Genomic DNA, 60,948 nt, shown 5'->3' with positions numbered 1-60,948 from the left:
AAAGGGTGGCACACCTAGAGATAAAATTAGGCCCGGTTGGGTTGGCATTTGGAGTCTTTTGGGTATTTGTTTCTCTGTTTTGCCATCATGTGAAGTCTTTTTATTTTTTCAGGTCCTGGAAGAATGCCAGTACTAAATAGTACTGTGCTAAGGACTATAGAAAAATATTCAAATAAATAAAAATAAATACTTGCTTTAAAAACCTCCACATAGAAATATTTCATTGGAGATGTCCAAAACATCATGGCAGCAATATCTGAGGAAAGGATGATACAACTAATTCTGTCGTGCTTGCAAGTACCATGGTAAAGATGGCCCCAAATTATTCTTTCCAATACATTACTCTTTCTACAGCTGAGAGAAGATTCTGTGCTGCATCTCCAGGCTACCCCACAGAATTCCCTGCTCCGAATCCACCTTTGACTTTCCTGGTTCTGGCTTGCCTGGGTGTCTAAGTCTCTGCAGCGTTGTGGCTGTGCCTGTGAAGCCAAAGCTGACAAGGTTACCTTTGGAAGCCCCAGACAGCTTCCGATAGCCGTTTTCTACATCTGTGCACTCTGCTTATGGTCCATCTATTGGTTTAAGCTAATTTACCCTTGTAAAACTGCCAAAGCAAGATGAGGGAGGATTTATTCTTGAATGTCTAATCAAAAGATTATTGAAACTTGAATAGAATAACTCATGCCAATGTGTCTGAGATCTTATTTTCCAGGATTGGCCAAACGTTATTACTTTCTAGAAACTCTTCTTTCTGGTAAGTAATTCTTCTTCTCTTTATCTTTAGTGTTCTTCTGTCTGTTTGAAACCAGGTATGTATATCTATGGCATTTCAAATATTACTGTGAGACTTCAAAACCAGCTGTTTTACCACTTTCATATTAGAAAAACAACAGTACTCTAAGGTATAGTCCTCCTTTCAGTTCAAGGAAATAAAGTGTATTTTGTAAGAGCGAGTGAGCTCAAGCCCAGTTTTCTTGTCACTGATGATTCTCCTGTGAATTAACCTGAATCTTAAATTCTTCATTTTAAAATCAAACGTTTATTTGCCATCTTAGTCATCTTTATTCCCACTTGTAAAACTCCAGCTGTCTCTTCTGTTCTTGTCTTGAGGGACTGGTTTGTATTGCCTTTTGAAAAAGCCAATCTGAAATACATAATTTTGGAAGCTGTTGTCAGCAAATCTTTGTTACCAAATCTAAACCATAAAAATGAACTAAAATAAAATGCATGTACGCGGTGTTTACGAACAATGGTATTTGCCATTGCTTTGTCATACCAAGTAATCAAGTATCACTCAATCAAAAAAGTGGGTTTGCTTTTTCTTTTACTTTTTGGGAGGCTAATACTCTCTCGCAAAGAGTAAGGACACGTGGGCTTGTGAACTGTAACCCTCCCCAGAATCCAGTAATTTTTTAAACTTGAAACGGTAATAAAACTTTCCTGTTAAATTTGTTTCATTTCTACACTTCCCTGGGAAAAACGAGGGATGGAGAAAGCCTGCAGGTAGGTAAAGAAGTTGACAATCTCTTAATCGCTTGTCAGAGAAACTGCTTCCTGCATTGTTTTCTTTTTTACTTATGCACAGGATATTTCTAGCGTTTATGTTGCAGTATGAAATGTTTAACATTTTATATACTGGTATGAAACTATGTTGTAGACTATTAGTCATCATGTGTCAAGTGACATTAAATGTGGAGCAGCATCCCACAAAAATGATCCATTTGATATCATTAAATTATATGTCTTTTGCAAACATGAGATGCCATATAGAACATGGGAAGGGGTTTGTGGTGTTGCATAACAAATGATGTAGAATACGCAGAAGATAAAAAAATGAAGGAAAATGGAGAAGTATTTTGGAAAAAAAAAAGTTACAGGAAGAATTATGTTTCTTTAGAAATGACAGATAATAATAAAATGAAATATTATTTATCCCTTAACCTGCATTAAAAGATCCAAAGATCCACAAACAATGTGAATTCCCGACTTGAGAACAACCGAGAAATACTGAAAACCTACCTTCCATAATATAAATGAAAGAAGCAAAAACAAGGTAACACCAATTATTAAGCCTATTCCAATAATTAGCACAGTAACACGGTATTTTGGCTTTTGGTGGTGCACTCCTTCCAAATAGACCTGGAAAGCAGAAAATAAGTTTAGTGCTAACTGATTTTTTTTTTTTTTCTATAAGATACTAAAATACACTAGGAAAATTAATTACATTTTAAGTAATTAACACTGTATTCATTGCCTGTGAATAGATATGTGTAGCATTCCACAATTTTAATTGCTGTTGTTTTTTCTAGTTTAACAAGTTTATCACAAATTAAGAGAATTCTTACATATGCAACTTGCTTGTCCTTGTGTAGTTCAATAACTTTTGCATTTTTTTCTGGTGAGGCTGTTGCTCTTACTTCAAACTTCAATGCTGATGCATCATCCTGATTAAAAAAAAATAAAAAAAAATCCTCTCTTTTAAAAAATAACTTCAACACATGAATTGCTACCCAGCAAATACGATAACACAGCTGCTCACAGAAACAGAATCTCACACAAACACACAATGGTGCCTTTTTCTGATCACAAAACAAATTAGTACCAGAAGCTGGAATGAATCCCAGCTGGATTTTACTTAAGTCCACATCCATGCTGCTTTTCTTAGAAAAGTACAATTATGAGTTGAAATTAAATCCCAATCCTACATAAACCAGCCAGAATAGGCAAAGCGATACATACTATAAAATAAAGTGATAATCTAAAACCCATATTTTTCAGTGGTTTTCATCTTTCATGTATCACCTTGAGACTTAGCATTGAAAACATAAAATAGATGAACACCTAAAAGATTTTGATTTAATCATACTTTTTGCAAAAATATATTAATACCTAGAATTTATGTGCAGAGAATACTACAAATATACTTGAGAGGGATATTTCAAGGCATGCAAAATTCATGTGTTACCATTTCTAAAAGTGAAGGAGTAGCCTCTAGATGCAACTGAATGGTTGCTTCTTTTCCACTTTCCATGTTTCCAAGCTTGCAATATATTTGTAAGCAAAGGCTGTCATTTTTCATGCAGTACTGTAGAAGGGAAGGAAAGATTAAAACTTAAGTTTATCAACTTGATCATGTGAGTATTAAAGACACTCAAGAAACGAGTAAACCAAAAAGATCCACGTTTGTTCTTGAAGAGTCAGGGTGTAACTCCAGGTTGTCATCCATTGCTATCAATCCATAGGTGCTAAAGGAACAGTATAAGGGACCAACCTAATTGTTATAGAAGACAAGTCATTTTTCTTAAAAATTCATTTTTTTTTTTTTTGACTGAAAAATAACAGTTGTCATAATTTGGTTATATGGTTGCTTGGGTTTTGTTTGTGGTGTGTTTTTTTTTTTTTTTTTACACTTAATTTGAAATTAGCTTTTATCAAGAATGATAAATGACAATGAGTATCTGATATCCAGTATAAACAGTATAACTGATTGGGCCTTACGCTTGTATGCTAACAGCTGCCACCATTTCACTCAACTTTGGAGAAGACAAAAAAGCAAGCCTGTACATTAATATATTCTCTGTCCAAGACTGCAATGTTTAAGTTCTGATTTGATATTCTAGTGGAGGCTGTCTCTCAATCATTGGTTGACGTTCCTTGTAACATGCTTACTTAAAGTCCCAAATTAACATATTTAAAAATGTCCAGTTTCTTTTAAGATAAAAATATTAAACAAGATTGTACTTTATCAAACAAGTTGCAGGACACAGATTTCTTCGAGAACAAACCCTCAAAAATGCAACAGTAGAATAGCAATTCTGGTTTCAACTACATTGTCAAGTATCTGATCTTCAGCAAGGTCCATAAAAGCAGGTACAGGGGATGAGCTTTAACAGGCCAGGCATGCACAGTATTCTTCCAGCCTCCTAAATATTTTTTATAAGAACTTTGTGAGTCATATATTTTGTAATTCTTAATGACTTTCAGTCCCATTAACTTGTATAGTCTCCCTTGGAATTCGCTTATTTTTGGCATTTGTAACATACTTCATAAAGAAGTTCCACCATGAGTACTACTTTGGGGCTTTTTTAACCTGTCTCTTATTAGTTACACTTGATGGCACATTTTTGATGTGGAAAAGGCAATGAATACTTAATCTGCATAGTTCATGTAATTAAAATTAAGACTATTTTTATCACATGCATAATTTTTGTTTTTTTACTGAATTTCATCTGCCATTCTGTTTGCCCACTCATTCAGTTACATAACCCTTTGGCAGTTCTTGGTAGGTGACTGTCATCCACACTGACTTCAGTGACATGTCATTAATCAACTTTCTTGTCTCAGTTCTCAGGTCTTTCACTTATGACTACATTGAACTCATCACAGGTCCCACCACAAATCCTTGGAAGACTGCTGTGGTGACCTCACTGTTGTCTTAAGACTCATTCATACAGTCATTTATTTCCCAGTGATGCCAGAAGACAGACCTTACCATTTGTCTTTTAGCAGGCTTTGAAAAGAAAGTGATGACCTCCTTTAGTATGTTTTCATTTTTTTCTGCTGCACTGCAGTTTCTGGGATATTTATTATAGAAGCACTGTCCAACTGTAGTCTGGAAATAAAAATAACATCATCACTGTTAGAATTTAAACATCAGATAATAATCTCAATACAGATTTCTGAAAGGCAAGAAGCTCAAAAGCAATGTAACTTTTACTTTCAAAATCCTAAAACACATGGGGCTGAAGATCATCCTATTCTTGTTCATGCTGCTTCACCATCGCTAACAAATTGAACGCGTACTTAGTACCTAAGTTCTGCTATGCTCTGCTTCTCTTTTTCATAGAATTCATATAGCTAATAAAATTGTATTAAGTAACCTGTGCTTACCTTGATATCCAATGTGTTGAATAATTTGAAGTCATTGGGTGGAAAGGCATTAGGTATCATTATCTCTAAGTTTGTATTTGGAGCCATGCTTGGTCCTGCATTTATAACCTTGTGGGGAAGAATGTTATACATTGAAAGCTTTAATTCATGGTAGCTATTTAAGTTAAAAAAATATATATATGAAGTGTAAATACATAAAACTTCACAGAATGGGGTAGCACCTGCATTGTTATGCTGTCATGGAAGTGGATTCTGCTAGGAGTTTCAGCATTTTGCTTAATTCATTCCGTAGGCTTACTGAACCCCTTTACTTCTCTGAACGCAACGAGTAAGCAGTGCTAATCTGTGATGACTACCCTGAGGTCATACATGCTGCCTTCCAGGAGAATATGCAAAAGAAACTAGGAGAGATTAATGTCTAACTCCTGCATTTAATCCATTGGAGACAAATCTGATACCTATAGATCCTCTTATGAGGAGCTCCCAGTTCCTTTTGCTTTCCGTAGGATAATTCCTTTTAAAGTGTTTCTTAACAGAAGAAGTGGCAAGTCAGAAATGCTCTACCCCTTTCAATCCCGCTTTTGCCAAGTATTTTTTCTGTGACCATTCAGTGGAAGATTCTCCAGGCCAAAAAAAGTGTTCAAAGAGGGTTAACAGCCAATGCTAACGCACAATAGCTAATCACTATGCCCTCGTACTCTTAAAAAAGTTCCCTTATTGAGAGTGCAGACTGTCATTAGATACACTGGAAATCTCAGCATTAACCTTCCAAACAAGGACAATGGGATTTACAAAGAAAAACTCTTACATGGAAAGTGAAGTTGATATTCTCCTCCATACATGTAACTGGTGAATCCTTCTCATTTGTTCCATAAACAAACGAAGCTGGTGATACAAATCTACAATGATTTAGAAGTTGTAAATTAATAGAATTGCTATGTATTATTAGCATAACTTTCTGCTGCATGATATCTCCACTAAGACTGGTTCTAAGAAAATACCTGAGTCTGCGTTTAAGTAAATCTAGGAACACTCTACAAAGGTAGAAGTTCTCTACCTTTGTAGAGTGTTCCTAGATTTACTTAAACTTAGAAGTTCTCTACCTTTGTACTCTTTCCTCTTAAACAGGCAGGTGAATCAGAAAAAGTCATAAATCCTTGCCCAAAACTATGCTCTGTGAATGCCCCACAAGAAACCCAGAATATGGTCCATGGTAAGCAAGGAACCTGAGGATCTGCTGTGCTCTTATAAAATACCTCTTTCTGTAAAAAAGAAAAAAAAAAAAAAAAGTCCCAGTTCTTAAAAAATTTTAGTTTGTTAAGAGACAAGTTTGAAGCTCCATAGATATCATTGGTCTCATCTCACAGTAGTGGAAATAAAATCTTAGAAGTGTAGGGGTCATACCCCAGGATAGCTGTGCCATCTCATTCCCAGGATTTTAGAATAATAACAAGACAATAGTTCTGTGGACTTGCAGGTGTAACAATAGGTGACTTACCCATGAGCATTTAACTCAATCTCATATTTTAGAGGTACAACTAAAGTTAGCATGTTATCCAGCAACATGTTCCCATCTTCATTTTTACTATAAAAACACAATGAGAGAACAATGAGTTTTGAATGCATCATCATATACTACGCATTATTTCTATACACAAATTTGGCTTATTAAAATGAAAGTATTTTACTGGTAACAACATGTCCTTTTTTTTTTTTTTTTAAACTGCTGGACATCTTATACAGGCAGAAATCTGCTCATTATCTAAAATATCTATTATCTGAGGTTTTTTTGTAATTTCCTTTTCTCTACAGATTTGCAACTGATGTGCTTTCTTGCAATTGTGCAAGAAGTCTTTCCGGTATTCCCTATTCTGTTTTCCAAAGCTAGGAATATTTTTCATTGAGCAATTTTTATTAGACTTTACCAGGTAGCATTAATGATGATGTCGAGGTCATCTTCTGCTCTGGTAAACGAGCTTGCATCCAAGAGGAAACTAAAATCCAGCTGTAGAACAAATAAAAATATTTTATTTAAACTGTGTTAAGACACCCTATCATTTGATGTAAAGAAAATTTTATTAAACTCTTTCAGAATGTCCTGCTCTAATAAAATTCAGAACTAAGAAAATACTTGCTTTTTGTATCTTCTACTCCCTTTCTATTGACCTAACACATTTGTTCATAGCCTTAGTCAGCTAACTTGTCTAGGAAGCCAGGCACGGTCAGTTGATGCGTAATGCAAACAACGTTGTGCCTTAATGAATTATTCCAGAGAATGTTTAAGCAACTAATTTTAAAAGTAGCAGAAAGATTCAGATACCAACATGATAAAAGACGTTAGTTGGGAATGAAGGAGAGATTCTGAAAAACAAGGTTTTTGTCTCCCCCCTTGAAAATCCTCATAACTTATTGAGGGTGTTTTTAAAGCTAGGAACTTCATACATAGCTTACCTTTGATTTTTGATCTACATATAAATAACCAACGCTGCACTCAAGTTTCACTGCATGAATTTCTTTATCTAATACTTCACAATGTATCTGTTTTTCTTCCTAAAACAAAGGACAGATTATTAATGAGTAAAAGAAAACTGCTTTTTTCTGACATTTCAAATTACACGCACACAGTGAAATTGGGTTGCCTATATTTCCCTGAACTCGGTGTTTGTTATTTACCCGATGCAAATATACAGAACGTTCATATTATTCCTGACTACTTTAACATATCTTTATATTGATTACTGTATCCTGTTACTTCATCTTCTGTTTGCTAACAGTGAAGCTAAGGCGTATGTATCAGACTCAGACCCACTCAAGTTTAAAGCCAACCTCTGAAAGATGTGAGGGGCATTCTACATAGACAGCAGTTACTTTAAAAAGGCAGAAATAGAGAACAACTAGATTTGTGACTTCTCCATAAAACTATGTATCTGTGAAAAAGAGCAGATTCAATGAGATCTTTGCAACCTCTGAAAACACGATCATCAGACAAAAAGTAGCAGCAACACCCTGAAATACATTTGGAAACCAATTTTTTTTTTTTTTTTTAGTTGTTGCCATCACATCCTGTAATTGAAATTATTTCAGTCACCTGTATTGATTAAATTGCATGTGGTTTAGGTAGCTACAAGTCTGAGAATTTAGAAGCTGGAGTTTTGTCAGCTTTTTTGGTGTGGGTTGTCAGTATCTAAAGAAACTCAACAATCCATTAACATAATTTGAAAAATGTTTGGCTGAAAAATAAAAGAATATCAAAGGATTACTATTTGACAGATTTTTTTGTTCTTACCAATTCTAAAACTCGGATGAAATAAAGACCTTTAGGGATTTGAATGTGGAGGACAGTTTCATATGCATCATCTCCAGCATTAAGCAGAGAAACGTTCAACAGTAAAGTCTTCATACTTCCAACAGTGAGATATGTCTTCTTATCATAAGGCCTGTAAAAATAATTATCAGAAGTGAAAAGTAATTCTGTATACAGTTTGTATGCAAAAACTTTCCACCGCTACTCTTTTAGTTAATTTCATTTGGTTCTGACAAAGCTCAGCTGGAGATCATTACGAAAGCTTTTATTCAGTCCAGTAACGGAAGGTACTACCAGTTATATGATGGCCAACTCCAGTATTGTATGTTTTAAGGCCTGCAGTTATTAGTGCAAGAGCAAGAAAATTGGCATCAGACCAGTCATGCTTCTGGCTTTTACAAGACAGGTCCTTTCCTTTACAGACGAGAATAGCAACGTGCTGCTGCTGAATGTATTTTCAGACATTATTTCAAAATTCACTCTTTGCACTCAAAGTATAGGACTGAGTTAATACGAAACAGGTCACTAAGAGGGCAGGTGAACATGCCTATCTTATGATCTATGTAATGTTCTATAATCGTGTTACAAGTACAGACACCCTATGGGGGGGCTAAAAGTAAACTTCAGCTTGACATTAAGGTTTAATTAAGACTTGTAGAAAGGCTGCCTAGAAATAGACATTTATCAGATATTCTGGCTTGAAACCAAAGCATTAGTCACTGAACACCTTTGGGAAAGAAGCTGGCGCTTAGAAAACCAACAGAAGGTAAAAGCACTGCATAAGCAGATAGGTTCCAAGACAAAAGCGAATTAAAGAAAAACCCACAATGTTAACGTTTCAGTAGCTTGATTAAGTTTAGGTTAAATTTTGAAGTTGTTTTACTAGTTATATGCTTACTGTTCAGTCTTCTTATATGCATTAAAGCCAAGCTCATTAACAAGACGCTGTCACAAAGATGCCTCCCAGCTTAACACACGAGCACACAAAAGCACCAGGTGCACATCTGGGACTACAACCAAGCTGAACTAGAGCTTTTCCCCGGTAATCATATTTCATTCTTCATTAAAAAAATGCATGATGCGGACTAGAAATTTACAGAGCAGGCCAAAATCTAAGCAATTTAAACAAAACATGATAGTGTATACATGAAGACTCATAACTCGGTAAGTAAAGCATTACATTGACACCCCTATTTGATTTCGTTCTTTTAAGACTAAAAGTGTTTGCTTTGCTTTTCAAGGATAATGAATGCATTCTGTCTAGACAAAATAAATTAACGCTTCACAGCTAACCAGTTTTTAATCGAGATTCTAGGGGCACGATGTAATTTAAGGTGATACTTCACACTTTATCAAGATATTTAGCCTATTTATTTACACTGAAAATCTGCTACTGGTACCTTATGCCAAGCAGGTATGTTGTAATCTGTTTTTCTTTCTTAGAGCTTTGAAACACTTAGAAAATTGCATTGCTAATGTCACGCATGGAAATGCTGTCCAATCTTTCTTTCTGGTAAGTTTATGATCCTTCAAATAAAATAACCTTCAAGCCTAAGAAAATGAAAGGGCTTGAAACTCGTGCTACAGGCCACGCGTTCAAGTAGGCAGAAAGATACTAATCTTATTCTGAAGTCTATGAAGATGAAAAAGCTTGCGCTCCGGATCACACAGGTGTGATTAATCAGTATTATGTGATTGTCATCATCTTTTGGTGTCATTTTAGGTTGGTGCAACCTAGCATCTCAGTTAAAGCAGAATCAACTTTAAAAGCAATAAATTACACAAGAAAATCCAGGTGACACACACAATACTGAACTAGCTGAGATTCACAACAGGTACAATTTCTCTTTTTGCACAGCAACAGCTCATATTTCTTGTTTTGAAGTATAATATTCAATAAAGAAAAAGGTTGTGATGATAAAATATATCTTAAAATCTAATCATTAAAATCAATTCTGAATAGAAAAGATGGTACATGGCTTAAAACTTTCCAAAGATGATGCTAAACAAAAGCATATCTCTCAAAGTATTGCTGGGTGTAATACAGATTCTGCAAGACAATAATAATTGTATGTAAATACTTTGAAAGTGCATTAATTATCTTGTCTAATAACAGGACTTAAAGATGATACCCAATTGGAAGGAATGAGGAAAAACTGAAACATCCTAAAGGTATAAAAAAAAATTAGGCATGTAAGTGAAAAAAATCACAAAACAAAATTAATTTTGGAAAATGAAAGCTAATTCATGTAGGGAAAAGGAGTCTAAACCTCACATAATACTCAACCATCTGGTGTCTCAATCAGCAGTATAAAACTGAAGACATAATATTCTTAAGTAAAGGAGGAAAAAGAGCCACTTAATTAGTTTATAATTGAAATAAGAAATATAACAATGTCTTAGTACAAAACTGAAGTATCTTCTTTGTACAGTGCAACTACAGTATCTTAATAAGAGTAGCAGAAATAATTGATAGCTTGTCAATTTAACAGTAGTTATGATGTCTACATATTGAGTATGCCCTGTGCACCGTATCTTAGCCCAGTTATATAGGAAGTGTAGAATACAAGTTTGCCTTTTTGTGAAGAAGATATATTTTATGAGCTGTAAAGTCTTCTAATTATGAAAGAACAGTTCTTCAGTTATATAAATTTCTGTTACATTCCCTGGAAGATTTACAATTTAAAAATATTCTTCAACTAAACACAGCCTCACTCCTCATATTTTCTCAGGGAGTCCATAGTCTACTTTTGTAAATTAACGTTCTTTACATACAAAAGATTAAGTAATAATTTAGGTAAAATTTTACTGAACCTCTTTCCAAAAGATGAAAGCCACATTATACTTACTTTGGAAAAGCAACTTTTCCAGAAACTCTCAAATCAGCAGAACAATTTTCTTGGGAGCAAAATCTTGCAAAAACAAACTATAAAAGACAAATAATAATAATAATTAAAAAAGCACTTCAGTGTATTATGCATATTATAGCGAGTAAAAGTATTTCCAAAGAAAGAAACCTATCACTTTGTTACCAAGTACCAGGAATTGGCTAATAGCTCTTGCTCCTATAAACAACTGAATCGGGCTACGATTTGCAGTTTTCCAAACACGTTCTGCGCACCCAGAATAACAAGAGAGGCTTTCCAGACTCACAGTTAAACCAGTGAGCGTACGTTCAGCTGATTCTTTACAAGTAGTACATATAAAGGGCAGAGTGTTTTAGAGGCTCTGGAACTGAGGTCTCCGCAGTCTCTCCTATGTTACAGCACATTAACTTTTGCAAGAGAGTTTCATTACACAAACTTTACTTATCATACTGTTAGTAAAGGTTTGATGAGACTAGAGACACCACGAGTTCCACAGGTCCGTGCCTTGATTATCAATCAGTATGCTGTAGGGCACATTTATGTCACTATATTCAACACCACCCTCTTTCTCTCTAACTCTGTGGTTTCTAAAACAAAATTTTGAATGAAGATGAAAAGAAAAAGCATGCCATTTAGATGGAGCTTTATAGATCTCAGAGTTCTGATAGCCAACTGTATCTGAATTACATGAAGTTCACTGCTTGTGAAAATTCATAATATGTTTACGACCTTTTGGTAGTTAAAAATTTAGAGCATCCTGACTTTTGCTTAAGCTGGTTCTGTTTTACCTCAAACCAGGACAGCTTAAGTCAGAGTAAAAGTCTATTAACCCTTAATAAGGTTTTTTGAGAAAAAAAAGTTAATTTCCCCCTCCCCGACTTTGTGTTTGAAAACCTGCAATACCTTCACAGAACTAATATTTCCACAACATCACTGAAACACTTCAAGATTAATACCAATATGATATTATATATTTAACACAGAATTAATTTTAAAGAACAATTTTATACTGGAAAGTGATTCATCCTGTACAGTTGAAAAAGAATGAATGTTTCAAAGAGTGAATTTCATACCTGTGTGTTCTGAGGTATATAATATATATTCTTGCAAGTTCTCTGCACGTGCCTTTTTTTTTTTTTTTTAATCATAACACAAAATGTATACTGATATGGCAAAGGTGGGGTTTTTTTGTGAAAATTTAGGCATTTTTTAGTATGCTGGTCTATTAATTAAGATCAAGGCACTAGGTGCCTGGTCTGGAAAATGCATTCCTTCACGTGCCATGGATGTGTGAAGCTTTTTTAACTGAAGATTAAAACATGAATATTTATTACTGCATTTGAAAAAAAGAGACCCCATACACTAACCTTGCTTTTTATAACATCTTTTTCCTTCCTCCGCTGAAGAACGGGTTGGAGTGGTGAAAATTCTTGAGCATTTCTTTTCTGTAGAATATGATGCCCCAGACGATAACTTGCTTCAACATGTACAGGAGTCAAGATATCCCTTACATCTTTCTATGAAAATTGGAAACCTAATGAGTTAATCATATAAGACAAGACATGTATGCTTATGTTTTAAAGATTATAAGGTTCCCTAGAACTAACTTAAACAGGAACGCTTATTTTTTTACAAGTAAAATAATTTCATATGCCATATGGCTCATACACTTTTCCAGACATCTTTGTCACTGAACGAGGTAATCAGAAATGCGGAAAAGCATACTACATTCAATGACCTGGATAACTGGGGAGGTCCCAGCTGACTGGAGGTTGGCAAATGTGACGCCCATCCATAAGAAGGGCCGGAAGGAGGATCCAGGGAACTACAGGCCAGTCAGTCTGACATCGGTGCCTGGGAAGGTCATGGAGCAGATCATCCTCAGTGCCATCACACGGCACATGCAAGAGAACAGGGTGATCAGGCCCAGTCAGCATGGCTTTGTGAAAGGCAGGTCATGCCTGTCAAACCTGATCTCCTTCTATGACAAGGTGACCCACTTGCTGGACAAGGGAAAAGCTGTGGATGTTGTCTACCTGGATTTTTGCAAGGCTTTTGACACCGTTTCCCATAGAATTCTCCTGGAGAAACTGGCTGCTCATGGCCTGGACAGGTATACTCTTCGTTGGGTAAAAAACTGGCTGGATGGCCGTGTCCAGAGAGTGGTGGTAAATGGAGTTAAATCCAGTTGGTGTCCAGTCACGAGTGGTGTCCCCCAGGGATCGGTGCTGGGGCCCGTTCTCTTTAATATCTTTATCAACGATCTGGATGAGGGGATCGAGTGCTCCCTCAGTAAGTTCGCAGACGACACTAAACTGGGGGGGCGTGTTGATCTGCTTGAGGGTAGATTGGCTCTGCAGAGGGATCTGGACAGGCTGGACAGATGGGCCGAGGCCAATGGTATGAGGTTCAACAAGGCCAAGTGTCGGGTCCTGCACTTGGGTCACAACAACCCCATGCAGCGCTACAGACTGGGGGCGGAGTGGCTCGAAAGCTGCCTGGCAGAAAAGGACCTGGGGGTGTTGGTGGACAACCGGCTGAGCATGAGCCAGCAGTGTGCCCAGGCAGCCAAGAAGGCCAACACCATCCTGGCCTGCATCAGGAATAGTGTGGTGAGCCGGACTAGGGAAGTAATCATCCCCCTGTACTCGGCACTGGTGAGGCCTCACCTCGAGTACTGTGTTCAGTTTTGGGCCCCTCACTACAAGAAGGACATTGAGGTGTTGGAGCGTGTCCAGAGAAGGGCTACAAAGCTGGTGAAGGGTCTGGAGGACAAACCTTATGAGGAACGACTGAGGGATCTGGGGTTGTTTAGCCTGGAGAAGAGGAGGCTGAGGGGAGACCTTATCACCCTCTACAACTACCTGAAAGGAGGTTTTAGAGAGATGGGAGCTGACCTCTTCTCCCTGGCGACAAGTGATAGGACAAGAGGAAATGGGTTCAAGTTATGTCAGGGCAGGTTTAGATTAGATGTTAGGAAGCATTTTTTCACTGAAAGGGTTATTAAACATTGGAATAAGCTGCCCAGAGAGGTGGTGGATTCACCATCCCTGGAGGTGTTTAAGAAAAGGGTAGATGAGGTGCTTAGGGACATGGTTTAGGAGTGGTGGTGTTTTTTATCAGGGTAGGTTAATGGTTGGACTTGATGATCTTAAAGGTCCCTTCCAACCTCACTGATTCTATGATTCTATGACCGCATCAGGCATTTCAGAATGGAAGATTCTTATATTAAAAGAAGTCTTATTGAATAGCGAACCTATTTCTGTCAATAATACTGCCTTATGCACCTATGAAATGCTGTACTGCCCAAATAGAAAACTAGGCAAAAGTTGGCTAAATGGAGAAAGTTAACCAGTGGGATAATGCCAGACAAAACCCATGGATATTTCCATATGAAATCAAAAGGAGTTCTCCCACAGTACCACTAAATCAGGTCATGACTGCATGTTATTTTTCTGCCTCTTGATTTCCTATTCTGTATTAACAAGATTAAACTCCTCAATAAATAAATGACCAATTTGTACATGAAGCTTTGACTGTGTAGGAATGTTGCAGATCAGAGCCCAAACTACCTACTTGTGAAAACTGAACAGCTTGAAGCCCCGAGTACTAACAATAGCTAAACTGATTAAATTACTCCCTAAGTGTAGGAGATAGACAGGCACTGATTGTCCCTCCACACGGCCACTGCTTTAATTCTTATCTGCAAGCTTGCTTTGGCCAAATCGCATATTATCTAATTCATAATAATTTTCCACAAGGTCTTCTCTGCATCTGCTTTATATTACTTCCATTATACTAATTAGCTATTAATTAGTCTTTACTCAAAATACATAAAACGTACATCGTCTCTTGCAAGGACTGTACTTGACAGACATTCACACTTACTTAACTTTAGGAGCTTCGTGCAAGTACAGAAACCTCAGTGGGTGGAAGGAGATGCTTATAATGCTATTAATTAAGAATTAAAAAGAAAATTGAATTATATGGAGGAAAAGTACTAATGATAGACTATAGGAAGTGATGAGCCAAATCCTATCCTCCCTCCTACACAAATACCTGCTGATGCTGGTACAGCAATCTGTACAAGGTCAGCTGTCAGTCAGATCTCTCTTAGCTTACAAAACTCTTAGACATGGCAATTTGCCATTGCTTCTGTAAGTAACATTCACTTAGGTGCAACTACCAGTTGAGATGCAACTGGGCAACTTTCCAGTGGATAGCATAAGCTTTCCTTTCTACCCTGAAGCTTTATCGTGAAGAATTGGCTTCTAATGGTGTCATAAACAAAAAAGAAGTAAAAGCAAGAAAGAAGAAAAATACATGGAAGACTCCTCCCTGCAGGATTTTTGTAGCTGTCTATTTCCCAGCCTCTGTGCAGGATCAACTGTACTAGTCATCCTAATAGATGACTGTTTCAAAAGGTCACAGAATTGACCTTTAAAAATCCATGAGGATTTTAAAGAAAAGGCTAGGGAAACCAGTCCATTATTTTATTACCCTTGTCTCCCCTTACATCTAAATATTCCCTGTCCTTAGTATTTCTTTAAAGAATTCTCTTCCCCCTTATCTAAGGTCTTACAGGAGATAAGTCGAGGAACTGGCAGATGAAGTTGCTAAGCCACCATGCATCATATTTGAGAAGTCATAGCAGTTCGGGGAAGTTCCCACTGACTGGAAAAGGGGAAACATACCCCCCATTTTTGAAAAGAGAAAAAAGGAAGACCTGGGAAACTACAAAACGGTCAGTCTCACCTCTGCACCCGGCAAGATCGTGAAGCAGATCCTCCTGGAAACTATGCTAAGGCACACGGAAAATAAGGAGCTAACTGATGACAGCCAACATGGCTTCACTAAAGGTGACACACCTGACAAATTTCCCCAGAGGACTCATGGATGCCCCATTCCTGGAGGTGTTCAAGGCCAGGCTGGATGGGGCTTTGAGCAACCTGGTCTAGTGGGAGGTGTCCCTGCCCCTGGCAGGGTGGTTGGAACTAGATGATCCTTAAGGTCTCTTCCAACCCAAATCATTCCATGATTCTATAAAATCTGTTTTTTTTGAGTTAATAAAACATGGTTCCTCTGTGTCTGCTAGTTTTTATTGTTTGACTGTGGTTTAGGACTTCAAGTTCTTCCAATTTATTCTCCAAAATTTTTGTTGGAATAGGCAAGCTTCTAAGATGTTTGATAGACCGAATCACTTTTATTCTTTCTTGTTCAGTGAACAGCCTTAAAAATGTTATATCCTTGTCCTGATAACAGTTGGCTTTACTTTCAAGAGAGGTCCCTCATTCATCCTTCAGAAGGACACATCTAGCATGAGTACGACAGTTCATTTCCTCCAGGGCAACGGTGTCTTTGAGACTACTATTGCAGTTAGGATCTTTCTGACCAGGTTCTTGCTAACTTATTTCCAAGTCAGTACCATCCTCAGTTTCAAAGGATGTTTGCTGTTGGATCAAACTCTGCTTCTGGAGAAACCAACAGCCAACTTGCTCCTGCTGAGTAGCCGGTACCACCGCTTTTACTGGTGTTGGTACAGGCCTCCTTGGCTAGCTGACAGCTTGCAGTCTCCAACAGCCTCCTGCTGAATGCCCACTTGCCCTGGTAGCACTACTACGTCTGTGGCTTCTCCTCTGAAGCTCTTCTACCAGCAGATTTCTTCTTGCCTTTACACCTTCACAAACAGAGAACTGTAACCATGTTCACTACTAATCTTGCTCCAGGATTCAAGTTGATACGTCCAGGAGAAAGACATATCTGTGCAGGCTTCACTTGTGTGAGCAGAGGAGTAGAGAGATCACTTTGTCAGCACAGTACACATTTTTCATATTGTTCAGCTCTAGATTAATTCATAAAACTCTCACGAGTGCTCTTCCTACCCTGCTTCCACCTCTTGATTCTCTGAGTATCTCCCTTGGCGAGTGCCGCATTCCTTGCGGGAAAAATATCAAAAGATTCCAAGCAAGTGTTTTTCTTCATGCCCTGCTAGCTTTTGGCTCCTTGCAACAAATTCACAAAACAGACCACACTATAAACCTTGAACTCCAGGCTCTCTTCTAGTAATCATCTTAATTTCACTTCCTATGGATCAGGAACGGGTTCTTTTCTTATCAGGTGAGTCTACCTCATCTACTCACAGTAAAAAGGAGAGCAAGACCACACATGTGTTCTTTGAAATAATTACAAATAAAAAACCATAATAAATGTTTTCTCTGGGTAATTACAAGTTTAAAGATTTTCCATTAAGGAGTACATACAAAAGTTCCATCAGAAATGTTCAGAAGAAAATCTATGTGGTACCATATCCTTTTGGTTCAAACCGGCCTCAATCTATGATCTGTCATCCATAAGAAAGGGTGAAAAAATGTCAAGAATGCTCATGTCCTACTTCATCACTGTGATTATTATTATTATTACGCACATTCTCAGTGACGTAAGAGATGGCAGACCCAGTAGCTTTCCCACAGAAAGCTGAGAAAGCATCAGAATTAAAATGTATTAACTGTGGAAGTTACGAACACAAATATTTTAATTCCAAAATGATATGATGCAATTTTAAACAAAATAGGTTCTTTTGCAGCAGGTGTGCTTTTCAAAGGAGAACTAAGGATTTACAGGGCAATATAAATTGAAAATTACATTACCCTCATAAATGCTGGATGGTCTTTGCAGGCAGTATTCTTGCTGTAAATCTTTACATTTCCTGAGATTGTATCAGATGTTCCATTGGAGGAAAAATAAAATCTTGCTTGTGTATCCACTTTTCTGTTCACATCAACACTCAGATTATAAAGCAGTACTGCAAAATAAAACCCAGGAAAAAGAGAAGTTATAAAAACACTGTGTTATAATTTCCATGAATTTATGATAGAAATTACATCTTCTGACTCACTTTCTTAAGTATGTTCCATAATATCCATTCTGAAATGCTCCACTTAAAAATTCTCTCACATAAATCCTTTATCTAACGAAAGCTTCTAGTGCTCTGAAAATTCATTACATCATGACTGATCCCTGATACATACTTTTACATCAGGGATAGTTTTGTCAAGTTACATTTATAGTTTTCTACCAGAATCTATTTAAAGAAAACCTGCTTCAGTTACTTATGGGTCTGCCATTAAATTTCAACGCACAGATAAGCCAACAGACACTGAGAAATATTGTTTAACTTCACAGTTTTTTCTATTCAAGTTAGCATGAATTGCTATGTTAACGGATTGAAAATATGTTTCAGAGCATTACTGATCTATCACTTCTTAATCTCTGCCAAAAGTTGAGTTAGGATATCTACAATTTCCTCTAGTCTTCTCTATTTAAGCAGAAAAGTCTAATGTCCAAATCCAGCGAGGGTAATCCAGTCTGACTGCTCATCTTTCACAACAAATATAAATTTCAAAAGATCTGAACTGGAAACTTTGCAGTTCATTGTTGGATGTGTTCTCTGTAACTTGTTCCTAAAGGATATTGTGTATTCTCATACAGAAGATTTACACAATTTAATTTTATATACCATGTATTTGCAGGGCTGTTTGCAGTTTACAAATAGCATGTGACAAGTAGGTTAAAAGGACCCAGGCAATACGGTCAAATTTAGACAGTACATTATTTAAAATAAGTTCACCATGAATATTCCCTCCATTATATACTGCTTCAAGCAATACCAGTTTTTGCCAAAAGCAAAATATTCATTATATAAAATAGAATACAAGTAATGCTGTAATATTAAATGTTTAAAATATAATACAAGTGATGTTGATGGGACTCTCCCTCTTTCATGTAACGTTCCATAATGGTACGATCAGGTGCTTGAGCTGCTTTATGAAGGGAATGTCTTTTCTCTATTGCCAAGCGGAGGACTGCATCCTACAGCTGTCCTGTACGGTTTGGTCCATGTCTGGAAGGACTGATTTTAGAGGACATCTGAATATCATGCTGAATAATCCATTTGATTCTACATTAAGAAAAAGACATTCACCCATCATTAATTCCCTACTTAATTGCAAAACAACAGCCCAGACGTTTGCATGTGGAAAGTTCAGACAGATTTAACAGACACTCCTGTTGGGCCCTATGCAAAACAGAATATGGTCCCTGGGCAACTATGTAAAAGAAAGTGTTCACAGAATAAGGGCACTCAATTTCTTTGGGAAGCCTAACGGCATACAGTCTCATTCAAAAACCGATCAAAATGACGGATCTAGTTACTGTGGTGCTATGCAAGGGACCATCTGAAATGGCAACATTACAATGTGGTTCAAAAGCATGAACTAATCACGCCACTGTTAGGTAAGTTAACTCAGGCACCAGAATTAGCCTATCTATGACGGTACTGTTTTAGTACTGCTGCAAAACCCATGTGAAAATATTACTAAATGATTATGCACAGTCCCAGCTGAACTCTAGAGCGCCACAACCTAGCTAGCTAGCTAAAAATTACTCTTTGCTTGTCTAAGCCAGTTGCCATCAAAACTTTAGATTACATCATTGATGCAATAGAGACTTGGAATTCTACCTTCATCCTCACAGCACCTCACCTTTTTAACATCACTACCTCTTCTAGGCCATATAACTCCAGTAGTCCTAGTAAGGGCGTGCTGTTACTCTAAATTGAATAAAAGTGTAATGGCTCAGTGTTATAGGGTGGTTATTAGATAAAAATGGTATCCATGTTTTTAATTTTTCGTTTTATACTGAACTCGGACTAATGGTCCACTAAATACCAATAGCATTATGCTGTAAATAGGTGTATTTAAAATTAATACATATACTGGAATTTTTTCCTAGTAGCTTACCAATATAACCAGGTACCTCTCGTCCTGTATAAGTAAAGCATATCTTCAAATTCATACAGATGGCAGGCTGGTCATTTTCCATGCAGTTTAAATTAGTTCGATTTATTGAATTAGGGTGTTTTAAAGAAGCTTCAACAATTATCACTGGTTTTGTTCTAAGAATAAAAAAGAGTTAGTGTTCACAAAACACTTCAGAAATAGCTTACAGAAGCTCTGCAGAATCTAATGATCTCTAACAGAATCTATTTTTATATTTTATAATTATAATTTTTTAAGCTGTCTGTATTTTTCAGAATCCAAATAGTTGTATGCACATTACTTCTTGCCTCAAGAAGTTTCAGAATGATGTTTTCTTTTTCGCCAAGGTGTTTACTTAAACATTTCAGTTGTAGAGCATTCTAGAGCCTAATGACTGAAGTTCAAGACACCAATAAGAATATCAGGTTAAAATATACTACTGAGTTTTATTAAATTGCATTAAAAAATACAGTTAAATTGTATGGTCTTTAAAAGCACTGAAATGTAGCAATCTCACCTCAGCACCACAGCAGAATCAGAGAGAAATGCACCAACTGCTACATCTGTACAAAAAAAAAAAAAAATAAAAAAAAAATAGATCAATAAGCATCATTTGTCAACAGGAATTACTTCTCAGGTACAAGTATTCTATAGCATATTCACCTTTTTGTCAGCATTAAAACACCATTTGCCCTTTATTTATTAGAAGGCATATGCTAACATTCAAAGGTGTTCTCCTCCAGCTAGAAGATGATTCCTCAAATACTTGTCCACTGTCCATTAACGCTGCACACTAATTTGCTGGACTTCCAGGTAGGTATTGGTAATGTGATGATTTGATTTCTAGTCATGTTAAGTGGCTGATACTGAAGGACAATTTAGCTAAATAAGAGGTACTTGCCTTCTTTTTAATCCAAATATTCAATGTTGCTATATGCACACACATATACATAAACAATTCAGTTATATATATAACTATACATAGCATATGTATGAAGTTATGCATAGAGATAGATAGAAAAAAATATTTAATTTATTCCAAACTAACTGAAAACTATTCATGCAATAAGGAAAGGAATACACGCAGTATATATACCTCTCAAACGAGGCAGCAAAAGTGAACTGTGAGATGAGCCTAAGGGACATAAGGGTCTGAGGATGTGACCCCCAAATCAGTAAATAACAGGTGACCTGACAGCAGATGACCTCTGTAGTGTCACTGTACACTACCTCTTAGCCCACCATTACAAATTAACCTGGGTAACTTTTCTGTTGACACAGCCAGAGCACAGAACATGCAGTTCAGGATAACTTTATGCTTTTACACCCACAGGAGCATGACAGGCAATACCTGACCTGATATAATGCTTACTTGCATAATGTCAAAATATTTTGCCAATATGTATAAAACAACGAGTACATACTTGGAACCAGCTAAATTGTTTTACACCGAATTAGCACTTGTGTGTCATGCCTACAAGAACTCCACAACAGTCTTAATCCAATGCCGTGAGCGCTGACTCAAGTTTTAGTGTATTGTTCTCACAGACTGAGAGACACGGAGCTCAGCGACTCCTGGCAAAATCCAGACTATGTGAAGACCAGCAAGATTTTTAGCTTAGCGCACTAGTCTGTACAACAAATGTGCTTCCAGTGCCCAAACTACCTTATTGTGACATTAGCAGATGAAATGGCTGGCATAAAAATAAAAATTACATATTTCTTCCTCTTGTGCACTATGATCTTACTATTCCATCATTCTCAGTCCTTAATTAATAGCTAGATGACCGTGAAAACTGACTGCTTGGCCTCAGCTTTACTTCCTTTTTTTTCTTTCCTTCTCACAAAATGCAACGTGTGACATGTCATCTTAATAAAAAAGCAGGTTTTGCTTCTGTTAAGAGTAACAAGTAGTGCTGTAGGGTTGTTCCCTATGAATCTCTACTCTTAAAAATGAAAAATAAACAAAGTTGTTTAATTCACCTTGATAACCATTGTTATCTGCATCAATGCCACTTGCTATGGATTGTCCAAACATGCTCAAAGAATTACTGATTTGATGTCCTTGTATTCTCTGAGGAGGAAAAAAAAAAACAGAAGAGAAAATTATTATTGGAAAGCTAATCTTTGAGTTACAATATCCAGTGAAAAATGTGGGCACAAATGCTTACCTGTGAAAGTATACCTCTGAAAGTAATATTCCTCAATTACTGCAAATGTTATATCCCATAAACCCTGTCTGAGGCCTCTACAACAATTTATTTTTCTGTTATAAGTCATATTATGACTGGAAACCATAGACTATGTAAAAAATTTCTGAAGTCTTTTACAGCACCTCAGAAAGTCTGAGTGTTAAATGAAGGGAAAACCCCCACAAATTTAAACTTAAGGTCTTTCTGGATTGATTATTTTTCATTGAAAAAGCATACCTGTGAAAACGATGGTGTTATTCCATCTTCCCTGCCATTATATATATAAATAACCCCTTTTAGGTTATCTTCTTGTGGAGCCCCAATTGCTACATCTGTGGAAAAACAATTTAGCAATAATCAGTTGACTAGGAAACATGAAGAAGGAAGAGTTAAAGAAATCCAAATCACCATGTGTGCAATGCCAGACCAAATTTATTTGACTGAATTCAAAAGAAGTGCTGAAGATCGATATAAAGCAAATGGAAACAATACAGACCAGCTCAGTAATCTGACTCCACCTTAAGTACCATGTACTATGTTTCTGGGACAAATATAGCCATTTTGTTCCAGACAAAGTCTGTTCCTACCAACGCTGAATTTTGCCCTTAAGAGGTTATCATGGAGAACAGCCAAAATAATCATGGTCTTTAAGGAAATAAAAAAAAAAAAGCAAAAAAAAAAAAAAGCCTTGTTTTCATGGAATTATGATGATTTTCCTGAACTCCGCAGTCTGCTATACCCACATGGATTAAATCACTGAAACACCAAGAAGTACTCTTATTCCGCTGCCTGAAATGAAGCATTTATTTTTCTATGAAATGCCCTTAACAGCTGATAACAGGCTTGAACAGGCACTTAACAAGGAAATAAAGGTAGCTGGTTTGTACAAAGGGATATGTTTTATGCCTAGATGATTTAAACCCAGAAGGGTGTGTGGTGACACATAAACAAACCAACCAACCCACCCACCCACCCGCTCTCAACAGAGCCCTTACCAAAACGCCCTGCGATTCAAATAGCCAGAGGTTTTTAACCAAAAAGTAGAGGGGGAGAGGATTTACATAATCTTGAAATTCACTAATATAAATTAATAATTGTGAACGCTCATTGACAAATAAGCAAAACTGAATTATCTGCAAATCGGAAACGCTGTATGCTGTACCAAACCAAAAATCACAAGAAAAGCAAAGCTCTGACAATCTGGTTTTACTGAACAATTCTCTGATTGAATCCATATTGATTGAATCCATACTTTGGTGACTAAAACACACAAAATGTGCTATGTCTTTCTACTGGTGAGATTAAAATAGGACAGCCAAGTTGTGTTAATTAAAATTACACATATGTTCTTGAGGAGGTTAGATTCTACACCAACACGCACACCATTATCTTCACAGGGCTGATACTGATGGTTTAGATCATTGAAGAAGTTGGCTCTGCTGTGCTTTTTTATTACTTACTACAGACAAATGGTTTCTAACACCCAATTTCTCTTTATATTTTGCTTCCAGCTGTTTTTCTTACAAAATTGCTTCTCCTACTGCCACTCTCAATATTGCCTACACTTTTTCTTTTCAACATTTTTGCTCCCTTCAAAAGCTAATCCACTTGTTTGCTCCTCCTCCCCCTGCAGTTTTAGGATGCCCATTTTACATTACATTGCATGTCATACATCTACTTTGCTATGCTGCTATTAATTTGATTTTACTTCTCTGCTCCCCAGCCCTACATTTGGATACAGTTCTCCTTTGCAGTTTGAAAATATTTTGGGGCAAAAACTGAAACTTGTGTATAAAATTGTGAAGGTAATGCAAACCAGGAGAAACTAAATTTAACAAGAGTTTGAGGAACAGGTACCAAATGAGAGCTGTGGGGGGGGAAGACAACTACTTTAAGGAAAAGGAGACCAGATAAGAGAATGACTATTCCAAGCTTTGCAGGTTACAGAACAGGACCAAGTACACAAGACAAAGGGAAGAGTGAAAGGAGAACCCTGGACAGTAACTGCAAATAAAAAGGGTAATTCTGAAGCGTGAAGAAAGATGTGGACCTGGTAAAGATACAGCCCAGAAAAAGCTGACAGTTTTTGCACAAAGGATATTAGCTCCCTGCATATAGTCCAAGTTTTGATGATGAAAAAAATTAAAACGTTTATAAATTTCTGAACAGTAGAAAATGCCTGTTGTATTTTTATCCTGTCCCTATGCAGCCTATTGTGCCTGCCCTTCTGCTGGAGGGGAGCACATGCCAGTTTTTCAGACAGGAACACTGTACATTCCTATTTGTTTGAAACCACGACAAGATGAATGAAGCCACTGAGCCAGGTCCCCTCTGCTTGTCTTCAGTCTAGCTGGAGGCCTCCCAGTCGGCTGTGTTTTTGCAGGCTACCCAAACAGCTAGTGAATGGTCTTGGAAGAAAAAAAAGGTGAAAGCAGTAGACCATGGGGCTTTCTGTAGCAAATACATTTTAGGCAGCCTGACTGGAAGCAGAAGGGAAGTAGGTGGCCATGAGTCATTCTAGATGTTTTAACACATCTTACATCCTTTCATCTGTTTTCTGTAACCAAAATACCTTTTATCTATAACCGTCACGTGGTATTAACTTTTCAATGTCTATGACTTTTATGCTTATTACAGAAGTTAAACACAAGTCTGGAAATTGAATCTCTCTGCCCTCTGAGCAGCTTCCACCCGAACCCATCAATGGCAATTTCAGCCCATAGCTCATTGTATACCGAGAGGGTGTTTCAGTCTGGGCGGTGAGGAAGGAAAGAAGGATATTCTCAGTTTCTGTTTAGGCATCTAACTTTAAGTGCCTGAAACAGATCCTCCTGTATAGACAACAGGAATAAAAAGCTCCCTCAGAGCTCCGTTAATGTTGTGAATTCACTGTCAGGGCATGGCCATCGAAGTCCTTCCCTGTGTTCTCTGTCCGATCCCCACTAGGGAGCCCATGCTAGGCAATTCATGAGTTATCCGAGGACTTGAGTGGGAAGTAGTCCCACAACAGTCTCCCAGATTGTTTTCGATATCCCCATGTGTTTAGTACTTCCTATTGGTGGCACAGAAGCAGATCTTGACTCAATGTGTAATTTTTATTCATGATGTTACAAAATTGCCAAATTGTTCCCCAACCATTGTCTCCCATGTCTAAAACAAGATTAGGGATTCCACTTGAGGTTCAGTACCCAAAGTTACAGGTTATGTTATCATGCTCATGCTCTTTCTTAAAGCGACAGAACCTAATCTCTTGGTATTACATATCAATAACCACAGAACAGCTATATTTCAAATCAGAAAAGAAGGGTCAAGTCATTAATTGAAAGTTTTTTCAGACTTTCATAATACTCATGTTTATTATGACAGTCCACTGCTCAGGGAGAATTAAACCCAATGGGTTTTCTTTATATACTTACCTTCAAAACCATCGTTATCAATGTCTCCTAGATTGGCTATGGACTCTCCAAACCTGGCTGCATATGAGTCACTCCCACTGAGCTCTATGTTCAGTTCTACCATCTTTGCCTCCTGAAGAAAAACAGAGTCAATGGCACATTAACAGAGCCTCTTAAGGTGACCTGGAATATGACTCAAAATGTTAAAACTGCCTTGGATGCCAATATTATAATCCTACTGAACTCCTCGGTGCAGAAGTAGGCATTATCAAAGATATTTAACAGTACGTAGTATAAGAATAATAAAGAGTAAGAAAGTTGTTCTTTAAGGAAGAGAACAGCAATGTGTTCCCACAGCAAACATCTGGAAACAGCAGCAAGCTTATATCAGAACACAGAGGCTTACTGCTCTGTGAAAACCATTTGCTAAAAAGGTAGTAAACAGTAGTTGCTTCAGAGCTATTTTGTGTGCCTTAGTTAGTTGTAGGTATCCCAGAGTGACTTAGTTCTCTGTGAGGAAAACATGTTAAGAAAATGTTAACTGCAAGCCTAAGAGAATAAATATGTATCAGTGTGGAGAGGAAGGGAAATAAGATACGAAGATAAAATTTACAAAGCCAGACAAATTCAAAAGCACACAAAACCCAGTGATTATATTTTCACTTCTGATCCCCAAAAAGAATAAAAGGAAGCTAATTCTAATGTACGATCTGTCCGGTTACTTTATTTGCCATATTGAGGACTACCAGTCTCTTTCCTGACTTGTACCACTAACCGCACACAAATTTTTCACTCCTTGTTTGTTTCTGAAGTGCTAAGTAAGTTGCTCTTCACATGCCAGTTCAGTGGCAAGCACGGTAAGGGAGGAGAGCTGCAAAGAGGCTGTAGTGGCAGGCTGTCACCACCTGAAGTTACTCTGAAACAAAACCAGTCTGTCCTCAGTTCTAACAATAGCCTAAGTAACAATGCGTTAGTTTATACAGCTACCCTTTGCAGTTGGGCTACACAGTCCTGATGGGATGGTCATTGCAACTCTAGAGCTCTTTTTCCTATATCCCGAAATACTGTATGGTAAGAGAGAGGAAATCTTTTCTTCTTAGCTTGTTATACTAGAATGACCATGTGTTTTTAAGAGAAAATACTTACAGAACCTGAATTAATATAGACATAAACTCTTCCTTCTTCTCTGATGGTACTTTGCATTGGAGCACCAACGAGCAAGTCTGAGAGGCCATCTGAATTCAGGTCCACAGCACAAACTGCAGCTCCAAAGTAAGAACCAAGCTGTGTGCAAACAAGAAATCACATTATCTTTGAATTTTGATCAAGACATGCTAGAAGTTCTAAGGTGCAAAAAAGTAGTATGAAAGATTTACCTTTTTACCCCTTAGTTCAAATAGAATATTTAGTTGCTTCTCAATGCTAAAAATGTATGCCTGAAACAGAAAGAAAATACAAGCGGAGTTCAGCAAACAGTAATCCGAAATACTTTCCAGTGCTTTCTCTACAGCGTGTGCTGGAAAATAAGTAAAGCAACACAGTATCACAAGGTACAGCTATTTACTATTTCTTGTCTGTACCTTTCTTTAACACCATAGTTCACAGCAATGCTATCCAGACTATCTTCCCTCATTCCTTCTTTGACTTTTCTCCCCATGAGAAATCATACATATCTGATATTTGTCATTAATATATTAATCTAAATTGGAAAATCATGGGTGGGTACATGGAGGTATATTCTTCAAACCAGTATTATAGACAATCTCTTACTTTACCAGTCTGCTCCTGTTGGGGTGCCCCTCCAACTACTTCTACACTGGCTGATGTCAGAAAATGTCCAGCTCCAACAGAGTATCCTGTAAATTAGAAATGCACTATTCAATACTAGAAGTGCTATATAAAAAAAAAAATAAAAATGGGAGCATGACGTATAAAAGCTGTCAACACCACAAATTATTGTGAGTCTGACATTCAGACCTCATGCAAGTTAGCAATGAAAACAGAAATGAAAAATTTTGAAAAATAAGCAAAAGGTCAATACAAACACTAAGTTCCAGCGAACAGAAACAAGTGTCAGAAACACTCATTTCTTTACAGGATCTCAACTACCTGTCATACTTTAAAAGCCAGTAAAATAAATTGCAAACACTTTCTGTTAATGCATATTCTACAATTGTTCAGTGAGGCCATACTGTAATACAAATAAAAATGATCAAATGTCCATAGAGTGCAACGTGAAAACGCTTGATTCAACTGTTACTCTTCGACTACTGCTGTAACAGCTCTTAACAAACAGGACCATATTTTGGTGCAGACATCCAGCCACAGAATTGCAAACTGAAGGCTAACACCTTAATCTGTAGCTACACAAGCCATCCTTACTCTTTCCAAAATACATGATGGCGAAGTTGAAGCAGGGAAGACAGTTAACATATTCTGCTACTCCTGCATTTACTGAATAACTGTTGATTTTCACAGCATACAGAGAAAATGGAAAAATCATCTTGGATCAGATGAGAATAAGCCTTCAATCTTTCATCTGTGAAGATAACTGTTATACTCAAGTTCTCAATAAGCCAGCTTTTTCTCTTCATATTTTAAGCTGAAAGAGGTACACAAGGCAATTTATCATTTAAAGGCCAACAGATCAACACCTAGTTTTTACTTATTCAAGAAAAAATTAAGCTTAAGTAGATGAACTTTAATTTACCTCCTCTGATTTTTATTTTCTAGTTATTCTGGTTTTGCTGAAGCGTAAACATTGGTAATTCTAATAAATTTGGGGTTTGGGTTTTGTGGGGTTGGTTTTGCTTGTTTGTTTGCTTGTTTTTCTAACACCCCCCCCCCCAAAAAAACCAAAAACACAACAAACCCCCAAAACCCAAACACACTAAAAGTATAGTAATCAGAAAGTCCTCATGTTTGGTATTAAAACATTTGGCAGGGGGGTTTCACATAATCATCTCTTTAAATGTAAAGGCATAGTTAAATGAAATTTTATTTCCAACCCCAGAATTCTCTCCTCTTTACCATCACTACAGTTTTCTGAAATGTCATTTGCTGTTCTCAGGTTCCTGAAAGAAACTATCTATTACTTTGTGATTTCTTTAAGGCAGTTTGTTAAGCACCTATGCTTACTCTTTCATCAGGCCCAGCTGATTCAAAAGACTGACTTATTTATCTAATGCCTTTCAAAGAAGTCAGTTATTAATGTCCAAGATACTCTGAAGTAGTCAAGGAAATACCGCCAAACATTATGCATTACCAGCTTCTCTTTCTAACTTCCTTCCTTCTTTTAATTGTCTGGTACTTAAACAACTTTGTTTCTTCCAATTTATGGAAAATGTTACGATACTTTTGCACACTCTTCCTGCAAACTCTGATTTGTTAATTATTACACTTTGACAGTTTAATGAAAAGTATAAATCAAGAAGCCAACTTCTCAGTTCCTGCCAGGAGGAGGATAACATAAGCAGACAATTATGTCTAGTCATGAGCTTGAATTGCTTGTGGTCACAATATACTTCCACCACTTGGCAAGGATATTTTTGTTCATTATTTAAGGGAGAGGCAAACTCAGTCTTAAAAAAAAATAAAAATCTTGGTGACAGAATTAATGCTAAATAGGTTTTGGCCTTAAACAATGCAAAAGATGGGACAGAACAGAAGCTGAGGGAAGTGAAGGAAGGTACCTTTACGTTCTTTCAACCACATTATGTATTATTAAGAGGGAACAAAGTAGAGGTTTAAGTAGCATGGAACAATGCAAAATGTAAAGTTTATCAAAGCTAATACTGTAGAGACACAGAGATGAGCCAATGGTCCCTTACTTCACTTCCCCGTAGAAAGCACAAGTTTAGAGGACACAAGGCTGTGCCAAGCCAGCGTGCTGGCTGTTACGGTTGCACCAGGTCACTGCAGAAGCGTTTGTGAAGCAAACTCCAGCTGATCTCAGGACCCGGCTGGACAAGGGAACTAGGAGAAACCACACGTGCAGGAAGGCTTTCCCTGCACCCTCCCCAGCACAGTCCTTATGCAAGCTTTTACCGGTTTGCCTGTATCTGGCTTTTGGCTATCAATGACTTGACTCATTCATTACAGAAATTCTCCCCCTTGTAGTTGTAGGAGCAGAAATCTGGAATGAGCTTTTTTCCTCAGACAAGGGCAACGCTTTTTCTGCTGATTGTTACTGGAAAGCTGGAGCAAGCATTCTCTGAAGCTTTTCATATGCCCTATGAAAGGTTAGGAACATTACTGGTTAACCATAGCGATGTGGGTATCTGATTGCCTTTTACCCAGCATCTCTTTTGCTTGACTTTCCCACAGAGCCCAGCTGCAGCCTTTGCAAGGCTCTGTACTGAGTTCTGAAGTGTTAGCCACTTTGTATTTCACAACAGTTATTTCATAACCTGTGCCTGCTTCCTAGTGTCAAAAGCGTGAAATCAGAAACAGGAAATGTTTATCCATGTGAACCGGATCTACGAATGGGAAAATGCAAAAACCAATGGTCACAGGCAAAAACTTTCTTGCTCGGGAGTTCAGGAAGGACAGATGAGCTTTTCTGAGTGTGTAGTGAGAAAACTGAAGCTGGTCATGTTTCTGGCATAAACCCCTAGCACTAAATCCAGCTAATTACTTGTATATAGGTACGTGAGTAGGAGCAACTTGGCTTTCTTTGCAGACATTTGTACATAAGGTTTGCCTTCCCATGTACCCAGGCCAAGATAAGGTTGGAATAAAAGAAAGAAAGAAAAAGAAAAAAAAAAAGAAATCACGATTGGAGGCAAGTCTGTCTCTTAAGATCATAGCATACTCCCCCTTACTGACAATGCAATTAAGACTTGTTTCTTTGCAGCTTTCACTGTAACTAACTTTTCATATTTCTGTTATATGTGAAATCATTATCTTTTGCTATGAAAGCCCTCGGCGGCATTCCAGACTTCATAGTGAAGTGCAAACCATTGCTAACCAGAAGCTTCTAACTTCTAAATCAAGAAATGATAGAAACTCAGTGGAGAGATGATAAAACCAGAAATCCAATGTATGAGAAGCTTCCATGTAAAAAGAATAAAGGGGAAGCCTTATAATTAAACAATAATTAACAAACTCGGAACACATATTTAGATCTGTTGCTGCTGGGATTAATAAAGAAGCATTTGATAAATGCGCTGCACTCATTTCAAGATCAGCGATTTAGCTAATTCTTTGACTTATATTTTTGCAAAATATTAAATATTTTAAAGTACCTAGATAGCTGCCAAATTTCACTTGGTTATTTGAATCTGTATAAGCATCGATTGTATTTGCAGTTGTATTGTATACAAAAACAGAACCAGTCCAATAAAATGATCCAGGGGCTCCCATTATAATTAAGTCCTAAAACAAAACCAAAACAAAACCATGTTATTCATATTTAAATAGTCATGAAGAGAAGCAAAACAAGTCAAATGCTTTTACTTGGATCTCCTGTGAACTCAGTGAAATGCTACTGGAGATACATCTGGCTCAGTACCAGGGGGACTACCACTAGATCACAGACAAGGTTTTTCAGGCTTTCTAAAAATATGGTTATTAAAAACTTTGAGCTGTGAACAACTTAAAAGAAAGTAACAAACAGGATATTCTCTTTTCAAAAGAGTTTTTTAGAAATCATAATCTTAAGGTGAAATGGAGATTAAATAATACAGAATATTACTCTAAAGCAAGAAGATGAGTGTTCTTAGTGTTAACATTACCTCAAACAGATTATTTTAAAGAGAATAATAAAACTTCATACTCTGTTATATTCATGCTCTTTTCCCAGAGGAAAAGTAATTTTGGATTTAGTCAGGTGTAAAAGTAATTTTGGGAATAAAAAGTAAAATATTAGTTAGGAACTATCATGCAAGTCTTATCAAGACTCAATTAAAAAGAAATGGGAGAAGTCTGATTTTTCCCTCTCACAAGAAGATGACAGTGTTAATGTTTGCATTTACATATACACTTTTAAGTATGTATACATATATGTAAGAATACATATATAGAGAGAGAAGTTTGGTATCTTTAATACACACCTCAATGTAAAAACTAGACATTCCAGCCTGGCACGACCCATGGTTTTCTCCAAACTTTCGCACGTGATCTGGGAATGGGCAAGAAATATTAAAAAGGATGAGAAGCATGTAGTTTCAGAATTTGTTACCAGGTCTTCAACAGAAGTTGAGACAAGTTGAAAAAAAAACAAAACAAAAAAAACCAACATTGGTTTTCGGCTCTGTAATAAAACTGAAAACACTTGTTTCCACTGTACAGCCTTTAGCTTCAATATAGTATTGAAACAAACTCAAAGCACTATGTATCTTGATCACAGCTTCCTTTGAAATCTTGTGACTTTAAAGGCTATACTTTTTCAATTGTTCTATGAATGAAACAGCACAAATAGTTTGAGCAGCACAGCCAGATAAGCTTAACTCTTCTCTACGACCCTCTATAATTCAAGTGTAATCTGACTGACAGGCTTATGTATCTCGATAGGAGTTGCCCTGATTTGCACTCCCCAGTGCTCTGAAGGGCTTATGTTACAGCTATCTTAGACATATTGGTATCTATCATCCTTCACAATTGTCTTTATGTCCAACTCTCCCAGCTCTGTTTTCCTGCTTTTCTTTGCTACCTGCCTCCCTTCAGGGCTCCCTTCATCTCATCCTCAGATTTGTTCAGTTAAAAAGTCACTGAAGATAAAATCATTTCACCAATGCTCGTAACAGTCTCCGAAGCCAGCAGCGGGATGTTTCGATGGCGTTACTCTATTGGTCTGCATGGAAAAGCCAGATTGTCAGCTCTTCCTTGCATTGGCAAGGGGCAGGGTCATGGGACCGTTCTCCTGGATGGGAGGCAGGTATGAAAGGGAAGGCAGGGATGGACTTGTTGGGAGCTTCAGGTCTTGACTCTTATTCTGTTCCCGCAGTCCTCTGAAGAAGGACAACTGAAGGTCTTGCACCACAGCAGTAGCCTAGGCAGGAGGTAAGTAAGGAACAAGGACACGCACTGTGTCAAGGGACCACAGCAGCTTTGTATCAAAGGCTAAGGAGCGGACGGCAACAATCACTTGCAGGCATTGCTGCTGCTCTGCTTTGAGGCACTCTCCTGAGCAGAGGAAGCCAATGACAGAGTAAAGGAAGGATGTCCTCTACTGGCCTATTTTTGAGAAGCACACATCCTTCAGTGATTCAGTGCAAGGAGCAAGTATTCTGATGCCCTACTTAAACAAATTTTTTGCCTGTTGAAAGCAGCTTTTCTTTGAAGTGATAAACATCTTGTTAACAAATTTACGTCACAAGTTGGGCTTGTATCATCAGCACTCAATCTTCAAACCTTTGGCTGCAGAAAGCCTGCTCAAAGCAACGCAGGCTCTTCACAAACTCCGCACCATGCAATTATGTATCTTACCCTTCCCTAGAAAGAACCCAAGCATTCCCCTTACCTATATAGCATGGGCGTATTGATCTGCTCAGTTCAGTTCGAAAATCAGAAGAGACAGCAAAACAAATACCATATGGGAGCTTGTGTTCATTTTTTGTGTAAAAGACATTTTTCCATCTATGTCCACAAGCCTATGGATAAAAAACAAACATGATGTTTGATACAGAAGCATAAGAAAGATGAAGGCAGTCTGACAAACTGACACGCAGCTCCAGTGGTTAATACATACAACGATAGATCCATTTTCTTTTGGCTGCCTCGATAAGCTGACACCCAGCCACTGATTATCACGCTCTTCCAAACAAGTCTTCCCACAGCGTTCTCCTCTGGGATTGCCTAGGACACAAAGACAAATGCTCTGAACAGAGGGACAAGATGAAGGGCCACACGGTGAGTCACAGAAGCACCCAAGAACCCTACAGGGAGACTGCAATAACTCAGGTTTGGTGGACCTGACCTCTGTCTCTGTCTTACATATGCCATGTAGACTTTTCGCTTTCTTCTTGAACAAAGGTACGGCTACACGTAGCCAAAGGGAGCGTACTGGTTCTGAACACAATAGTTCGGCAGTGAGGATTGGCTTCTCCATCTTTCTTGAAATTAAGACAGAAAGTGACATTAGACTCACTCTGGTGAAGGGCTGGCTTTTTAAGTTCATAAGAAACACAAGTAATACCCATGAGTGCTACCTAAACTCTAGCCAAAACCCAGCATCTCTCAAACTACGTGTCTACTGGTAGCAGACCTTAAAATGATCTCTACTTCAAATAGCTATCAAATAAAGGGTGTGTAACTGCACTCTCTACTGGGGATGCCAGATCATTATGTATGCATATCCTGTGTACTCCTTGCACTGTTGCAATTATTTAGCAGTAGCTCTTTGGTTTTGTTCTTAAGGACAGCTAATTTTTAAAACCTTGGAGAACATAGTGAAATTTCGTCTAACTCCCCCAAAAGGCTACAGTATTGCCAAGTTAGCAAATATTTGCTTTCTTCTAGAAAGCAGTAGTGGTACCCACGGTAAGAAGAAGCTACACATTTAAAAGTATTCTAAGTTACATAAAATGAGATTTTCATTTGTCAGATGTTTGTTTGAATAAGCATTAACCAAATTATTGAAGCAGTTAGTTACCCAGAAAAGGGTGTCAGTACAGATCACAGAGTACCCATGCAGATGGGGACACGGTTTGAGGGGAAAACACATAAATCAATCCCCCCCCCCCCAACTCTGCTTGCGCCAGAGCTGAAATTTATTACTGTCCAATGTATTGGAGTTTAAATAAATACACTCCTAACTTAGTGGACTTGTTGAATTCTTTTTACAGGACATACAACTGCACAATATTGATTAAATATGGAAACAGAATAAAGGGATACACCTTGTGTATTTAGTAGCCTGAAGAAAGATGAATGACTGTGGGCTTTGCTACATACAGTCTCACAACCAACACTGGCTTGAATGATTTTATACCTAGGGTATCACGGACTTTTTGAGAGAAAATACCAGATTAATGGAATCAAGATAAATTTTTATTACACAGTAAGAAAATGTAAGGAGAAGCATTCTAGGAATAAAACCCAACCACCATCCTTATTTTAGAGGTTGTTCCCTACTGTTTTGTGACAGGCCTAGCAATTAACATTTGTTTGAAGAAACTGCTGGAACCCTAATTTCTTCTACTTCTATACTAGCTCTCCTACTTTTTTTTTCAAACATCACGTTTTCTCCCTGCTCCAATGGACAGACCAGAGTAGTCCAGACAGGAACCCCTCACCATACTGCACAGAGGACAACGCACCCTGAACACCACAACTGCCGTCTTCCAAAAACAACCACCTTCACAGGGTCAAGAGGCATCTGACCCTCCTTCATCTCTTCGTTACCACTTCCTCCCCCATGTGCCTTTCCCTAAAACATCAAGGAAATAGTATGCAATGCCCAAGTAAGCAGGAGTCAACCTTAGGACTCACAGTAACATCACATTCAATTGTCTTTGGGCCAAAAGATTTTATGTTACTATAGTTTAGTAATTCCTGTAGATCACCTGAAGAATGGTAATTAACAACATATGGGCTCTTGCTCCAAGACAAGCACAAAGTAAAATGCCTTACTTTAGAAACGTATTAAAAAGAAGTTGATTTTTCTGCAGGTTGTCAGTTACTGAGGTTCAAGCAATAAACTTCCGAATTCTCCTACCTGGCTAATGTCAGTGACATGAACTTCCATGTACTGAATATATACCATTTTCAAACACAAGTTTGGAATTTAGTTTTGGACTTTAATTTTGGAACTCCTCACCTCCTAAGGGAGACATTTCCATGGTTTGCATAAATTATGGAGCACGTTAATCGGATTGAAATCACCTCAGAAAACAAATTCCACTACACTCCCACATGTAAGAATTAATCCTCCTTTAAATCAGAAAAGGCACTTCCATAACTCCCTTCTAGCAATGCTTTCCATCCTTTTATAACAATGACTTACCTGAGACTTGGTCTATAGTGTATGTAGATTTGCAGGAAATGGATGAAGTGGAGAAGACCAGTGTCATAAATTTAGATCTCAAGAGGCTTTCTGAGACTTTCTATCAGTAAGTCAAACAAGACCATAATGATGATGTAAGAGATAAGAGGAAGTTTTGCTCGTCTCAGTGCTTCATTCCTGTGCCTATTTCAGAGGTCCACACCAAGAAAAAGCACCACCATTCCTTCATGCTCATTGGATTGTATTCCCCTTTTCCTTGGCTCCAGCATACGTTCTTGATTCAGGCACTTTGGCACTCTGCTGACCTGCTATCTTATGTCTCCTCTCTTTCTCTGACTGGCAAGTGCTCACCCGCCTTGGAAATTATGGGCCCTTGTGGGTGAGAGAAGTGTGAGCTTGAGATCCCAGATACCGTGATGAGCCCCTGCTCAGGGTACGACATTATAAAAGCTTTATTGAATGAGAAGAGAAAATGCTGTATTCTGCACAAGCAACAGAGCAGCACTGCATAAGCTCAAGAGGACATGGCAGCTTGGTTGCCTCAGGGAAAACGAGCACGCGCTGTCATAAAGTCACTGAGAGATAAGTAATTGCCCAGCCTGTGTACATTACACAGCTGGAAGATACACTTCTGCTATAATCCCCACTGCACGCATCCACACAAACAGCGCAATCGCATATAAATAAGGTCACAACTTATAAAGCCACTTCTAGCTTTGGCCTCAAGGACTTTAATACAGATGTTTGCCATGTCGTCTGAGAAACCAGTTTTATATAACTTGCTCCAGTGCTTTCCATGCCCAGCAGCCTCCCATGACCCTTTTTATCTTCCCAGAACTCCTCTGGCCCTATTGCTAATTGATTAAAACTATGAAGTCTACTGCAAAGATGACAAGCCTTCTGATACCCTGCTCCTAGACACCCGGGTCCCACCAGACTCTTTTTTCATTCATCCAGGGCAATCTTTTCTCTTTTCACAGATTTGACAGGTTTTATCCCTCTTAGATCTCTCAAACCACTTCTACCGAAAACATTTTAGTTAAGTGCCAGCTGCTTCCATAACTCTGTAACAGACCTAGATCCAGAAGGTCCCGTCTTCCTTGGAACAGTATGGCTATTTCAGAGGAGATCACTTGGCAGGGTATGAGCAATGCAAGCGAGATCAAAAAGCCAAACTACCAAAGGCAAACTGAAATCAAAGTTGAAAAAATACAGTTCAGCCTTTTGGGGAAAACCATTAACTGTTCGCTTTTCCATTGTAACGATTCAGCTGGGGGAGCTAGAGGGCAATTTGTTCATAGGTTAATTGTAACGGACTTAAAAGAAGGGTGGAAGGCTGAAACTGCAGGCAGAGCTTTCTGGCCTTATATTAAAACAATATGCACTGAATTTACTGGGTACACTTGCAATTAAAACTTCTTTTTTTTTTTTGAAACTGAATGGCAAATTTTATAAATTGTTTCCTGTATTTTTAGCCAATGTATCACCCTGTTTCAAATCTGAGAGCAATTCTCTTGAAGATGTTCTGTAATGTTTTGCAAGCCCAAAATGTAATAGGTCAAAACATCTAAAGAACTTTGTGCAAGTTTCTCTGCAATAATTTATGATTACCCCAAACTGATGTGGGCAAGGTCCTGAAATTCAAAAGACTAGAAGACTGCTAGAAGAGGGACACTTAGTGCTCCAAATAATAAACCTGAAGCATTGTGTTTTGTATTTGTGCCTAGAGCTTGATTACAAGCCTCTGCATCTACTATGTCATTGTTTAAAGATACTCCAAAAACCAAATAAATCAGCAGTCTAGAACACTTGACACCATTGGCAGAAGTACCAGAACTCAAAAAGAAACTCTTAAAACATTACTCCTCTGTTCAGCAATCAGAGAGAAATTTAAAAGTGCCAGTGAGGCACTGGGAAGACAGAGATTTGCTAGTCCGTCTCATGGTAGTGTATCTCATGGCTCCTCTCGACTCTTAAACCAGCCCAAGCCCCTGCAACACCTTGCACAACATTAAAATTCTCTAACGTATGCCTGGATTAGTTATTTCCAGATGCTGGGATGATTGCAGCACAGGACTATTCCCACCACCTCTTTCACTACTGAGGAAGCAGATAGGAATGTGTGACATAAAAAATACAACAGCAATTTTGTGTGATCAGAGGCTTCCTAATTGTGGATGAATCCTTCATTAATTAGTTATGCCAGTTTCAAGGCTACTTCAGTGAAAAATAGCAACAAAGTGTTTTAACATATTTATGTCTCTAAGTAATTCACACCCATTTATTACAGAGGCCCAACATTCGTAGAAACCCAGTTCTATTGCCTGTTGTTACCTCTACATTTCTATGCCTCAGAAACTTACTACGTCAAAGATTCTTTTACTGAAAGAAATGTGAATTCAAGTGAAAGACAGAAATAGCTATCTCTCAGTTTGCCTGTCCCAGCAATGTAATATATCCCTACACATTTTACAAAGGAAATTACCCTCCTCTACAAGATCGGAACCCAAACTTGTCACTGGCAAGAATCCAAGCAGAAGAACAAGAAGGTCACTGACTGAAAGACACAGCATCGATAAAACCATTATGTCCAAAAGTTGCTGACAGCCTGAATGAGTTAGACAAGAGATAATTAAGTTCAGCTTTGCAATTGCAAGTTCCCTTGTGTATTTCTGTGACTGCTCGGCAGGATGGCAGAGGCTTAACAAACCTCAGATACTATCCTACTTCATTTACATCCCATGCACCACAGCCGCCTTTGGCTTCTTCATTGACCTCACTGACATGTTTTTACACTAGAGCACTTCTTTTCAGCATCTACTTAACTTCAGAAATACTTTAGACGTACCTTAGTGATGTAAAGAAGCCATATAACACTAAGGGAAACAAATATTTTGCAAAGATCTCTTGTGGTATCACCCTATTTTAAAAATGCAGGACAAGAAAGTAAACATCATTGTGTAACCTGTAGCCTCTAAACCTGTGAACAGAAGCTGTGTTAAATTAAGCCTTTGGAACCACATAAACATTTTCATTCACCTGTTGCATCATTTCATTTGAAGCCCCTAAGCTACTGAGGAAAAGCCCATCAGGTTACGTTGTTAGAGCTTCTGTTTCCCCACTGGCTAAATGAGTAAGTCGAGAAGTACTGCAGATGTATGTAGTTTTCAAAGAACCTGAAACTTTCTACCCTTCCTCTCCTTTCCTTCCCCCACGCAGTGAAGGCCTATTTTTACCTCCAACACAGGAGTAGGAGTTTATTGCCTCTTTGCGTATGCTATTTCACCACTTTAGTTGGTTTCTTTGACTTAGGCAAGCCTCCTCTTACAAACGAGCAGTTGGAAAAAAAAGGTTTTTGATATACATTATTTTTCAATAGAACTAATACTGGAATGAAATTACTCAAAAAAAAGAAAAAGAAAAAAGAAAAAAAAACCTACTTGGGCTGGAATAAATTTAATTGCAGTTCTTTCTACAAGCAACTGCTTTTCTTCTCCTTATGTGGCTACAAGTAAAGCACCACTGAAGTATCTTAGGTTTTTGTAGCTCTGTTGCAAAAAATAACTCTTATTTCTATCTGTAGAAAAAAAATCGATAGAACCCATCAGTTCTAAGCATTATGCATAGATGTGTATAGAAATAATAGTTTTAATATTTCTGTCACAGAATGCCACGTTCTGCCCTGAAAGCCCATCAGTTCATGGTGCACTATCGCTTTCATTGGTTTCAAATATTTTGAAAACCCTTTCCCGCGCTTATCCTTACTGGGCGGCAAGCTCATAGCTTTAACGGATCGGACAGTCTCAGTCACAGCAGGACACAAAGTTCAGGAAGCCTTCTACGCATAGCATAAGGATAGAATGAACGGCACTGTGTGCAAGGGGGACAAGACCAGAGCCCAAAGCAGCTCATGCAGATTCACAGCGAAGTCTTCTTTTTAACAAGTATCAAGCACTTGGAAGTTGGATAAGCGCATCCAGTTACATCTCCCAAGCACGGGGACCAGGGAGGTAGAGAGGAGTTAGGTCAAAAGCAGAAGCTGGGAAAATTGATTCAGTCAAAAATAGCTTTCTTCCCCTGAAATTCAATTTCTCAACAAATCTGCAAGCAGGGAGAACCCATGTGGTTCAGACTTTGGTTCAGAGTTACTTAAGGTTGACTTCTACGGAGGGAAGGCTTTGCAGAAGAAAAAACGATTTAGGCACATACTTCTACACCCCCCACACACCCCTCCTCCGAGCTAGTGACATTCGCCCCCTGCTCTGAAAGCCGAACGAGCTTTCGGAGGCGAAGTACGAGAGACAGACCGAAACTCTCCGGCGGCTTTTGAACTGGGTGCGGAAAGCTGCGAGAGAAAACTCCGGGAACGGGCGCTGTCACTCGCGACTTATGTAAATCAAATTTTGGTGCATCTCTTTCTGTCTGGGGGGGGGGGGGGGACGACGACAGCGAGAGGCAGACACTCGTTTAATCTGGCGAGGACCCAGGAGAAACCACCCGCAGCCTTCAAGGCGAGCAGGGCACAGACCGGACGGTCCCGTCCCGAACCGTCCCGTCCCGTCCCGCCGCCGTTGGGGACGGCCCTCCCTCCCGCCCGGCCCCGGCCCTGGTCCCGGCCCCGTTCTCTATCCCTCGGTCCCTCCGCGGCCCAGCGCCGGGGGTCTCCCCGCCCGCGCCCCGCCGCCGACTCACCCAGCTGGAGCTGCTCGCACCGCCCGCGGGGGTTCCTCCCGATCCGGCACCGGAAAATGGCCCCGGGGTTGGCCACCGAGACGTTGGCGGGCCAGCTGGCCCGGGGGGCGCCCACCACCAGCCTGCGGGGGAAGGGGGGGGGGAGAGACGGCAGCGTGAGGGGGCTGAGAAGGGGGAAGGCGCGACGGGTGGAACGGGCCCCCGCGGGGGCGGCCCAGCCGGGGACTCACCATCTCTCCTCGCCGTGGCCGTGCAAGAGAACCGAGTACCCGAAGAGGGTCCCGTTGCCCCCCCGGAAGAGCAGCGGGTGCTGGGTGTCCAGGTTGTAGGGCCGCGCCGTCGGCAGCCACTGCCACAGCAGGAGCAGCGGGGCGGCCCAGCCCGCGGCCCCCCTTATCCTCCCGTAGCTCCGCATGGCTCCGGCCGGCCCCGGCGCCGGCTTTCCCGCCTCGCTCCGCTCCCCCGCTCGGCGAGAGGGCAGCGCCGCGCCCCCGCCCTTGCCCTGCCCCGGCAACCCGCTCCCTGCGCCGCCTCTGCTACCGGCGGGCCGAGCCGAGCCGGGCCGGGCCGGGCGGCCTCCCCGCAGCCCCGGCGTGGGGGGTGTCCCCTCCCGGATGGGGGAGTCGCTCGGCCGCGCCGCCTCCTCCCGCGCAGCGGCGGCCCCTCTCCCTTCCCAGGCGGCGGGGGTCGGGTTTCTCCCCGCCCCGTCCGCCCCCACGGGGGTGCTGCGGAAGGGGGACACGGCCCCCCAGGACCCCGTATCCCCGGGCGGGGCACAGCCCTGTGGGACGCGGCCGTGCCGACCCCCGCCCCCGGCGGGACAGCGAGGGGGGGTCGGATCACCTCAGCTCACCTCCGCCCCGGGACACCTGCCCGGAGGGCGGCGCGGGAGAGCCGCCGGGGCGGCCTGGAAGAGGCGGCGGCAGAGGGGAAGGGAGAGCCGGCAGGCTTCCCCGAAAAACAGCCTCTCCGGCCCCACCTGCCCTCGGAGCCCCCAGGCCCGGTTGGTTCTGTTTGTTGGTGCTGCTGCTCCCGGAGCCCATCTCCCCTGAGCACCAGGCGGGGACCTCCCGCCAAGCGCGGGGCCGTCTTCTGTGAGGGAAAGTGTGTGGCGAGGCTTGCGTTTTCTTGTGAAATTCAGAAAAAAATCCCTGTGCTGTAAGCCTTGCCGCACCGGCAGCGGGCTGAGGGGGTCTTCCCTGCCGACCCCTCCTGCGATGGGGTATTTGAGTCCTGAAACCAGTGCCCTGGCAGCAGAAGACAGTCCTGAGCCCCTTTGAATGCCAGGGCTTACCTGCTGCTATAGTAGTCCGTGTGTACGGATAACCTATGTATGATGGTATTTTGAGGCAGAGGAACAAGAACATAAGTGCTTCTTAACATGAACAGTTTAGTTACAAAGATTACTTATTGTGTCCTGGAAGACAAATCCAGTATCATTTCACCTATCAAATATTCCACGCATTAGAAATAACTGTGAGATGGTAGAGTACCATCCCCTAATGGAAATTCGGAACATGGCATTTTAAGCTTCTTGGAATAAAACCTCCTTCCATTTCCATTCAGTTGGTGGAAATGTAGAAAGTTTAACACTTCTGCAAAATGCTGAGCAACTGCCGGAGTGGGACACTGAGGCAATACAGGAGTGGTACGTCTTGTCATCCTTAAGCGCGTGCAGATGTGTAGCTGCTGGAATGAGGTTGGCACGTTGCAAGATCTGACAGCTTGTCAGTCAGTCAGCGGCGTATCTTTTTAAAGTCCTCATCTCTAGAAGCATCAGAAGGCTTCCCTGGATCACACGGATGTGGAGCAGTGGACTGTTTCGTGTAAAGGAGTTAAACAGCTCCTCAGCTGCTATTCATCTCCCTTCCAACTACTGACATCAAAGGAGTTACAACAATCAACAGCAGCTGTGAATCTGCATTTCTGCCAGTCAAGTTTTCACCGTCATTCTGAAAGCAGCAAAACAAGCATGATTCAAAACTGAAATGCTAAATTGTGGTTTAGTTGGTGGGAAACCGTAACATTGTTTCACCACCGTCCTGACCACTTAGCCAGTTTTGGGGGGTTTTCAGGCTTTTCTGCAAGAAACCATTACAATTCCTGGGTTCATTTCTTATTAACCAAAAATGGACACAAAGCTCTATCCCTTGAACGATGGAGAAGGGAACAGTTTCCCAGACTCCTTCCCACTTGCAAGTTGATGTCCTAAACATCTCTGTTCTTTCTGCTAACTCTCAAGACCAAACTTAAGTCTAACATTTTGCATATAGCTGGTGCAGGAACCATGTGACTGCCTCTGAGCAATCTGTTTGCAACCGTATTTTTAACCCCACCCTAACCCTTGAGTAAATGACTTGTTCCTCACATTTGGCATTGTAGCTTATCAATGAGTGTCATACAGTCAAGGGGTTAAATGTGTGTAAGCTGCTTATGGTACTCAGGGACAAATTACAGTCACTTGAGACTAATATTCCTGGGGGAGTTTGGGGAAAGGGAGATGCTGCTGAAAGTTATAGGGTCTTCGTAGAAACTCCAATCTCGTGGCCTCTGGACTGCTAAAGAGGGCATCGAGCTGGAGGCAGGGATCCTAGTGGTCAGGAAAAGGTAGATGGTAAAGCTGTGGGATTCAGCTGTTGGCACATAGATAGCTGCTTGTGTGATGCAGATGAGAACTGTATTGTACCTCACCTGTCAGGAGGAAACGTGTCTGTTGTCTCCTAGACTGTGCTAGAGTAGATGTGATCATGACCCACCGGACATCAGTGAAATCAGCAGAACATAAATCTACTGGAGTGTGAGAAATCCATATTTTGAGAGATATTTGAGGGTTTTAGTACTGATCAGGTACAGGACCAGGCAGGGAGCAAAATCAATGCCAAACTAACAAAATGGTGTAATAGAGAGAGAACTTGAGTTAGAGATTAGGAGAATTTGCAGAAAAGATGGAACCAACACTGGAAGCAAAGTACCTGTATTTACAAAGAATATGTATGTATCTATGTAAAGTTATCCTGAAATAATTAAAAGTTATCCTGAAATAATAAAAAGAAGTTCTTCCCAAAACACGTTGCCACTAAGCAATCTGGACAGCACATCTCCCATATTCCTCTGTGATTTAATAACACAAGAAGCAAAAATATCACAGTGCTTTGTTCTTCTGGTTGACATTGGTTCACCATCTAAGGCAATTTCAGAGAAGCTATTGGGATAGTTTGTTAAGTGAGAAAGTGTATTAGTCCACAGTTTGGCAAGCATTTTTTATAGCTGATGCGTGCACTTCATCTGACTGTTCTCATCTCTCGCTGCTTATTCTTGAATCATACTGCTGCCTCTGCTACACTGATACTGTTCTGTGTCCGAGCAGTGAACCAGATCAGAGAAGTGATGTGGATTAAAAATAGCCCAGCAAAACCCCCAAACCTGTATCAGCTTTGCAGTGTATGTGTTGTGTGGCTGGCTAGTTGTATTGGTTGTGTTAGCAGGGTGGTTTAAGCTGGTGCTGCAGCTTTAGGGGCTTTTTCAGATGACAGCCTTAACTTTCTAGAGGAAGTGGCAAGGCTATGCAAAGTTAAAGCCTACATACATACCTTAAAATGGGAGCAGAAATCCATTTCCCCGGCACTGGTGTCCTGCTGGAGTTTAGGGATCTTGGTCCAAATACTCTTCTGCCTATGTCCTGAGGGGTCCAGCTTAAAAACAGCTAATTAGAATAAACCTGATTTACTGGTGCCATAAATGTCAACATACAACAGCATGTGAAGAAGGTGACCATACGGTTCTATATAGGATCATATATGGTCCTTCAAGATTTAATATTTCAAATGCAATTACGAGGTAGTAACTGCTGCTGAGACTTTCATGTGTTTGTTTTTGCGTTTGGAAGGGGTATGAAAGGAAGCCCCTGGGAAGTAGCTGTTCAATTTGGGAAAAGCAATGGTTTGGGTCTTTAATCACTCTGTCAACATTGCTTACCTGTAATACATCCCCCTGCTGGTGAGAAGAAAGGAAAGAAAATCGCTGTAGGAAGAACATATTAATTCTGAATGTCTGTCATTAGCTTTCTTCTGCGTAACTTGTACTACTTTTGATTCCTGAACTTGGAAAGCGTTTGTATTAAATTAAGCACGATGTATGGGCTGATGTTGGGCAACTGATCACATGAGTGCTTTCACTGTGTTGCAAATACAAGGGAAAGCACACGTTCCGAAAAATCTTCATGCAGATGCCTGCTTCCAGCTGTGTCTGTCCTTGCTCTCCTTTGTGTCATGTAAGCCTACCACTGCTTACAGAGAGTGTCTCTAAATCTACTCTCAATTAGACATAAAAACAATCAGCGGTTGATTTCCTGTTCCTAATTCGAGTTGAAAGTTTCATTTTTAAATCGCCCAAGTACTTAAATATTGGTATTTCAAATTGAATTTTTCTAAACCTTTGTAATTCACTGAAACATGGAAATTCAAGGGTTTTGGTCAGACCAGAACTATGTCTTGTTTTTCTGTAAGCTTTTTTTTTGTTCTCCCCCCAACAATGGCAGTGGGCCAAAAAGCCTATTTTTCATATGCTGTCATCTGAGAAATTATAGAAGGCAAATATACTGTTACACTTACCCCTAAGATTCTCTTCAAGAAACTTCATCTTCCCTCTGCTGTAAGATATATGTGAACTTGCACAAAGAGGATATATTGTCCACTGACAAGTATAATTAAGCACAGATGTCTGAGGCACCAAAAAGCATCTAATATTAGCAAGGATCTTTATTTTTATGGTTTTGCTTATGTTCTCCTTAGAGATCCGAATTTCATTTAGAATCAGTTAAAAACAAAGAAACTTTTCATTTAATTGACAAATAATGCCTTCATGCTCATGTGACATCTTTTTAGGAAATACTTTAAAGAAGCTTTTTCTTCCCTTGAACACTTGTGTTGGTGAAGCAAAGACAGGCTTTCCAAAAGAGCTTTCCAATAGTTAAGCTTATAATGGTGTCATACAGACAATGATTATGGCATCCTGGCTATGAGAATGAAACAGTAGATCATTATAGTTAACCACAGCTTAACTAATGACTGCATTCTGATTTATAGATAGGTAAGACTGGAACTTAATCATTATACGTGTAAGTGTGATAAATGCATCGCATATCCTTTTTCTTCCTTAGAATTTTGTATAGGAGTTTTGAATCGGAAGATCAGATCCAACCATAAATAATGAGTTTTGAGTGGAGCTGGGCAGTAACCTCTTTTCCCATCCCAAAGGATTTGCTGAGCTTTTGAAACTTTCCCATCTCAAATTCAAACAAAGAGTGTTTTCATGTGCCATCTCCGTGTCTTCTATTGCAAAAGTCAGGATCAGCGCAGTTGTAGCATTTTTCATTGTTTTCACCTTTTAAAACAAATAGTTTGGGTTTGATACAGTTATTTTGAGATGGAAAGCAAATATGTATGTTCAGAGAATTTCTACATAAAGTTTTTTTTTTTTTTCAAAATGAATAATTTCTTTAAATCGACCTTTTCCTGCAATTAATTTCCATTTCAACATATTAATCTCTCCACAGGAAAATTCCTGACCATCTATTGATATAGCGAGTTTCTATTTTTTTCATATTTCTGTTCTTCTGTAGTTTCCACATGTCTGCTGAAGAAATTGGGTGTAATGGGAATGGAACAGAATGCATAAGAACTTTGCCTAGATTTATTTTTTAGCTGCAAAGCACCTTTAAGTTAAACATTGGTCTCTTGCTTCTGCTAGGCAAGGTAAACCAGAGGCCAAGCTAAAAGCACAAGCTTTGGTTATTTAATCAAAGTAGAGCAAAGTAGATATTAGTTTTGCTGACAAGAAGCATCAGTGCTGCACTCAGGTATGAATTTATACAGCACTTGTCATCACTAGCGCAAAATCACTTGGGCTTAGTGATAGTTTCAATTTGTATCAGCCTTTGAGTATGCGCACATGTCAATACAATGAGACCATTATGTTACACAGTTATGTTGTTATTTTCCAAAGATGTCCATTCAAGGATACTTGAATGACTGAATAGTTTGAGAGGAGTGGGGGTGTTCTTTGTTCTCTGTGTCTTTTTTTTTTTTTTTAATAATTTCTAACAAAAATAGACATGGTAAATGATTGGTGAAAGTTGGACAATTAATAGTTTAGAATCTGTGGGTCAAATGATGCTGATGCTGAAAGCCTTTGGCTCCATTGGAAAAGTGAGCACTATGAAAAATGCCCCCAAATTATGAAGGTTTTGGTTGTGTGCAGAGCATGTTCTTTCAGCAGTGACAACGGCTATGGTTCAGATACGAAACAAAAGCTTATTTCTTGATAAAAACCAAACAAACCAAAACAGTTGTTGGAAGAGAACTGTTGAAAGGAAACATCTGGAGGAAATGCCAGTCCAATTTCAATCTTGTCTTCAAGATACCATAACTTACATTTTCCAGGATGTGATACTGTGCTTCATCAGACAACATCACAATGAGATCATACCTCTGAGTACGGACTGCAGGCCACCTTTATGAAGCATGGTAATCATTATGTCTGATTCTGCTTCCTGAGAGAGTCTATTAGAAATATTTCTCATCCATTGGTCATTTCTTTGATGCTAGCATGGAATCCTAGATATGCATAAAAATGATTACTGCACAAACTCTGAATCTATGTGAGGATGGAACCAAGCATCCTCAACCAGGAGCCAGCCCTGAGATTTCAATACTTGTAGAGAAAAGCCTAAGACAAGCCACAGCTAGATCCAGGACAAAATTATAACAAGGAATTATGGTAGAAGGCAGTGAAAATTCACTGATTTTGTATAGCCAAATGCAATGTGAAACTTGCAATTTTTCAGAGAAGAGAAAAAAAAAAAGATTCTTCTAGCTTTTTATGTACCTGTTAATATTGTTCTAGCACTCTTTCCACAGATGCCCTTATTATGAGTACCAAAACCATCCATTCCCCAAAATACATCTTCATGGGTTTATTAACGTCTTTAAAAATTTGGGAAAACAAAACCTTTTTGGCAAGCTATCAGAGCTCTAGTTGTTGAAATGTTGACTTAAAACGCCCTTGTTGCTGGCATAACCTTTATAAGTAGTTATTTGCTAGCTGTGTGTCTATGATTTCATAGTAACTGGGTCCAGTAAAAGTTTAGACCCTCACATTTTAAACGTAAAGAGTTTTTGTTGGCTTGCAGGAACAAGACTAGTCTGACAATCATTGTTGTGTAGTCTGCGAGAGAGGATTTTTTAAAGATGCAGTCTCTTATTCAAGGAAAATATAGGCATATTGACACTAGACAGAAAACAAAGTATATAGGGAATATACTACGAAGAGTTCATCCACTTACAGGTGAACTTTTTTGTCCCAGTTCCTGGTTTTTGCTGAAGTAGGCTGTGTCTATTTACCAGAGTGTTTTTTTTTTCTGTATAGTGCTCTACATAATAGGCACCATAAACAATGTTACAAGTTGCTGCTGTAAAACTTGTAATGAAATGAAACAATGAGCTGCTGTCCTAATTAGAGAAGTTTCTCCGAGTTGTCCTGGCTCTGGTTTAGAGTACTACATGTAGTAGCTTTGATATTTTTGGGGTTTAGGCTTTGATTTTGACATGTCCTAATTCTCAATTTATTTCTGAATTGTTGTAATCATAGCTGGATGTATTTGAAATATATGTAGCCTTTTGTGCACTTGCAAACTCTACAGACTCAACAGCCACCATGTATGAGTTACGTAAATATGTATTTTAATCTCATATTCCCATGGGTATGCCTTCTGTTGCAAAATGGACCTGGAGCATTCACAGCATACTCTTATACTCTTTCATTTACTTATTCTAAACACTTGCACACCCTATATACATAGGGATCAGGTCTGAAAAAAGTTCTTCTTTTTCAGAGAGTGCTTATCATACCTGAGCAGGTGCCCCGCAGTATAGCCTGTACTGAGAAGAGAATACCCTGACTGCATTGCTCCTCCTGTTATCAAAGAATATCGATATTCAGCTTTTTGTTGTTAAAATACATCACTCCCAAAAGAATTGTGTGCTACGGCAACACAATAAGCAAGGTGCTTTAACAAAGTAAAGCTTTGGCAAAAGAGCCTTGTTATAAAAACCGTATTATGTTAATTCTAAAATATCAGTGATTTCCTAAGGAAGGAGTAAGATCTACCATGTTTTTTCCTTTTAATGAGACAGTCAAAGAAAGGCCATGTGTCTGTCTTCCACATAGTTGTGGTTTGCCTCCAACTAAACACGATGATCTTTTTCTTTGTGGGGAAGAATGGTAAAGACACATGTATCAGTTATTTTATGCCAAATGCGTAAATATTTATACAGGAGCAGAATGAACAGTGAAACTGACTATTTAATAACTCAAACAACACAAATGATTCAGAAAATCACTCATGTCCTGCAAAACCATGCAAGCACGTGTTCAGATGTAGCACAGTCCTGCATTTTAGTGAACTTAAAGTTCAGCTCATACGTGAATATCCCGATTAGACACTCATTGACTGAATATTTGTATAGTTTAGAGAATTTCACAGGAAATACTGAGAATATTGCCTAATTTATGAACTGAAATGTATGCCCTTTTAATTTCTAAAAAATCCTACCGAGATTTTCATGTTCTAGAGAGTTGCAATAAAACGTGTTAGCTGGTGCTTCCAAATCAGCTTTGCATGCGTGGGAAATAGATGACTGATTTCCATAGTTTTCTCGCCTTATATTAAATAGAGAAAACCAGTTGAGTTAATGAACAATTGAAACATAAACTGAGTTGTGCAAATCTGGGGAGAATCCTAGCTTCACTGGCTTTTGGTACACCTGGGAGCGCCATTATGTTTGATAGATGGTGAAATCTGCTAGTCGTTTGAATGCTTAAGAATTGTTGTGTTTCAGGGCAAGTATCCGCCCAAGCCAGTGCTCCCGCCTGCTGGGACTGCCGGGGCAGGCCACAGCAAGGACAGGAAAAACTGATATTGATACTCCCCCATGGACGCTTTCCTGATCTCAGTACCCAAAACAGTTTTCCCCTTAGGGTTTTGCTGATTATGCACGAAGAACGAGCTCCTAATGTTTGTTTTGAAGCTGGTTCCCCCAGCTATATTTGTTCTCCCTGAGCTCTTGTACCAGAATACTCAAGGGGCAACCAGGGCCTACGCGTTCCTCATGCTCTGCTCCCCCATCCCTTCCTCAGGCTGAAGAGGTTTGGTCTAATCCATAACTCCTTGCATGGAAGCCGTTATGCCTTTAACAAGTGCTTGCCGAAAGGCCATTTTCAGCATAACCTAGGGTGTGTTTTCCTGACAGGAACTGTGGCCATGAAGAGTCCATGCTGGAGCAGGTTCTCCTTACAGGAACTGCAGCCCATGGAGAGCCCATATGGTAGCATATTTTCCTGACAGGAACTGTGGCCCTGGACAGCCCACGCTGGAGCTGGTTCTCCTGACAGGAATTCTGGACCTGGAGAACCCACACTGTAGCAGAAATTGCACCTAAGCTGTAGCATGTTCTACTGACAGGAACTGTGTCCCTGGAGAGGCCGCACTGCAGCAGGTTCTCCTGACAAGAGCTGGGGACCATGAAGAGGAACTGCAACCCATGGAGAGGACCCACACTGGACCCAGGAAAAATGTGAGAAGGAAAGAGAGGCAGAGAAGGTCTGTTATGTACTCACAGAAACTCCACATTCTCCATCCCCCTTACAACTCTTAGGTGCAGATGGGGTATAGAATCATAGAATTGTCTAGGTTGGAAGGGACCTTTAAGATCATCAAGTCCAACCATCAAACTAACACTGCAAAAATCACCACTAAACCATGTCACTAAGTACCATATCTACCCATCTTTTAAGTACCTCCAGGGGTGGTGATGTAGAGGAGCTGGAAATTAAGGAGTGAAGTTGAGCTCGGGAAAAAGGTTGTGTGCGGGGGGAAGGTGGTGTTTTAATTTGTATTTGTGTTTCATGCTCCAAATCTATTTTAACTGTCATTATTTTTCCCCAAGTCAATTCTTCTTTTCCTGATGACAGTAAGCGATCGCCCTGTCTTTACCTTGACCCACAAGCTTTTTCATCATACTTTCTCCCCTTGTCCTGTTTGAGGAGAAGGAGTGAGAGAGCGGCTGGGTGGGTGTCTGGCAGCCTGATAAGGTCAACCCACCACAAAGTTCCAGACCTTTTCCAATTCCACAGTACTTCTTTCAGTGTAAAGGGACTAGGGCTGTAAAATTCGATGTATAATCAGTATTCAGGGCAATATTCAAGGTATAAGTGAATGGATTTATATAATATCATGTAAATGTTCTCTATTTAGCGCTCTCTATTTCCTAAAACTTGATTTGGGTTTTTTATTTATTTGTTTTTTGGGTACCACTTACCATGAGAGTCATGATGAAAGAAGGTTTAATCAGGGCCTAGTACCTGCAGAAGAGTCAAGCTAGTTCTTCATAACTAAGCAGGAAGAAATCACACATTATTTGATTTTTTCAGATCTTAAAGTGGTGTGGAATTTCTCATATGATGTATAGGCAAAGGATCCAGCTCTTGGTTAGACAAATATCTCCCTGGGGTTTACAGCTATTACAAGCTCAGTATTATACTTCGTGATCTTGCCTCTGATAACCCTTCCTTACCATGTCTTCCTCGTGAGAATCCTCCCTGGGCTGTACAGAGGACTGAAAAGTTCAAAAAGGCTCAGGATCTTGTCCTAAATATGTGAATTTGTATCAGTTTTAGATAAGGTAAATGAAGAATCTACAGCATAGTATTTATTACATAATTATTTGACATATGAAAATGCAACATAATTTTAAGAACAAAGAATTTTCTTATTTTAGGCGAAGTACAGTTATCTTTTGATGTTCTGTCATAATTTTAGAGCAAGTGAAAGGATGTACTAATAAAAAAACCCACACCTATATTTATACATCATTATAAGCCATATGTTATAGCACTTAAAATTCTATATAAAAAAGTGCTATGGGTGTTAACCTTACCACATAAGAAGAGAAAAAAAATAACTGAGCCATCTTCTTTCTTGTGACATATCTGAACCACAGTTTTCTCTTTATTCTCACAGTCAAGATTATTTCATGTACACTAACTGACCATAAATGAGCATGCAGTTTGCATCATAGACATGCCTGTGGGATAATAAGACATAATATCTGTTTTGAGAAATGAGTGTTGCTTATCTAAAAAAATTTGTTTCTGCTTACTGAGATCACAGAAGGCAGTTCAGAGAAAAGTAAAACAGAATTTAAGTGTCATCACAGATGGGTAAAAATAAGATGTTGAATATGTATTTTGTGTAGCTAAGACAAAATTGTATGTTTCTCAGAGAAACAAATTCAGATCTAGAGATAATAAATGCTGAACATCTTCAGCAATGGGCCGTGTCTCTGTAACCATCAGTAGTTATAAAAGCTGTTTGGCATTTCACTTAATAAAGCAGAGTTTTGCCCATACTATTCCTTATTCAAGGTTTGACTGAGTTTGAAATCCTAGCTCTTTTAATAGCTAATGGAGTTTTTCCATTGTTTTCAACTAGGCCACGATTTCGTTCATCTGTGTTTTTGTCTGGGACTGTGTGTAGACTGAAACATAACCATTAGATAGAATCAGATTAACACTTTGCAGCATGGGGTTTTTTGGTTTTTTTTGGGGTTGTTTTTTTTTTTTTGGCTAATGAAAATTGATCTTCTAATTAAAACCCCCACAAGAAATATGGTATTTTTATTTAAAATATGATTACATAAATACTTGGCACAACGTATAAAAAAATAGATTATCTATTTAATTGATTTTTTTTTCCCCAGGATCTTTCTATTTTGAAATAATACAGTGTGTTACAATGTCTTTACTGTATTGTATCAGTATCATCAACCTTCTGTTTTGTAAAAAGAAGCTACATTTTTTCTTCTTGTTAAGTAGAAAGAAGTGTAATATTGTACATCTCTTTCTGAACAAACTTTGTTTCTCCTATAAATGTATAGCAATTACTATGAGGAACAAGTCACTAAATATCCTCTCTCATGTCCCAGTGATTCATGTGTTGACAGCAAAACTTTCAAAGTCAACAGTAAAGGTCTTTACAGACAGAAAATGTATGAAAATAGAGAGTTAAAAAGGCAGTCATCAGTTTTAAAAAAACAAGTTAAAAGATGAATTTGCTTGTTGTAATTTTATCTGATCCAGATGATTTTGACCATTTTGCCACTTAGTCATTTTCAAAGTTATAGCTTATCTGAAATGGTAAATAAGCCTTACATAAGCAAGCCTGACAACCAAATTTTTATATATTGGAATGCTTATGAGTTGGGTATATCTCTGCATGAATACAGTTATAGCTTTCTGAACCCAACTGGATCATGTGTAGAGATGTCTGCGTTGCTTTTCCATTTTTCTTCTTGTATAGATCCAGTCTTTTAGTTACTTCCAGTTTTCAAGACCAGCAATGTCTGGAATAAAAAATCCAAAACTTAGATTTGTGTCATCTTCTTTTTCAGAAGCTTTGTGTTGGCTGCTTGTTCATCTTTCATGATTTAGACCTTGAAAATGTCTTAAGATGCAGTTTATGAAGACTGTGAAACCAAATAGCTCTAGTTTTGTGTATTTCCAGGGGAGGCTGGTGCTTTGAAATCAGGGAAGCTGCATGTGTCAGTCCAGTAGTACAATTCTGCTTCAATAAAGATACTTGGGTCCAGTGTTCATTGTCACTCGGTTTGATATACCCATAAAATGTTAAATATTTTTAAAGAAATCTCTGTGAGACTTTTCCATAGAAAGGGCGATCCAGTGCTTCTGAAATCATTAGCAGACTGCAATGACGGTTGGACTTCAGGCTTATGGTAGATGAATAGAGAAGAATAGAGCAATCCCAAAAGTTAATGATAGTAGAGGGCTGCTTTCCACAAGGGAAAAGAATTGCAACTTTTCAAATGTCTCTGTGTTTAGAACAAGCTGACTGATGGAAACCTCAGTGCAAATTTTAGTGTTCCCTGAAGCTTGTTTTATTGGTTTGCTCTTCTAGAAACTGCTTTCTGAAATGAACTTTTCTTTTTTTTTTTCTCTTAATCGTTGTTTATGCCTGCTGACCGTTAAGTATAAGCAATAGGTAACTATTCACAAGGGATTTTGCTATTCCTTCATTTTCATATTCATTTGCACAGAAGATAAAGCAAAAAGAAGTTTTGGCATTACCATTTCAGAGAAAAAAAAATTGTCATCTGGAAACAAAAGCATTTCACTTACAATCATTAATTGTTTGGGGTCTGTTACTGTAATGAGTTCTTTAAAAACAGGAAGATAAATGTAGAATGTAGATACAGATGTAGCTGTAGAATCATAGAATCATAGAATCACCTAGGTTGAAAGGGACCTTTAAGATCATGAAGTCCAACCATTAACCTAACACTGCCAAAACCACCACTAAACCATGTCCCTCAGCACATCTACCTGTCTTCTAAATACCTTCAGGGATGATTCAACCACTTTCCTGGGCAGTCTGGTCCAATGTTTGATAACCCTTTTGGAGAAGAATTTTTTCCTAATATCCATCCTAAACCTCCCCTGGAGCAACTTGAGGCCATTCCTCTTGTTCACTTGTTACTTGGGAGAAGAGACCAACACCCAACTCTCTACAACTTTCTTTTACCTCTCTACAACCTCTGTTCAGGTATTTGTAGAGAGTGATAAGGTATCCTCTCAGCCTCCTTTTCTCCAGGCTAAACAACCCCAGTTCCCTCAGCTGCTCCTCGTAAGACTTGTGCTCTAGACCACTCACCAGCTTTGATGCCCTTCTTTGGGTATGCTCCAGCACCTCAATGTCTTTCTTGTAGTGAGGGGCCCAAAAATGAACACAGTATTCGAGGTGGGGCCTTACCACTGCTGAGTACAGCGGGACAATCACTTCCCTAGTTCTGCTGGCCACATTATTCCTGATCCAAGCCAGGATGCTGTTGGCCCTCTTGGCCACCTGGGCATACCTCTGGCTCATACTCAGCTGGCTGTCAACCAACAGTCCTTTTCCACCAGGCAGCTTTCCAGCCACCCTTCCCCAAGCCTGTAGCACTGCATGGGGTTGTTGTGACCCAAGTGCAGGACCTGGCACTTGGCCTTGTTGAACCTTGTACCATTGACTTCAGCCCATCAATCCAGCCTGTCCAGATCCCTCTGTACAGCCTTCCTACCCTCAAGCAGGTCGACAGTCCTGCCCAACTTGGTGTCATCTGCAAACTTACTGAGGGTACACTTGATCCGCTCATCCAGGTCATTGATAAAGACATTAAACAGAATGGGCCCCAGTACTGAGCCCTGGAGAACACCACTTGTGACCAGCTGCCAACTGGATTTAACTCCATTCACCACAAGCCTTTGGGCTTGGCCATCCAGCCAGTTTTTTACTCAGCGAAGAGTAGTACACCCATCCAAACCATGAGCAGCCAGTTCCTCCAGGAGAATGCTGTGGGAAACAGTGTTGAACGCTTTACTAAAGTCCATCCACAGCCTTTTCCTCATCCAATAAGCAGATCACCTTATCATAGAAGGAGATCTGGTTGGTCAAGCAGGACCTGCCCTTCATGAACCCATGCTGACTGGGCCTGATCACCTGGTTGTCCTGCATCTGCCATGTAATGGCACTCAGGGTGATCTGTTCCATAACATTCCCAGGCACCGAGGTCAGACTGACAGGCCTGTAGTTCCCTGGATCCTCCTTCTGGCCCTTCTTGTGGACCTTGCTAACCTCTAGTCAACTGGAACCTCTCCGGTTAGCCAGGACTGCTGCTAAATGATGAAAAGTGGCTCAGTGACCTCTTCCACCAGCTCCCTCAGTACCCTTGGGTGGATCCCATCTGGGCCCATAGACTTGTATATATCCAAGTACTGTAGCAGGTCACTAACCCTTTCTCCTCAGATTATGGGGGCTTCATTCTGCTCCCCACCTCTGTCTACTAGCTCAGGGGGGTGGGTACTCAAGGAACAACTAGTCCTACTACTAAAGACTGAGACAAAGAAGGCATTAAGTGCCTCAGCCTTTTCCTCATCCTTGGTCACTATGTTTCTGCCCCTGGCTAATAAAGGATGGAGGTTATCCTTAGTCCTCCTTTTATTGCTAATGTATTTCTACAAACATTTTTATTGTCCTTAGCAGCAGTAGCCAGGTTAAGTTCTAGTTGGGTTTTGGCCCTTCTAGTTTTGTCCCTAGGTAGCCTCACAACATCTTTGTAGTCCTCCTGAGTGGCCTGTCCTTTCTTCCAAAGGCCATAAACTCTCCTTTTTTTCCCTGAGTTGTGACGATAGCTCTCTATTCAGCCAGGCTGATCTTTTTCCCCAACGGCTCATTTTTCGGCACGTCAGAACAGCCTGCTTCTGCACCTTTAAGACTTTGTTCCTGAAGAACGTCCAGCCTTTCTGGACTCCTTGGTCCTTCAGGACTGCCTCCCAAGGGACTCTGTCAACCAGGCTCCTGAAAAGACCAGTAGTTATAGATGTATACACACACACCCATAAACCCATGAAAGTGAAAATACTGTGCTTTAAAAGGGTTCAAACTGGTGCCCATGCATCTTTTAAAATCTGCAGCATGGCAAACTGTATATTTCAACGAGAGCTGTAGTCACTGAAAAGAGAGAATGCAGCAAGCGCTGTGCTACTTCTGAATGGGGAAAGGCCTGTTTAAATCTGGGGCGGTATCTGAAGGACAGATTCATAAGCACAAAGGAAGTGTCATGCATAGTTCCGGTATTTGGATCAAAATTGCGGCTCTGGATCTAATCAGTCGAGCGCAGGGTCTGACTTCAATCGATGCATGTGTAGGGGTAAGTAACTGTTTGCCATCTTAGGCTATAACAGCCAGCAGAGCATATAAGGAGCTGTGACTTGTAGAGAAATACATCAGACTAAATAATGAAGATTATATATTAAAAACTTTAAGGTGCAGCAATACAGTTTGTTGGGCAGACTGCAGACTTTTATTCCATGCCTCAAAGCTAAATAGTATATGACTGAGGGATGGCAGGGGCTGAGAGGTCAGTGGAGTTAGGCTAATTTACACTAGTTTTGAGTCTGGTATGGTAAATTATTTCCAATCACTCCTTGAGCAGTAGATAAATATTTTTATCTTTCCAAAATATTTTCTTCTCCACTTGCAGTGGTTGCTGACATTAAATATTTGAGAGCAATTTTGCCGCAAGTAGGGCCAGTTTCAGTGACAGCCAAAATTTTCCCATAAACTTGTGTGGATTATGCAATTTAAATGGACGGAATTCAATCTTAGCTGCCTGTCATGTTGATCACAATCACAGTTACTTTTTAGAGAGTATTTTTGTAGTCTTTGCACATACGATCTCTGCAACTCAGAGTGTTTGCATACCACGCAGCATCTGGCTCAGTTTTTACAGGATCTTAACAGATGCAGTCAGGAACAATGCATAACTCCCTGAAGTCTAAAAATAATTGTATTTCAGTAATCTCTTATGCTATAATCACTATCCCATACAAATATAATAATCATATAACATTGGAAATTATTCTGAAAAGTCAGAGGAAATGCCCACAGCATATAGCCACTGAATTTTTTATTTAACAAAGAAGAAATATTAGAGATAGAGAATACTTAAATATATTGAAATCTTTGTGTCAGAATAGTTTTAACTTAAATCATGTTGGAAAGATTTTGATTTTGAATATCAAAATCAAGATTTTGAATATCAAATCAACCTCCATATAAAAGATGTAAATGATATATTCACTTAAATGATTACTAGGATTTGGCATGCATTATTTTAAGTTAAGGAACTTAATGAAATTGCTTCTTTTCATATCAAAAAGAAAGAAAACTATGTTTCTTTTACGTCTGCAGTATAGATACACCATTGTAACATACTGGAAGGAAGTCCAACTTCATCAAGCCACATGTTGGGCTCATACTTTTAGTTCTTCCACAAAAGTATCATTGACTGAAGTGAATGTTTTCCCTGAAAGTCAGCGAGGGTAGGATGAAATGCCTGATGAAACAGACTTTAAAATAATGTCCCACAACTGTAAAGAACTCCAAGTACAAATCATGTGTAACCCTTTCAGATCCATGCAGCAGATACAAAGTTAAATCCCATTCCCAAGGTGATTGCTGAAGAGAAGAAATAATTAGGTGCTGAAAAGAAAAAAATAAATAGGCACTGAAAAGTCTTCAGCCATTCATCACTAAAATCATCTTTTGGGGGTATTATTTTGTTGTAGAGAGAATCTTAAAGAAAACGTTTGTCCAGGTTTTCCCTTTCTTCTGTCCTGAAGTTTTGACTGTCAGGAAGAGAGGAGTGTGGGTGGCTGTTGTTTGGGATTCCCAGGGCTGCCGCAGGACTCCGGGCTACTGCCACTGAAACGAGTAACCACTAGTAGAGGACCCACTACTGGGCTACACCCATTAGACTAATAACCCCTACGTATAGTTTTTTCATGCAGGGCACGTGCAGTGAAACGGAAAACAAGCAAAATTAAGAACAGCATTAGGTATGACTCTTCCAATTAATACCAAGGCCAGTGTCTTCAGGCCAAGCATGAAACAGGTGTCTAAAATAGTGTGCTAGTGAGGAAGGATGCAGTAATTCCTGCAGACACATATAAGCTATCAAAGTGAGACTGGGCTCTATGGACAGTGTATATGAACAGCATTCAAGCACGTCTCCCATATTACTTCAGACTTGTATGTCAAAGAAAAAGGAAATGAAAATTTTGTTAGGCAGCTCACTCAAAGCAGAACGAGCTTTGAAATCTGAGGTCTCCATATATTACCAGGGAAGATGTGTCTAGTTAGATTTCCTCTGCAACACACACACACACACACAGAGAAACCCAACCAAACAAAAAAAACCCAACTCCAAAAAACACCAACCCCCAAATATTCCTGGAATTAGATCTCTGTCTAATCACTTAGAGATTCTAAAGTTAAATGACTTTCAGGTATGCTCAATGTTATGAAACAGAGATCATCTAATTAACATCTAAATAACATGTGACTTGAGTGATCTATCACATATAATTATGTGCAAATAATAGCCTTGCATTTCAGATAATCCATAGGCAGTAATTTGTTTGGACAAGTGTCAGTGAAGAGTGATGAATAACAAGCAAATTCTGCAAGATCATTATTGGTTTGTGGTTCAGTTCTAACAGGGAAAACAACGTGTAGTAAACAGAGTGTTAATTTGTAATGGTTCATCCAATTCTGCTAAAAGGCTTCTTGGGGAAAAGATGACAAGATTTCTATTCTCATTTCCAGCAATTCATTTACGTATTGCAAATAACTGATAGATAACAAGTCAGGAATGTGCTCCCTTACAACACGGGCAGCTCTAGCTGTGCGTACAATACAACATTCTCTGACCACAGCATTAATCCAAAAAAGCCAGATGCATAATATTGTCATGTTTGCTTTTCTTGTCAGTTTCACCTAGTTCCAGTTTTCATCTCCTAAGGGTTTTTGTTTTCATGAGCAAGGTGTGTGGGAGAGCACGCCAAATTATCGGACACCTTTTGAGTAGTGTCTTTCTGAGATTTCAGAAATTTAAAATGAAAGTCCTAGAATCTGAGAGGCGCACAGTAGCATAAATTATTTGTTAACTTTGCTTAATTATTATGGGTACTGGATACAACATTCAGCCAGTAGCTAGTAATGTTTTTTGTCTTTTTTCCGTATTACACAAGTCTGCCCTTTCATCTTTTGAATCGCACACGGCTCTTCTTCAGCCATCCTTGACTTGAACGTTGGTTGCATGACAAACCTATACTTAATCCTTTTTACCATCTTGCATTAGAGAAATAGCAGAAAGTAGGGATATTTACCTACTCCTTTTACGGACCCTGTACATGGATGACCTACCAAGGTTAAGCGTGCACTGATATCCATGCAGAATCGGGTTTTCTTCATATAGGCACAGCTTTCAACTCTAGAAACATCAACTGCAACCTCATAGAAATGGGATTTCTCCTGTCCTCCAGTGAAGGAGGGATGCTATATGCTGTTGTGTCTCAGTTATCGTGATATAATATGGTGGGTGTTTTATGGATTTTTATACCCTAGTGCAAATTTTACCCAGACACAAATCTTAAACCAAATGAATTTGGGAAAATTCATCTGAAAGGAAAAGCACCACTTCTGCTAGTAAGTGTTTTTTTGTCAAGTCATTCGTCTGTTACTAAAACAGTCCTCAGTTTTGTGATCTTCTTTCAATGCAGATTAGGAAGTTCTGAAGGTACAGCGTAAAATAGAAAACAGAGCAGGTTCCCTTTTTATTATATTCTATAATTCATATTTTTCACTTCACTGCAAATTTATCTTTTCCCTGCTAACTGAAGTATATCATAACTACACTCATGCTCATATCATATAGCATAATCCAGCAACACCAGGAAGGTAAGGCATTTTGCATTTTTTTATCAACTACAACAACAAGAAATAATTTATGCATATGGGAAATAGGAAAGGACTTAGTATCTTAGCTCTGTATCCAAGCTTAGTATCTTAGCTTCTAAGCCATCAAACTGCTTCTGCAGAAGAAGGGAAGATGAACATGCATCTTCAGTTCGATATGTTACAATACTTTTCTCATCTATTATTATGTGGAGTATATTTAAAGCAACAGAACCAAAGCTAGGCACTTACTGAATTAAGTTTGATTTGTTAGCTTCAGCAAAACCAGACCCATCTGGAGGATATCATACCCAAGTATTCATGCTTCTTTTGGTCTTCCTGAAAATGTTTAAAGTAAGAGTAATTTTTCTGTGGAAAAATAAAGCTTGCTCCCTGTTAGGATTTTAGAATCTGGAGCTAATTTCTTCTTAACCAGACCTTTTGTAAAATGAATTTGCCAATACTTAAACCGTCTCAGAGGGGAATGAGAGGACAAGTGCATTCTCAGCAGCTGAAATGAACTATTTCTGTTTGGATGTATCTTTCTGGCCTCCTCAAAAGGTGTGGTTTGACTTCCTCAAGCTCCTCATGCTCAAATAAGTATAGATACTACTAGCTTATGTTTCCAGTGATGTGCTAGAACAAAGGCTCCCGCCTTGAAAACACCTTCTTTCAAGGTGAGAGGACACTAAATGATATAAAAGGCACCAGGGAAGGTGCAGGCAAATCTGCAGTTCAGCCTGTACAAAGCAGTGGAAATTGTGAAGCACTTCAACTTAAAACTCCCCTTTGAGTATAGCAATATTTATGCAACAGAAATTGCTGTTTTCAAACAATGCAACATAATTGTCCATCTTCTTTAGAAAGTTCTAATTGAAAAAAAGAAATTAAGAAAATGCTATTTCCAGTTTGGGTGACATTTTCTAGGGGAAAGGAGTAGAAGGGATGGAATGTCCTTTTCCAGTTTAGTTTTACCAATGCTTCTCCTTTCTTATTAGCAATTCTTTGGTCCTACTTCTGACTTACCTTAAACTATGCTCTGAGAGAATCTGAACTGTGCTGCCCTATAGTGCATAGCTGAGTGCTTCTTGAAAAGATCCAGGGAAAACATGTCCTTCCACTTTTCCACAAGGCCTGAGGGATTTGGAGGACAGAGATTGCTAGCTTTTTCAGTCCTATACAACTTGGGAGTGGGGTAAAATTTCCTGAAGGAACCTGGTTCTAACTGAGAGACTCTAGTTATATGAAATAACAATAAATCTGGATGGTTTGTTAGAGAATAAATAGTTTCACTAGATTTTAGTTTTAATTTGATACTCTCAGGAACATAAGCTCAAATGAGCCTAGGAGCTGAAAAATGTACAAAATGTACTTGTATATCTTATTTTAGTTGGCTTTTATTGAAATCACAAGAATATTTTCATTATGAAACCTAGTT

The 60,948-nt window shown here is 39.2% G+C and overlaps 1 protein-coding gene across 1 annotated transcript; it reads right to left on the bottom strand.

Annotated features, from left to right (window-relative positions):
* Positions 1–240: 240 nt before the first annotated feature.
* Positions 241–40,517, bottom strand: ITGA4 (integrin subunit alpha 4; the record flags this gene model as incomplete). Its single annotated transcript, XM_082484449.1, has 28 exons — positions 241–1,144; positions 2,020–2,139; positions 2,346–2,444; positions 2,966–3,085; positions 4,493–4,612; positions 4,891–4,998; positions 5,699–5,789; positions 6,389–6,475; positions 6,816–6,895; positions 7,342–7,440; positions 8,177–8,327; positions 11,044–11,120; positions 12,429–12,578; positions 17,709–17,863; positions 19,860–20,014; positions 20,395–20,440; positions 21,861–21,951; positions 22,307–22,401; positions 25,486–25,597; positions 26,611–26,748; positions 26,841–26,900; positions 27,235–27,320; positions 30,711–30,840; positions 31,518–31,585; positions 32,927–33,056; positions 33,155–33,261; positions 40,103–40,224; positions 40,333–40,517. 28 exons carry the CDS (start codon positions 40,515–40,517, stop codon positions 1,052–1,054), a joined length of 3,075 nt encoding a protein of 1,024 aa, XP_082340575.1. The 3' UTR covers positions 241–1,051.
* Between the last annotated feature and the right edge of the window lie 20,431 nt (positions 40,518–60,948).

The sequence above is a fragment of the Vanellus vanellus genome, assembly GCF_965231255.1.
Source record: "Vanellus vanellus genome assembly, chromosome: 5".
NCBI lineage: Eukaryota > Metazoa > Chordata > Aves > Charadriiformes > Charadriidae > Vanellus > Vanellus vanellus.
The sequence above is the reverse complement of the archived record's forward strand: the minus strand, read 5'-3'. Positions and strand labels throughout refer to the sequence as shown.